This window comes from Panicum virgatum, chromosome 5N (assembly GCF_016808335.1).
Source record: "Panicum virgatum strain AP13 chromosome 5N, P.virgatum_v5, whole genome shotgun sequence".
NCBI lineage: Eukaryota > Viridiplantae > Streptophyta > Magnoliopsida > Poales > Poaceae > Panicum > Panicum virgatum.
In genome coordinates, this window is record NC_053149.1 from 10,813,802 (window position 1) to 10,885,306 (window position 71,505).

At 44.8% G+C, this 71,505-nt stretch overlaps 4 protein-coding genes and 3 long non-coding RNA genes across 10 annotated transcripts; 1 reads left to right on the forward strand and 6 right to left on the reverse strand.

Moving 5' to 3' along the window:
- Positions 1–1,090: 1,090 nt before the first annotated feature.
- LOC120676154 lies at positions 1,091–1,696 on the reverse strand. The gene is made up of 2 exons (XR_005675695.1): positions 1,575–1,696; positions 1,091–1,500 (listed from the first exon to the last, which is right to left on the reverse strand). It is a non-coding gene; the product is annotated as an uncharacterized LOC120676154 (long non-coding RNA).
- A 30,876-nt stretch (positions 1,697–32,572) lies between these two features.
- LOC120672990 (formin-like protein 5) lies at positions 32,573–33,133 on the reverse strand. Its single transcript, XM_039953648.1, has 2 exons — positions 33,024–33,133; positions 32,573–32,928 (listed from the first exon to the last, which is right to left on the reverse strand). The coding sequence occupies exons 1-2, from the start codon at positions 33,127–33,129 to the stop codon at positions 32,756–32,758; spliced, it is 279 nt and encodes a 92-aa protein (XP_039809582.1). The 5' UTR covers positions 33,130–33,133; the 3' UTR covers positions 32,573–32,755.
- A 9,994-nt stretch (positions 33,134–43,127) lies between these two features.
- Positions 43,128–44,604, forward strand: LOC120675524 (E3 ubiquitin-protein ligase SINA-like 10). Its single transcript, XM_039956725.1, has 2 exons — positions 43,128–43,393; positions 43,558–44,604. The coding sequence occupies exons 1-2, from the start codon at positions 43,196–43,198 to the stop codon at positions 44,209–44,211; spliced, it is 852 nt and encodes a 283-aa protein (XP_039812659.1). The 5' UTR covers positions 43,128–43,195; the 3' UTR covers positions 44,212–44,604.
- A 4,250-nt stretch (positions 44,605–48,854) lies between these two features.
- Positions 48,855–51,799, reverse strand: LOC120675805. Of its 3 annotated transcripts, none has more exons than XR_005675499.1 (3): positions 51,097–51,799; positions 50,586–50,867; positions 48,855–49,848 (listed from the first exon to the last, which is right to left on the reverse strand). It is a non-coding gene; the product is annotated as an uncharacterized LOC120675805 (long non-coding RNA). The 3 variants fall into 3 exon arrangements; XR_005675497.1 differs by having other exon boundaries at positions 50,955–51,799; XR_005675498.1 differs by having other exon boundaries at positions 51,239–51,798.
- A 1,184-nt stretch (positions 51,800–52,983) lies between these two features.
- On the reverse strand, positions 52,984–53,686 carry LOC120674358. 2 transcript variants are annotated; one of them, XM_039955533.1, is made up of 2 exons: positions 53,440–53,686; positions 52,984–53,371 (listed from the first exon to the last, which is right to left on the reverse strand). In XM_039955533.1, the coding sequence occupies exons 1-2, from the start codon at positions 53,567–53,569 to the stop codon at positions 53,157–53,159; spliced, it is 345 nt and encodes a 114-aa protein (XP_039811467.1). In that variant the 5' UTR covers positions 53,570–53,686; the 3' UTR covers positions 52,984–53,156. The 2 variants fall into 2 exon arrangements, with proteins under 2 accessions (XP_039811467.1, XP_039811468.1); XM_039955534.1 differs by having other exon boundaries at positions 52,984–53,335; positions 53,440–53,651.
- An 8,709-nt stretch (positions 53,687–62,395) lies between these two features.
- LOC120672103 lies at positions 62,396–62,874 on the reverse strand. The gene is made up of 2 exons (XM_039952397.1): positions 62,741–62,874; positions 62,396–62,653 (listed from the first exon to the last, which is right to left on the reverse strand). Exons 1-2 carry the CDS (start codon positions 62,871–62,873, stop codon positions 62,484–62,486), a joined length of 303 nt encoding a protein of 100 aa, XP_039808331.1. The 5' UTR covers position 62,874; the 3' UTR covers positions 62,396–62,483.
- A 1,058-nt stretch (positions 62,875–63,932) lies between these two features.
- Positions 63,933–64,667, reverse strand: LOC120674039. The gene is made up of 2 exons (XR_005674952.1): positions 64,456–64,667; positions 63,933–64,327 (listed from the first exon to the last, which is right to left on the reverse strand). It is a non-coding gene; the product is annotated as an uncharacterized LOC120674039 (long non-coding RNA).
- Positions 64,668–71,505: the final 6,838 nt, after the last annotated feature.

Below are 71,505 nucleotides of genomic sequence, written 5' to 3' on the forward strand. Positions count from 1 at the left end.
ACACACACATACATATACTTATATTGCACATGAAGAACAAGTTATTATTTGTAAAATATAATACAAATTGTTACATAGCCTGTACATATGTTGTGATTACATATTCAACATAAATTGATAGTTGTATAAAGCAACTTCAAAATATACCAAATATGGATCTAGTTTTGTAGATCTCTTTACAAAGAATACAATTGTGCAAACAAATTTAAAATATAATTTGTGATGAGAGAGTTATGCTTATTTGAAGGTAATATGTCCATTTTGTAATTGTGACATCAGCGATGATGTCAGCTGAAAGCGATAGTTTCTCTAGATGTTTTTGCACGGCTAACCAGCCATGATGGGCGCGCGCGCCAGCAGGGAGCGGAGGTGCGCTTCCGTCACAGGATAGGGTCGCGCGGTCGCTTTCAGCGCGATCCGTCGCGCCTTATCCCGGTCCAATAAAATAAAAAACTCCTCTGAGAAAAAATCAGCCCGACCAAATCGTAGGCCACTCCTGCCGTGTTCTTGTACGAGAACTTCTGCTAGTATGCTTGTACGAACTAATATCTAGTACGCTCGCTAGGCCTGCTTACTCCTCTGATAAATAATATCTAGTATACTAAGGTCGTGTTTAGATCCAAAATTCTAAAATTTAAAAAATTTGTAAATCATCTGTATGATGTATTAAATATAAAAAAAATCACATTACACAAATGAACTGTAAATCGCGAGACAAATCTAATAAGCATAATTAGGTCGTAATTAGACACTAAATTGCTACAGTAAATCTACCGTAAACATATGCTAATGATGGATTAATTAGGCTCATTAGATTCATATCGTAGTTTACAGACGAGATCTATAATTAGTTTTGTGATTAGTCTACATTTAATACTTCAAATGTTGAAAGATTTCCTTCCAAAAATCCAAAATAGATGAACTAAACAAACCCTCATTAAACTTTTGTTGTATCATGATTTGGCAGCGCTATTGCTGTGTTCTTAAAAAAAATCGTAGGCCACTCAATCGAACGTTGTTGTTTGGTCAACGTTGGATGGCGGAGCAAGAAAGAGAATCAGAACATTGTCAGGCACACTGACAGGCAAGCTGATGCTAAACACGAAATGTTTTCTTGGGGTTATGAAGCCGTGTCTCAGGCAACAGGCCGAAAACGGTATGGCATACAGCACTACAGCATCGATCATATTGTACGAGTACATGCTTATCACAAGGCGTGGTGGTAGTAAGAGGGTATCAGTTCATCAGTCATCAGACCGCTAATCACTTAATCAGTAATCACTGGCGTCCCTACCCGCTCCGGCCGATCTTCCTGTGCGGCGCAACTGGCGGCGCGGGCGGCGAAGGTGGAGCGCCGCCGCCTGGGTGTCTGCACTCGGGTTCCGGGTCGGGGCACTCGTGGTGCACGTAGCCCCGGCTGCGGCGCCGGCGGCGCCCAGCCCCCGTGCCCTCCGTCCGGAATTGCAGCCGAGTCATCTGCATCCGCATGCGTGTTCAGTTCTGCACCAACCACCACCGATCAACGATAGCTTTGATACACTACTATTATTTGGTCACGCCATGCGCGTGCATACCTTTGACCTCCGAGCAGTCGACGACGACGGAGCTGGAGAAGATGACAGCCAGGGCGATCGTCGTCGCAAACATGCAGAGGAAAGGAGAGCACCTCTTGGCCATGATTCAGCTTGCCTTGCAGCCTTGGCCGTCTCCATCCTAATCCTAATCGCCTTTTATAGACAGTATTAGGCAGTAGTCTAGAGCTGAAAGTATTTTCCTAGCTAGCCGTTGACCTTGACCTAGAAGACCTTCGCCATCCGGATGGCCCCCGATTTTGATGCCGCGGGAAGAAGCAAGCTCCGACACAGGACGGGTCAACGGTCAGTCTGTGCGGCTGTACCTCAGAATTAGAGCAAGTTTAATAGTTTGGCCGGCTGCAGGCTGCAACGAGCGCGATGGTGGTGCTAGTATTTGATGCATAGCTGGTTGCTTAGCCAATAGCAGCACGTGCAGCGCGTCTTCGCCGACCGCAGCGGGCACGTCGCGAGACGGTCGGTCTGTTCTCTCTCTTTATTTTTCTCTCTTTATTAATATGAACCGTCGCTTATCATAATACTTGCTTTTATGCTATTCGGTATACTTGCCAGCTTCATTTCTTCCAAGCTGTGACGACTCACGGTTATTTTACATTGGTCTTCGACTTCGGAAGTTGAAAGCGCCCAATATGGCGATCTCAAAACAAAAGTGATTTATTTACAGCCATGCTGTCGCCATTACAGAGTCAGCCGAGCAGTCCACTAGACCAGGTACCGAAGACCGGTTGGGATGTTGGTCAAACATTTCGGAACTAAAAAAGAATTCTTCTATGTATTTCGGAACTAAATTATATCATGTCATATGTTCACCAAATAGATTTACTCATGTGGAGTCAAACAAAATTGGATGTTTCATTTTATGATTTTATTGTTATTTATTATAATTTTTCAAAAAAAATCCATAATAAATATAAAAGAAAAGAAGAAGAAAACCACTAAGAAAAATCAGTCAAGAAGGTTATTTGTCCAATATCGCGAGCCTAAGAAATCAAAATACCCGGTTTTGAAGTCTACAGTGGAAAGGTAAACTCGATCCACAATTTAGAGAGAGGTAAATAGAACTTTTACCTTTCCTTTATCCAAGGGCAGCTGGCTCGGGCCGTTTCGGGCTGCCCACACAACAAAAAATGGAAAATATGTTTCGGGCTAGGCCCAATTTGTTTCAGGCTAGGCCAGATTTCGTTGCCCAAGCCCGTCAGTAAGGCGCTTTTTTCATTTCTATTTTAAAAAATAAAAAAAATCAAAAATATATGTTGGTTTTGTAAAATTTCAAATATGGGGGCCTGTCGCCCGTGTAGTAGGCGACAGGACCTATCTGTAATTTTTTTACAGATATGTCCCTATGCAGAAACGTTGCGCTGTGGGAGGACCGGTCGCCAACCCCCCCCCCCCCCCCCCGGCGACAGGGAGGCCGGTCGCCCCCCCCCCCCCCCCCCACCGGGCGACCGCCTCCCCCTCCTCTATATAAGCCGTGAGGCCCCCTTCTCCCCACATTTGAGCCCAAAAAATCCACCAAAAATCTAGAAAAAAAGGAGAGGGGTGAGGAGAAGTGAAGCAGCGAAGCCCTGCAGGTAAGTATAATTTTTTGAGTAGTTAAATATAGAATTGTAAATTCTGAATTTCACTCCTTTATTGATATTGCAGCATAAGCCAATGGATGCCTCCAATTCTGGAGGATTTTTATGGACCGAAGAAAAATCTAGTATAATACTTGAAATTATGACACATCTTGTACTGAAGAAGAAGTTTGATCCATTAGCGGATGGTACGATAGATTTAGTAGTGTCCAAAGTACTAGATTTTAAAGATTTGACATTGTTTCGAGGTATATCAACGCAAGATGTGAAGGAACACCTGCTAGAACGCCGTAAGATATACATGAGGGTATGTGAACTTGTGAATCATCCTAATGTTATCGGGTTCATACAAAGTGATTCTAAGATATGGATGCAGTCCGAGGTGTATGATATGCACATCAAGGTAACTCTCATTCATGTCTAATCTTTATAGTTATTTGGAAAATATATAGCAAACTCTCAAATTGTTGTGTAATTATATGCAAGGATTACCCTGACGATACGGAAGTGATTAATAAATCAATACCAAATTTCCGTAAATTGGTATGTATCTTCGGTGGAGTTATGCCGCAAACTAGACGAAGGAGGTCGAGAAGATCTTCGGGTTATAGTACTTGGCGTCCGCATGAACAGAGAACCGAAGGTTCGTCGAGTCATTCAGCACCACCTCCAGCACCTACTTCTGTTAACTGGGATGACGACCTAGATGATTTCATACCCCCAAACCATGGCCGCCAACATTTGATGTACCTCCCTCTGTACATGAACCTAGAACCCAAAAAGAGAGGAAGGGAAAGTCGCGAGGTTCTTAAAGGCATACTACACCACCTACTGCACTAGCATCTGTCGACTGGGATGACGACCTAGATGATTTCATGCCATGATCTATAGCATATTGTCTAGATTGTCGCTAGAAGATTCTCTGTATTGTCCATAGAAGATTATCTAAGATGTATTTGCATTTAGTATTGTTAATGTTATACTATTTTTTCGTATAACTAACTATAAATTCGGGCATTCAATGTCGGTAATTCGTACGTAATAGAAAATATAAGAGAGAATATATGCGTAAGCATGAAAAGTAATTGATAATAATAAGAAGTCAACATAGGTGCAATCTCGGTACAAATAAACATCAGAAATACAAATATCGGATACATCTAACCACCCCTACGCTGTCGGACCCTCTTCGCCCTCTGCTGGGCATGGACATGGTCCTGAGAGTAAGTGTGACGATCCAGAGACCTCACGTGTCGCTCAGGACGCAAAGAGGGCTGTGGTGTCTGGTGCTGGGAGTACCCAAGTGGTGCTGATCCTAGCTGTGAAGGCCCCAAGATATCAGGATCACCTAGCTCGCTAGGTGATTCTGAAGTCAAGTTGTTGAGTTCCTCTAAGGTCACGCCAGCGTTATCTGGAACAAACGTGTCCGAGACGAACCCTGCGTAACATATAAAAGTAAACCAACATATGTTTTGTTAAAAATATAGTGAGTGTATTGAGAGATTGTTTTGTACCAGGTCGTAAGGAGGAGGAAGGTCCGACTCCCGCATCTGGATAGAATCCTACAATTGAAATTAGGATATTAGCGTATACTCCTGTCACTCGTCATAACATGTAGAAAGTAAAATATGAAATATAAACTAACCTGTGTAGGGTGGTGTGTGTGTCGGTGGTCCCATCTCTGAGTACGGTCCCTAAACTGGTGGTAGCCCTCCAAACATTCCCATCCCCTACTGTGGAATGAACTAGGATCCTTGCTGGCCCAAATGGCCAGTATGGCCGAACGCAGAAGAGGGACCATATCCTGTTTGTGATATTAGTAAATGTATAGCATCAATTCATTTGATTGAAAAGAGGTATATACGTTACCTCTAGTACTGAAGTACTGGTGTGGCAGATCTGGCTGAAAGGTCGTCTCGTGCGTGGAAGCTAGACACTGGAACGACGACGAGGCCTGGGACGATACGTGACTATCTTCATACTGCACACGGCTCCCCATGTTGTGCAGTACTGAATGCAGATGGTCTCGAGTCCTCGACCATGCATCTGCCTGCTCAGTCTGGGTCATAGCGGATCCGTGACGTACCCTCGTCAGGTAACTCATGCAGTCCGCCTCCATAATGTTGCAAAGACGAAACTGTGAACGATATAGTAAAGGGACATTTAGTGCCACATGAATTATCTTATGAATTATGTATAAGGAAACATGACGAATAAAGTCACCGCGCCTGCTAGTGCCTCCGCGTGGTGATGGGCATAGCCATCCCGAGGACTCACCTCGTGTGCCGGGTTAGTGTCAACATAAACCATACGAGCCCGAGTTCGCGGTAAGTACCAAGTCAGGTATGCCCTAAAGGAGCTGTCTGTGTGTGGTCCTGTCAGATCGACCAAGTGCTCATCTGCATGCGCCCATTCGTCCACCCACGACTCCATCATGGTGAGCCAAATGGCTGAGCACGGCATGCCTCTTCTTGACAACCTGCAAATGTTGTTGACGAAGAAATGTTAGATTCGATACGAATGTATGATCCAATTACGTTCAGAAATACCTGTGGTCGTGGCGACTAACACGCTCCAACGTGGTGGGCACCGGAAACTCCTGGCGCTGCCCAAACTGTCTCATGACTCTCTGGGGGCAATGCGCCTCAACCACGATGTCGTATACCAGGATGGCTGTAGTAAGCCACATGCCCGCATTTGCGGAGCAGTGCGAAGACAGGCCTCCTGGTGCACGGGTGGCCACAATGTCTGGGCTGTACGGCTCCCAGACAACGTCCTCTGGCGTCAGCATGTCGAGCTCCTGAACAAACTCAGGATATGCGCGTCTAACCTGCGCATGCGCCCATAACCTCTGCACAACCAAAAGGTAACAGTAAGGTATGCTTAATGTATGGTGTACCAATGCATAAGAAAAGAAGAATTTTGACGAACGTACCTGACGCCAGAGCTAGAGAGTCCCCATCGTGGGTCTATCGTCCTCGAGATCGCCGTACAAAGCCTCGTGATAAGGCGCGTGGCTTACGATGGGGCGACCAACCGCTAGCCTCTCGTAGGACCAAAGCTGAAGCAGTAGTGGGCACCCCGTCAGGATAGCTTCCTCACGTGTCTTAGTACAGCTGTCGCAGAGTCCACGGTATGTGGCGGCAAGTACCGCCGAACCCCAGCTGTAGGGCGGTACGTCCTCATCCGCAACCGCAATCTCCCGTGCATACGGGATGAGAATCCTGTCCACCGAGTTGCCATGTGTGTTGTTGAACATGCTGTAACCGAACAACCAAAGCAGGTAGGCCTCCAAGGATCTGGTCACACTGTTCTCGTCGGCATCCGGATCCAACTGGGTGAGCTACATAAACAAATAAGATGGAGGGTTCCAGCTGACAAAGAATCATATAAATTGAAAAAATTAAACGTAAATATGAATAGAATACGTACCGCGAACTGTAGCAACCAGGTCTTGGAAGGGCCTGCTGCTCACGGGTGCGGCATGATCGGTCCCGCTTCTTCCACGCGCTGTACCAGGGCAAAACGGTCCTCCAGATCATTTTTCCACGAAGAAGGCACCACACGCGGACCTACAGCCTCCCCCACGATAGGGAGACCGAGCAGGTAGGCCACGTCCTGCAGCGGCGGAGCCATCTCTCCGCACGGAAGGTGGAACATGTGTGTCTCCGGCCTCCATCTGTCGACGAGCGCTGTCAGGAGGGATCGGTCGAGCTTAAAAAGCCCACCCTCCACAAGACGGCCCAGAGTCAGTAGACCTGCCTCGTGTAACCTAAAATATTTTACCAAAAAAACGAAAAGTTAGTATGGAAATTGGAGTAAAGAAATGAAATAAACTATAATATTTCAGTACATACCTGTCAACCCAATCCGGGTGTATAGAGACAATCTCCGCCGGTGGACGAGGACGTAGCACTTGGAGTGCTCTGTGCTCAACTGCTGCGAAGAAAGACCGGTGGCTCGAGTCGATAACTGGTTCTAGCAATGACTCCATACCTACATTAATAAATGGAAAAAAAGTTCGATACAAGATAAGACAAAGGTTTCGTACAAAAGCCAACGCATGATTACTACATAGGTACACAGAGAGTTAATACGTTCTGTTGAATACATCAAAGCTCTGTTCTCTTATTACTTAGGTACATATATCATCAATACAGGAATACATAGCTACAGAAGGATGGATAAACAATGTTGGATCATGACACCGAGTGCCTTCCACGAGCAATTCTCGCCGATGGTGGTCTGAACATAGGAGGTGCTCCATCTGTGGGATTTCCGGAAGGACCCGCTTCAGCATCATCGTGAAGTGCATTCTGTGGACACTTCTTGTAGTTGTGACCTAAAGCTCCACATTGGCTGCAACGCTTTTGAGCCTTGCTTGCCTTCGACTCGTCCATGCCATTCCGAATACGACGTGTCTGGCGGCGGCCTTTACCTTTCTTAGCGTCTGGGTTAGGAACATAAGTCTTAGGCTCATTGTCCACAATGAAAGATCCTACTATGCCAATCCCATATATCTCATGTCCCCAGGTGCTTGTAGCTGCCTCCTTGCTAAAGTACGGTGAAACAAATATTCCTGGCTGCAACCCCGACTCTGCACAGGCCGCAATGACGTGCAAGCATGGCAAATGCAATAACCTAGGCTTCATGCAGGAGCAAGAGGTACTGCCATCGAGTCTAATCAAAGTCTCTTGGACCACCCTGTGTCGACGGATGCCACAGCCTGTTCTATCCTTGCACAGAACCTCAAATCTATGCTCCATTGTACCTGTTGAGATGACGCGGTGCTGTTTGGCCTTTGCTATCTTTTCTTTCATGTATTCTGTTACTCTTCTACAGAACTGAATTTGAGGGTTGTTTATGTTTATGCTAGCAGCCATATACCGCTCTCTGAAATACTTCATGCATCCATACATGATGAACTCAACAATTCTCACAAGAGGAAGGCACGACAACACCGCATGACCATATTGAAACACTCTGCATGGTTCATTGTCTGAATACCGTACCGCATTCCATTGGTATCATAAAGGAATGACCATTTCTCCTTCGGTGCACCTCGAATCCAGTGTGAAAATGGCTTCTCAATTGAAGCCCTTTCCTCTGCAGACTGACGACTGCTGCTCCCTGCAAACCTAGCCTTCACTTGCTCTGCAGTCAACTGATCAAGCATCTGCCATAGAGCATTAAACTTCCTCTGTTGATTCTGGATGCACAACCTCTTAAACATGTTCATAAGGTCCTTGTTCTTGAAGTGGTCATAGAAGTTTGCACCCATATGCCTAACACACCACCTGTTTCGAACATCGGGCCAAATAGGAGGCATTGTCCCAGTTCCGCCTTGTAATTTTAGTATTGCTTGTAGCAGACCGGCGTGCTTGTCGCTTATGAGGCAAACATCTGGACGTGCAGCAACAATGTGAACCTTCACTCGTTCAAGGAACCAATACCAACTGTCTAAGTTCTCATTTTCAACAAAAGCAAATGCAATCGGAAGTATTTGTTTGTTGCAATCTATCACGATTGCGGTGAGTATCTGACCTTTATATTTTCCAGTAAAAAATGTGCCATCAATGCATATCACCGGAAGACAGTACTGAAATGCTCTTACACAAACACCAAGATAAAAGAAGGCTCGTTGCAGAATGCTTTGTCCCCTAGTCATAGTTGGTATGAGACTTGTGTCATAAAAGCTCCCAAGATTCCTAGCTACAACTTGGGACAACATGCGAGGTAGGTTATCGTATGATGCCTCATATGTGCCAAACCTCATCACGAACACCTTTTGTTTAGCCCGCCATGCCTTCAAATAACTGATGGTGTATTGGTAAGTTTGCTCAATATGTCGAACAATCATTTTTGGCTCATAATTTAGATTATCCATAATCAGCCCATACATTTGTTTTGCCACAAAGTCGGATGAAATGTTGCGATGCGATTGCTGAACTTCTGAAATCAAACATGTATGCTCTGTCACAATAGAACATTTCCAGTTCGACTTCCATTTCCCCTTGAATGCATGTACTCGCCATGGGCAGCCATCGTTGACACACTTGACCTCATATTCTTTACGGCCTGACTTCACGACTCTAAATTCTCTATTCAAAGATACGGCCCATAGTTTCACATCATCTTTAACAGCTTCAATGTTAGGATAAGTAGCACCCTGCACTATCTCATTGTTTCTGTACTCCCACTCCTGATGTCGTACATCTTCTACAACAGGCACGCCAAAACCATGCTCCTTCCACTGTTTTGGCAGTAAGTACTGCTCGTCATCAGATGAGCAATCATATTCTCCATCTCCATTGCGGCCTGGTCTTCTGCCTCCATCTCATCAATGATGCTATGTATCCGCTCTCCCTCATCAGCGAGGCCCTGTGGTCTGATGTTATGGTTCACTAAGTCTTCTGACGTATGTTCGTCAACATAAAGTGCCTCTCGTTGTGTACTCGGAGTTGCTTCATCTTCACCATGTTGGGTTTGATGTTGTGCTTTCTCTCGAGTCTGAACCAAAAGGGTCAGAGGCCACCCACACTCTAAAGCTGCTTCCATATACTTCCGCCAGTCATGTGTGCTGTTTATCATCATCAAATCCCATAATTCACCTTCGACCTCCCAGTTCACAGGAGCCTGGACGGTCATCACATGTGACTCTGGATCAACACGAAAACCACGCTGCAGCCACTTATATATAGAACCAAAACTCCTCTCTAGAGGTTTATCTATGCCGCTAGATGTGGACTTAAAGGAAGAAAGATCTACTCCATTTCGTCCATACAAAACATTGTAGTCACCAAAAAACACTTGAAACTGCATCTTGCTCGACATATCTGTACATCACCGAATACTTATCGAGTCATATTCTTTATTTCACTACATTGTCCACTAATCTGTACAAACTAAGTACAGATTTTAGCTACAACATATAAATATTCATAACTAAGTGATGACACTCAAATTCGTCGAAACCAAGATTCAATTTATGCACCGCTTCGTATAGAAAAATATACGAGGTATGCGATCCTAAAATACTTCTATTCTAATTCATAACTACTTTACAAATACGTCTCGAATAGTACTTAAATTATAATAATAAACGTGTGCATTTAGATTCAAAATCTAATTCGTCAAAACTAAGATTCAATTTATCGACCGCTCCGTATAGAAAAATATACGAGGTATGCGATCTAAAAATATTTCTACTCTAATTCATAACTACTTTAGAAATACTTCGCTAATAGTACTTAAATTATAATAATAAACATGTGCAATTAGATTCCAAATCTAATTCATCTCTAATAGTTTTTAAATTATATTTCGTAATTAAATGGTTCTAGTATAGCACTAATTAAATCATATTACTCTACAATAGCAATGTAACAATACATAAGCTAAATCGAACAAAACATAACTCAAATTTACTCACCGGAAGATGAAAAGGCCGCAATCCGACAGGGCTTCGCCACTTCACTTCTCCTCACCCCTCTCTTTTTTTTTGGATTTTTGGTGGATTTTTTGTGCTCAAATGAGGGGAGAAGGGGGCCTCACGGCTTATATAGAGGAGGGGGAGGCGGTCGCTCGGGGGGGGGGGGGGGCGACCGGCCTCCCTGTCGCCCGCGGGGGGGGGGGGGGGTCCCCCCACAGCGCAACATTTCTGCACAGGGACCTATCTATAAAAAAAATTTACAGATAGGTCCTGTCGCCTACTACACGGGCGACTGGGGGCCTGTCGCCCCCTACCCAGGCGACAGGCCCCCATATTTGAAATTTTACAAAAACAACATATATTTTTTATTTTATTATTTTTTAATATAGAAATGAAAAAACGCAGCAAAGAGATAACAAACGCCCTTATGTGAGGAAGAACGACTAGTTTACAAGCAAACTAGCAAAGATCGTCGAAACTCTCGTCCGGGAGGGACCCCGTCAGGGTGTGAACGTCGCCGGACGTGCCCTAGGTTGACCAGCAAGCCTTAGGATGCCATCTCTTGTCATGGAGATCAGAAAACGAACAGCATGGAGAGGTTGGAAGAGAATTAGGGTTTGTAGAGAGGTAAAAGTTGATTTGTTCGATTGGACGTGTATCAATCGGCCGTAACACTTTATATTTATAGGGTGGGGTGGTCTGCACCCATTAAGAGTCGAAACACTTACAAATCCCACATCAAAATATAACTCCTAACTCGAATTGGACTTTTCAGACCGGTCTGACCGGTCTCCGGACCGGTATGACCGCCCCAGGGCCGGTCAGACCGGGGTGCAGGTCTTCCGGGAGGCATAACTTCCTCATCCGGAGTCTAAATTGGACGTTCTATATATGCATTTCGATCATCTCGATGAGATATAGGCAATGGTGAAGTCCAATTATTAATTTGAAAAAGTTTTCTTGACCAGTCTCACCGGTTTAGATGACAGGTTTGATCGGTTTCCTCTAATTGTCCACCAAACCTTAACTGTGCCAATTTTAAGTGTCAACATATGCCCTCCTGTTTCTTGGTAAAGTTTGCGCACCAAGAAACATTTCTCCAAACCAAAACTGTACTGAAATAATGAAAAGCACAGATGCACCAATCACATCTTCTCTTCAACGATGAAGGAATTCGAGCAATCACATATTTTGATATGGCCCAACAATAGTTTCATCTTGCTGCTCATGTTCCTGTGTCTTCAGTGAGATGACCAGCCTGAGTACACATCACCTCGGCTATATGTATTTGAAATATCAATCAAATTCCTTCTCACATCCATAAATGCACAAATTGACCAAATTACGATCAAGAGTAATTTGATCTTTTCAATGTCTTCTAGAATTAGAACTGGGATCAATAATGACTAAAGATAGTATCCACCAGCCTCACATCCATGAATCAAAAATCTCTAGCCAAAATAAAAAAACTTGTTCGGCTTGCTTCAGCAACTTAATGGGTTAACTCGGCTGCATCATAATTTTAAGCCACCATAGCCGATTTATTGCCTCCTGCAGGAAAAAGGGTCAGACCAGTCTTATGAGCGGTCAGACCGGTCTTGGAATCCGCTCAGATCGGTATCCTGAGCCGGTTGGACCGGTCTGTCTAGAGAGTGTACTTTGGCATCCACAAACATCGGTCTTGTGATATGAACTTGACTTTTTCTAATCATATAGCCATATGTTTGATTTGTCAAAATATCAGCTCTATTATTGCCATGTCTAGATGTATGATAAATGATGAATTCGGCAAAGCAAGACGTCACATCTAGCCATTCTCATAATAAGCATATAGTGATCCAAGTAAGCATTAATTTAACTCAGGAACTAGATGCACCTATCAACACTTGAATCACCAAACACTTTGGATATTTCACAGCTATGGATTTCAAGATTTCAAGCTCGAATACAAAACTTCATATTCGGCTTAATTATTGGTGTAAAGTATTTAAACCGGCTATATGTCTCAAAATAGCATCACTTGATGAAACAAAAATAGCACCAATGTCTTGAGAACACTTTCAAGCCGATTCAACGAAGTATAAAATCCATAGGGAAAATACACAACTTACAAACATCTTGTGGCAGAACCACCTGAATTATCCCGGCTCAAGTGCGCTGGCCATCACCATAAAGGCAACATCGACTCAAACACACTTCAAACGGAACAATTCTTGGTCTGTCGGGTAACGTCCCGATACAACCATCGGTTCTCGGATCGAACAAGCATACCCCGCACGAAGGCGAGTCCAGAGATATTACAACCATACATATTTTACAACACAGTCATAGTAGTTATTACAAGAAGTTTAAAACATTATTACAGATCCAAACTTAGTAAAGCATTATACAAGACATAAGTTTCATGTTCAGAGTTTAAGCCGCGGAAAGAAAACTCGACTGTTACAACACGTCACAAAAGTATACCAAGCTAGCCCAAGCAAGGTATCACTCATCGGGGTCATTGCCGGCCGAAGACGGATCCCACTCTATGGACCAGCCAGGAGGCAAAGAGCAGGGCCAAGACAAACTAGCGATCTGGTCCTCAAAACTCATACCTGAAAAAGGTTTCAACAGCAAGGTTGAGTATTCTAATACTCAGCAAGACTTAACCGTCAACGGATATACTTAGACCACCTAGCTAGACTATGCAGGGTTTTGTAGGCTCTGGTTTTTCTTTTACTGAAAAGCAATAAAGAGTAGGTCCTTACTTTCAAATTTTAGCTTCCAAGATTCTAGTTGATTAACAATTCTATGTAAGCCACTACTCCTATTCAACCATGGTAGAACTTTAAGCAAACATCAAGATTGATCATCATAATGTTACTCTTATTACTCTGTGTGGCAAAGGGATCAAGCAGTCCCAAACCGTGAGATGCGGATGATTCGAATCGAAATTTGTTGAGCTGGCCAGGCAGACCTAACACACACGTTTGGAACACCGTCGGGTCGTTCCCAAACAACCGTTAACCTTTCTTTCCGGCTTGTGGATAGGGTCACTCTCCCCGACTACAGGGCACCAACCTCGTCCCTGCACCCGTGGTGTTGCGCAACATAAACATAAATAAAACCTATCTCTAAGAGAGAGTGAAAGGTATATCCACTCCCCGGTCCGATCGGCTACTAGGCTTACCGCGTACCATATTTACGGCATGTGGCTAGTACGTTCAAAAACTTAACCACCGCTATCACACACCGCGACCTTAGCAGAATTTATCAACACAGACGGGGTCTCACCCAAGGTCATGATATCAAACACGACCCCGTCCGTCGTCCTTATATTGATAGCAGATAGTAAACAAGCAATTCCTATAGAGCTCGCGAGTGACAGGCAATCACTCGACTTTTACCGGTCCTATAAGCTTAGCAATTATTCGAACTCAGGTCTAGTGTTCAGTACATAGGTTCCTAGGATCATGCATCTAGGGTTTCAATTCAAATCCTAAGAACTATAAATACACAAGTAAGTAATAACGAAAAATTGTAATAATTTGAAATATGGGTTATGTCCGGGGCTTGCCTTCTCGATAGTCGCTAGCTAAAACAGCCTTATGCTCTTCCGGACTTTGGTTCGGGTCTTCAGTCAGTACAGCAGCGTTCACCTGGACTTCTGGATCACCTCCTTCAGACTCTGGGATCAACTCGTACGTCCCGTCCGATAAAACAGTCGTATCTATATGTGATGCAAGAACAGTATTATAAACATACACACGAGGTGAAGACACTGCAGTCTAACAATTAGCAAACAAACTTAACACTTGGGCAGTCATTTATGGAGTAGCTAATTACCATCACTTAATCCACAAAACAACATGATCAACTTCACAAAAGAACTACACTATCTTCAAAAAGCAAGTGGTAGTTGTTTCCTATAGCAAATAAAACATGGTTTGCTAATAAATCAACAACTCAATACTCAAAAAGTAAGAAACTCAGAAAAAATTACACTAAATAGAAGGTATAAAGAGTAATTAATACTGAAAATTTCATATCAATTCATGCAGCCAATTAATCAGAAAAATTCAATTAATCAGACAACACCTAGAACAAGATTGAATTCTACAGAACAGACGACAACACTTATGAAGCTAAATATTATTCATAACATGACTAATATTCTTAATAACGTTCCATAAATTTTTCAGAATTTATTTATACAAAAAACTGAAGTAATAATTTTGAGAAAATTAAACCACATATGAAAAAGCTAATTAGTAAAGGAAGTTCTATAGTGTTTATGGTTCTGAATTTTTAAAGACATGGATATATGACAAAAATAGAGTCACAGAAAAATTCGCAAAATTGTCTAAGCAAGGAAACTATTTATCAAAATTAAATCTTACTTAACAAGCATTAAATCAAAGATATAGCTATACAGCTCTAAAATTTCCCAAACTTGGGTAACAGCAAGGTTGTAATGATATGCAAGCATGCAAAAAGTTTGACACTCAGAAATTAAATATTTCTACCAGCACAAATATATTAGCATAACTAGTAGATCAAGGAATCATGAAACTTTGACCTATCTAATTATGTCAAATAGGCTTCAAATTTTTACCGGACACTAGTAATATTGCAATACACAATCAAACCAAAAATCATATGCAGTTGCTGAGTAGAACTCCTATAACAAATAAATCTTGTTTATTTTTTCCTTTTTCTTGGATTAAAATACAGACAAAAAATGAAGATGTGCATGTAACAAAACTTGTATTTCTTGTAACAAGGATTCCAAAACATTTGGATTTTCATTTTTCTAATTTTTCTACGAATTTCTAGGCATTTTCAAAGTTCAGCATAAAAACAAAAGGAAAAGATCTAAGAACTTGCAGCTAGGCCCCTAGAGGTTTTCAAATCCTAACAAAAAGGTCCCTGGCCGGAGTCAGAGAAGGGGAGGGAGGTTTGGTCGGCCGATTCCGGCAGGGCTCGTCGCCGGCGGTGAGGGTGGAGGGGCTGGGGAGGTTCACCGGGTCAGGGCGCACCTGTAGGTGTGCTTGGCCGGGTCTAGAACGGTCGGAGGAGGCGGGTCCGCTGCGAGCAGGGCGGCGGTGGCGGAGGAGAATGGCGGCGAGGGTGCTCCGGTGGGTTCTGGGCGAGGAGGAGAGGTCTGCGAGCTGCGCGAGAACGAGGCGAAGCTAATGGTGGGGTCAGCGCGGGCAGAGTGGGTCTAGAATGGCGGGTCGACGGTGAGCTTCGAGCTCGCCGGCGTTTGGGCGGGGCGGCTACGGTGTTCTGGGGGCTCTGGGCTGGGAGCTAGTGAGTGAGCAAGTGGATTGGGTTGCTGGGGTGCTCTGGGTGCTGGGGCGCGCGAAACAAAAAGCGGCGGGGCTCTATCTCGTGCTGTCCACGGCGGCAGCGAGGTGGCGGCCGGCGGAGCCGTGGGGGCGCGTGGCACGGGGAGGAGAGCTCCAGCGCGAGGGGAATTGGGTCCAGGAGGCCGCGAGGGCGCCGCGTGGGGCGGTGGGCGAAGCAGGAGGTGGCATGCGGCCTCCGCGGCGGCGGGCGGCGCAGAACTGTGCCGGCGGTGGTGAAGCAGAGAGGGAGGCTGGAGGTTGAAGAAGCTGGACTTCTTTGTAAATTCCGAAAAGATCAGGGGTCCCACTGTAAAACTAAAATATCTCCTAAACTAGGGCTCAAATGAAAAAGTGTCCAACATGAAAGTTGTTCAACTTTTCAAGATCTACAACTTTGGTGTTGTGCAAAAATTAATTTAACCAAAAGTTAAAGAGGTATTTTGAAAACATAGGAAGGATTTTGAATTTAATGGACTTTTGTCTTTTCCAATGCAAATTCACCTCAAATTCAGACTAAAAAGTAAAATTTTCTGCGATGTAATGATTGCACTGAATTTTGCAAATAAACCCTCCACCAAAACAATAATCACACTTCCTATTCAAATAAAACTATTAGAATGACCCTACATCAATTCATATTTACACAAATGGGCCTGATATTTTTAAAATAGACCCTTACTCAAGCAATTTCACACATGAAGCACAGAAAATAAATGTTGTTCTACTGTGCAGACACCTAGGGTGTCACAGCCTTCCCTCCTAAAAGGAATTTCGCCCCGAGATTATAGGAAGAAAAGGAATGGAAAGGTTTGATACCTGAATTTGTTCTAAGAAAGTCGGGAAAGTTTCTTTAGAGAAAATTTTCAGTATCCCAAGTGGCTTCTTCCTCAGTATGATGATTCCACTGGATTTTGTACATTTTAACTTTCTCCCTTCTAGTACTTCTTTCTTTGGTGTCAAGAATTTTGATTGGGTACTCAGCGTAAGATAAATCAGGTTCAATCTCGATATCTTGTGGTTCAAGAATCTCAGTGGGCACTTTGATGCACTTCTTAAGTTGAGATACATGAAAGACATCATGAATTGCAGCCAACTGAGAAGGAAGACGAATCCGGTAAGCAATTGGTCCACAAGTTTCGATGATTTCAAATGGTCCGATGTATCGGGGTGCCAATTTCCCTTTTATGCCGAAGTGTTGAACACCTCTAGTAGGAGATACTCGCAAATAAACGAAATCCCCTACCTTGAACTGTAAAGGATCTCTTCTTTTGTCTGCATAACTTTTCTGTCTTGATTGGGCTACTTTAAGATTAGCCTGGATAACTTTGACTTTCTCTTCTGCCTCAGTAACTAGATCTGGCCCAAATACTTTGCGTTCTCCAGCTTGTGACCAACTCAAAGGAGTTCGACACCTTCGACCGTATAACGCATCAAATGGTGCCATTTGCAAGCTGGATTGATAACTGTTATTATAGAGAACTCTGCCAGTGCTAGGCACTTATCCCAGATCTTGCCATATTGAATAGCACATGCCCTCAACATGTCTTCAAGAATTTGATTGATTTGTTCGGTTTGCCCATCTGTTTGTGGATGATAGGTTGAACTACAAATCAATTTAGTTCCAATGGGATTCTTGCAATTGCTCCCAAAAACATGCAATAAATTGAGCCCCACGATCAGAAATGATCGTCTTTGGAACTCCATGCAAACGGACAATCTGGTCGAGATAAATCTCTGCATACTTTTTGGCAGAATAAGTTGTATTCACCGGAATAAAATGAGTGGTTTTGGTGAGTCTATCAACGATTACCCAAATAGAATCATGCTTCTGCGAAGTGTTGGGTAAGCCAACGATAAAATCCATACTGATGTCCTCCCATTTCCAGGATGGAATGAGTAAAGGTTGGAGAGTACCAGCTACTTTCAAGTGACTAGCTTTAACTCTTTGACAGACATCACACTCAGAAACATATTTGGCGATCTCTCTTTTCATTCGAGTCCACCAGAAATTCTGTTTAAGATCCTGATACATCTTGGTACTACCGGGATGAATAGAAAACTTTGATAGATGTGCTTCATCAAGGATTTGTTTTCTAAGCTGGTGATTCTTGGGTACAACAAGACTAAATTCAAACCATAGAACTCCTTTATGATCCACTCGGAAACACCTGTACTTTGCTTCTCCTTGGGATAATTTTTCCTTGATGATTTTGATACCTTCATCATGTAATTGTGCCATGATGATGCTATCATGAAGTGTAGGCTCGACAGCTATATGGTTCAGACTTCCTTGAGGTACCATTTCTAGATTTAGTTTCATCATTTCCTGGCATAGAGTTTTGTTGAATGGCTCTACAAATAGACAATGGCATTGTGACTTGCGGCTGAGTGCATCCGCAACCACATTAGCCTTTCCTGGATGATAGTGCACTTCTAGATCATAATCCTTTATCAATTCTAGCCAACGTCTCTGTCTCATGTTGAGATCAGCTTGGGTGAAGATATACTTGAGGCTCTTATGGTCAGTATAAATGTTACAATGAGTTCCCATAAGATGATGTCTCCAGAGCTTAAGAGCATGTATGATAGCTGCTAATTCCAGATCATGTGTTGGATAGTTCTTTTCATGATTCCGGAGAGCTCTTGATGCATACGCGATCACCCAGTTGTCTTACATAAGTACACAACCAAGTCCCGTACCAGAAGCATCACAATAGACATCAAAAGGTTTGGTACTGTCTGGTGTAGCCAGCACTGGAGCAGTAGTTAATCGTGCTTTGAGAGTTTGAAAAGCTTCTTCATATTTATCATCCCAAACAAATTTCACTCCTTTCTTTAATAACTCCATCATAGGCTTGGCCATTCTGGAGAAATCAGGAATGAATCGACGATAGTATCCAGCTAAACCGAGAAAACTGCGAATCTGATGGTTTGAAGTAGGAGGTTCCCAATCCACCACTTCTTGCACTTTAGTTGGATCAACTGATATACCTTCACTGGAGATAGTATGACCTAAAAATTTCACACTATCTAGCCAATATTCATATTTGGAGAATTTGGCATAAAGGTGATGATCTCGTAATCATTGAAGAATGGTGCGTAAATGCTGAGCATGATCTTTTCATTCTTGGAGTAGATCAAAATGTCATCGATGAACACAACAACGAATTTATCAAGCTCCGGCATGAAGACTGAATTCATCAAGTACATAAAATATGCTGGAGCATTAGTAAGACCAAAAGACATAACCAGATACTCATAGAGTCCATATCTGGTCGAGAAAGCTGTTTTTGGAATGTCACAAGGCTTGATCTTTATTTGATGGTAGCCAGAACGAAGATTAATCTTAGAGAAAATCTTGGCTCCAGCTAACTGATCAAACAAGATATCAATGCGGGGAAGAGGATACTTGTTTTTAATAGTGACCGCATTGAGTGGCCGATAGTCAACACATAGCCTCAAACTGTTGTCCTTTTTCTTCACCAACAGGGCTGGACATCCCCATGGTGAAGCACTCGGATGTATAAAACCCTTATCAAGAAGATCTTGAAGTTGGATTTTCAATTCTGCTAACTCATTTGGAGGCATACGGTACGACCTCTTAGAAATAGGGGTGGTACCGGGTTGAAGCTCGATAACGAATTCGATATCTCTATCAGGGGGCATTGCAGGCAAGTCATCTGGAAATACATCTGCATACTCACACACAACAGGAATATCTTCAATTTTAATTTCTTTTGTGGCATAGGCACAAGAGTTGAAGCACTCTCGTTGTAGCAGATAGAGTATGGTGGCTCCTTGATAAGGTGAATCTATCTCAATAGCTCGGGAAGAGATATCTAACAGTACTTTATGTCTTGTCATCCAATCCATGCCCAAAATAACATCCATGCCTTCTAAATTCAACAAGATCAAATCTGTCTTTATCAAATTGCTACCCAACTTAATTGGCACATGTCTAATGATTTGATTGGAAGCTATCTTCCCACCAGGGGTAGCTATCATGCAAGATATCTTGGTATGACAAAAAATCCAATCCTAACCTTGCTCCAAATTTGGCACTTATAAAGCTATGAGTTGCACTAGAATCAAATAATATGACTGCGGGTTTATTGTGGATAGAGAAAATACCTGACATGACTGGTGCTCCTTCAGGAAGCTCTGCAAGACTAGTGAAATTAACCCGCCCCTGTCGGACTTGCACCATTTGCTTCTTGCCCTTGCCCTTGTTGTTCTGATTGGAGTTCTGCCCTGGATAAGACTTCTTGGGTTGCGGGCAATTTCCGGCGAAATGGGAAGTACTGCCGCAATTAAAGCATCGATTGTCACCGTTCCCATGATTGAACTGTGGGGCATTTGGCTTTGGGCCAAACTGCTGCGGCTGCTGAAAGACTGGAGGTCTGAATCCTTCCTGTTGCTGTGGTGGCCTAAAAACAAACCTGCCCGTTGGGGCATTTCTCTGTGGAGCTCTTGGTGGAGTATTCTGCACCAGACGATACTTTGGTGGCTGAGCACTCGGGGGGTCCTGTTGGTGCCTTTCGCTTCTTCTTGGCGCGATGTACCTCGATACAATCTTCTTGAGTAATGGCCATATTGACCAGCTCATTATAAGTATTTGGCTGAACCAGGTCCAAGCGTTCCTTGAGCTTGGTATTGAGGCCACGACAAAAACGGTCACGCTTCTTGGCGTCAGTATCCGCATGATGGCCCGCGTACTGGCACAAATGATTGAAGGCTTGTGCATACTGAAGTACAGTGCGGGTTCCTTGATTCAGAGCCAAGAACTCATTCAACTTTCTCTCAATCGGTCCATCAGGAATATGATGTGTCCTAAAGGCATTCCAGAATTCTTCCCGAGAAATAACATGTCCAGCAGGCTGCATAGTACAATAGTGATCCCACCAAATACGAGCGGTGCCACGAAGCTGCTGGGCGACGAAATGAGCCTTGTTCGCATCAGCACAAGGTACTGCTAGCAAGGCAAACTTGGACTCAATAGTACGGAGCCAAGCATCGGCATCCAAGGGTTCATCAGTCCGGCTGAACAGCGGAGGTTGGGTACCAAAGAATTCCTGGTAACCCGCTGGTTGTGCATCACGTCCTCCATGTTGCTGGCGTGGCGGATTCTGCTGCCCTTGCACCAGTTGACGAAGCAATTCGGTTTGCATGGCCATTAGCTCGGCCAGATTCGGCGGTGGTGGCGGTGGCTGTTGAGATCCACTGCCAGTTTCACGGTCGAAACCTTCAGGCGATCCACGGGTATGACCAACCATCTGTAATTATGAAAGACATCCATTAGATACATTATTTTTGCTTCCAAAATCAATGGTATGTGCAACGATCATACATTGGACAGCCAAACAAAATCATCAAAATTTAACAAGATGTGGTGTAATACAATATGCATAACACACATTTGCTCAACGCACATATCTCAAAATTGGTCAGCTGTTAGATAACTTCACACTCTATCATTTCGGTATTCATCAAACAGCCTAGAAATGCACCAATGAAGAGATAAGAATTTGGCAAGCAGAAAGATCAAGATTTCCAAACTGGTGGCCATTATTTATATTACATCCAAGGTAGTCTTTATAGTACAAACCTAGCATCACACTTTCTTACCACATATGCTACAACAAGTGGTACTCCTTCCTAGGGATATTTTACAACATCTCCTTCCTTATTTACATATACTACAACAAGGAAGATCACATGCTATCTAGGACTATCCTAAGATGCCTAGAAGTCGTCGAGGTTGCCCACAGAGGAAGCACTGCTGGAGGAAGAGTCATCCGGCTGAGGGTTAGGCTCGGCAGGCGCGTGCTCGGAATCTATCTCTGAAACTCCCTCAATCTCCTCTGGTTCTTCTTCTTCTGCTGTTGCAGGCTCGGTTGGGACAACTGGAGGCATTGGCTGGTCATGGAGCATACCAATATGAACCATAGCATCATCCAGATCCATTTGGAGCTCGTGAACCTGCTTCTGAAGAAAACCAATCACCGTGTTGCGCTGCACTATCTCAGCACCATGCTCCAGAACCTGAAGCTCAAACTGTGCAATGGCGTTATCTCTCCCAGCAACTGCCTCATTAAGCCCCTGAATCTGAGTGTCTCTCAAACTAAGACCTCGCTGAAAACTCTGGGCCAAGCCCATCACCTGATCCATGTGCCTCTGCTGAAGGATCTGATAGTGGGACTGGGCATTCATATACATGATCACCGCCTGGATAGTCTCCTCAACTACATCTCCAACTAAGTGTCCAAAGTGGGTGGTCCTGAAGAGCCACTCTGCATTGCCAGCACTGACTGCCGGAAACAAGCCAATAGGATAAGCGGCTACTTCGTCCGGAAGGTGCTCACAGAAGGTGGTAATAGCTTTGAGAGCTGCTGTCTCAAAAGCGTCCACAAGGCGATATCCAACCACCTCAATCTCAATAGGCGGCCACTCCAAAGTAGGGTGCTGAGGAATAGTCATGGTGACTCTGCTCTTCTAAACTCCATCCTCAGAAAACTGTAGTCCCTTGTACCGGGGTGGGTCTGGGTAGTGAAAAATATGGAGCGTATCCCACAAAATCCTCGGAAAGCCCTCCCAGTATAGGCAATCAGTATGAGCACATCCATCCTCATTCCAAAAGACATTGTGACAGTTCGCCATCTGAATCAAAAAGGATTCAAATGTGAGTTATACGCTTATCTCAAGACTTCTCAAATAAAGCTTTTTAAGAAGATTGCGGAAAAGATGTGATTCTGATTCAAAAGATTATATGGTTTCACAAACTCAGGAGGTAAACAAACCACAATTGGTACTGGTTCATCATTTGAGATTCTTTGGAATGAAAAGATCATTAGAACATCAAGATGGGGCTAAGGATAAAGGCATGACTTAAATCCATCTTTTTATCCAAGGAAATCTAAATGTTTCAACAAACATACTCCTAATATCAAGTTTAAACTCAACTTATGATTTAAGCATACTAATACATATCCATGAAGATCCACACTAGAAATTCCTTAAAAAGACTCATGTAACAATTTCAAATTCTAGGAATCAAATCATACATCATCAAATCATGCATGCACGGCCTATTCGCCCTCTCAAGATAAACAATTACCAACTATTGTTGGGCTTACGCGGTTAGTACGGTGGCATAACATGAATACGTCTCTCCCTATTATATCTAGTCGATAAATTCTAACCGTTCTTAACTTATCGAATCGCGGTTAGTGTACCTGCAGAAGTTTAACAGAACATATATATGCATTGAACCTTTCATGCCAGCACTTATGAAAGCATCCCCATACATTACCGCTCACTATAGAAGCGGCATCCATGCGTCCAACACTGCATGGACAGTGCTCATACGTTACCGAGGCAATGTATTCACGGTACTTTTACTCCCAATATAATCGACCAATGGTCAATATATTGGCAGTAGCTCCAATAGGTCACTGCTTGAGCGCAGCATTCGGTTCGCATCGCCGACGGGAAGGTCAGACTCCCTCAGCTGACTAAGTACACTTTACTTCTAATATAGTCAACTAATAGTTGGTATATTGGGAGTACCTCAAGTAAGCCACTGCTTGAGGGCAGCGTTCAGCTCGCATCACCGACAGGAAGGTCAGACTCCCTCAGCCGACTGAGGATCCTTACCTTCTTACCTTAGCGTAGATGCGTCGTTACAGAAATTAAGGGTTGCTGGTCAGTATGGTTTGACAAAAATGTAAAGTGATGGAAGTTAGATATAAAAAACCATACATAGATAGCCACCTGATAAATCCCATAATTTCCATAGGGCTTTACGCTCTATGCACAATCCTTAATGAAACCAACGTAGTTTTATAAACACTTTGTTGGTCCAATTTTTATACCAAAATCAATTTTTAAGATTCCAACACCTCTGGTGTACACTTGCAGCTCTGATACCAGCTGTGGCAGAACCACCTGAATTATCCCGGCTCAAGTGCGTTGGCCATCACCATAAAGGCAACATCGACCCAAACGCACTTCAAACGGAACAATTCTTGGTCTGTCGGGTAACATCCCGATACAACCACCGGTTCTCGGATCGAACAAGCATACCCCGCACGAAGGCGAGTCCAGAGATATTACAACCATACATATTTTACAACACAGGCATAGTAGTTATTACAAGAAGTTTAAAACATTATTACAGATCCAAACTTAGTAAAGCATTATACGAGACATAAGTTTCATGTTCAGAGTTTAAGTAGCGGAAAGAAAACTCGACGGCTACAACACGTTGCAAAAGTATACCAAGCTAGCCCAAGCAAGGTATCACTCATCGGGGTCATTGCCGGCCGAAGACGGATCCCACTCTAAGGACCAGCCAGGAGGCAAAGAGCAGGGCCAAGACAAACTAGCGATCTAGTCCTCAAAACTCATACCTGAAAAAGGTTTCAATAGCAAGGCTGAGTATTCTAATACTCAGCAAGACTTAACCGTCAACGGATATACTTAGCCCACCTAGCTAGACTATGCAGGGTTTTGTAGGCTCTGGTTTTTCTTTTGCTGAAAAGCAATAAAGAGTAGGTCCTTACTTTCAAATTTTAGCTTCCAAGATTCTAGTTGATCAACAATTCTATGTAAGCAACTACTCCTATTCAACCATGGTAGAACTTTAAGCAAACATCAAGATTGGTCATCATAATGTTACTCTTATTACTCTGTGAGGCAAAGGGATCAAGCAGTCCCAAACTGTGAGAAGCGGACGATTCGAATCGAAATTTGTTGACCTGGCTAGGCAGACCTAACACACACGTTTGGAACACCGTCAGGTCATTCCCAAACAACTGTTTACCTTTCTTTCCGGCTTGTGGATAGGGTCACTCTCCCCGACTGCAGGGCACCAACCTCGTCCCTGCACCCGTGGTGTTGCGCAACATAAACATAAATAAAACCTATCTCTAAGAGAGAGTGAAAGGTATATCCACTCCCCGGTCCGATCGGCTACTAGGTTTACCGCGTACCATATTTACGGCATGTGGCTAGTACGTTTAAAACTTAACCACCACTACCACACACCGCGACCTTAGCAGAATTTATCAACACAGACGGGGTCTCACCCAAGGTCATGATATCGAACACGACCCCGTCTGTCATACTCATATTGATAGCAGAAAGTAAACAAGCAATTCCTATAGAGCTCGCGAGTGACAGGCAATCACTCGACCTTTACCGGTCCTATAAGCTTAGCAATTATTCGAACTCAGGTCTAGTGTTCAGTACATAGGTTCCTAGGATCATGCATCTAGGGTTTCAATTCAAATCCTAAGAACTGTAAATGCACAAGTAAGTAATAACGAAAAATTGTAATAATTTGAAATATGGGTTATGTCCGGGGCTTGCCTTCTCGGTAGTCTCTAGCTAAAACAGCCTTAGGCTCTTCCGGACTTTGGTCCGGGTCTTCAGTCAGTACAGCAGCGTTCACCTGGACTTCTGGATCACCTCCTTCAGACTCCGGGATCAACTCATACGTCCCGTCCGATAAAACAGTCGTATCTATATGTGATGCAAGAACAGTATTATAAACATACACACGAGGTGAAGACACTACAGTCTAACAATTAGCAAACAAACTTAACACTTGGGCAGTCATTTATCGAGTAGCTAATTAATATCACTTAATCCACAAAACAACATGATCAACTTCACAAAAGAACTACACTATCTTCATAAAGCAAGTGGTAGTTGTTTCCTATAGCAAATAAAACATGGTTTGCTAATAAATCAACAACTCAATACTCAAACAGTAAGAAACTCAGAAAAAATTACACTAAGTAGAAGGTATAAAGAATAATTAATCCTGAAAATTTCATATCAATTCATGTAGCCAATTAATCAGAAAAATTCATTTAATCAGACAACACCTAGAACAAGATTGAATTCTACAGAACAAACGACAACACTTATGAAGCTAAAAAAATTTCACAACATGATTAATATTCTTAATAATGTTCCATAAATTTTTCAGATCTTGTTCAACTTTTCAAGATCTACAACTTTGGTGTTGTGCAAAAATTGATTTGACCAAAGGTTAAAGTGGTATTTTGAAAACATAGGAAGGATTTTGAATTTAATGGACTTTTGTCTTTTCCAATGCAAATTCACCTCAAATTCTGACTAAAAAGTAAAATTTCCTGCCATGTAATGATTGCACTGAATTTTGCAAATAAACCCTCCACCAAAACAATAATCACACATCCTATTCAAATAAAACTATAAGAATGACCCTACATCAATTCATCTTTACACAAATGGGCCTGATATTTTTAAAATAGACCCTTACCCAAGCAATTTCACACATGAAGCACAGAAAATAAATGTTGTTCTACTGTGCAGACACCTAGGGTGTCACACATCTTGCTCCCCGAGCATTAAAGCCACATAAGTAAACTCTTATCGGGAAGCTTAACGCTTTTGGACGATTATCAAAGACACTCATCGGTCATATATGATGCCAAAAACGATATAAATTATCATCCATATTGAATTCATCCATAGAAACATGTATAACAAAAATAATGTGTAGAGAGATACATAAACTCAAGAATTGAAATTATTTCTAGGAACTAAATATTTCGGCTTTGAAATTAATCAATATGCATAGCAATTTGGTGATAACCCTCCATGATATAAAGACCCATATGGCATCCAAGGATCAAAATTAAAACATGAGGGGAAACCAAACATATTATAGGATGAATTCCAAGACATAGGCTTATACGACATGGGTAAACCAAATGGATGATGTACTGACCAATAATTTTGATGATTTGGTGTAAATCTCATATTTGAATATCGTCTCTTGGACTTTCTGTTCTTCTTCAATTGCATTGCACCTTTTGCTGGACCATCATCGTTGTCTTGAGTTTGAATACTTCCTTTAGGAACCCACGCCATGTTCCTTTGTTTCAACTCTTGGGCACTAAGTCTTTGGAGCTTCTTCTTTTGCCAATTTGATGAATCAAGTGGATGGCTTGGCTTTACTTCAATTCTAGACAACAATGATTTTTTTCTTGATTTTGGGCTTCTTCAACTCGTTTTGTTCAGGTTTGGCATTAGAAATATCGACAGTCAATTTTTCCTTCCTTTGCCATCAATAGCCGAAGTCTCTAACACATTAATCGGCTTTTCATCAATTGCATTCAGATTTGAACACTTATCTTTGCGGCCATCCTTTTTCACCACATAAATCTGCTTGATAACCTTTTTCTTGTTTTGAACTCCAGACCGATCCTTTGGCTTGAAACGGTCATTATCAACATACGGTTGTCCTGCACACATTGGTTTTCTTGGAGCTGCATACTCCAAATGATGTGGTCTAAAATATGAAGGAGTATGTGCCCATGAATCATCCCACCCCCATGATGAATAATGATGAAAATCAGTGGGACGTGGAGCATAGGGAATTGGCAATCATGGTCTCAAAGGGGAATATGATGCTGCTGAATGAAAGTCTTTCCCTTGCCAATTCCAACTCTTGGAATTTTGTTTAGGGGACATCTTTGATGATTTATCATCATTTGACCTATTAGCATGTTTAGCTTCATTCTCTTTTAGATATTTAGCCAGAAGTTCATTGAAACTAGGCTTTGGCTTCTTGCTCTTGTGCTTACAACGGTCTTTACCTCTATTGGTCTTAGGATGCTCTAATTTTAGCTTTTCTGGGCATCCATGATCAGAACCGGTCTGACCGGTTCGGGCAACCGGTCTGACCTGTTTGGTACTGGTCTGATCGGTTGAGCAAACCGATCTGACCGGTTCTGTCAGTACAGCAGGAGTAACCGGTTCTTGTTCCGATTGTGAATTTCCTGATTGCCCCCCAGCATCCCCTGGAATTTCACTAAGCTCATCGTCCTTGAGAATATCCTCAACTTGCAATTCATGGACGATGTTCTCATTATTCAAGAAGTTAGAATCCTCATCTTCACCAATATTTTCATTATTACATGAACTGGCCGATGCTAGCCAATTATGTAAATTATTGTCATCAAGACCAATTGATTTCAACTGGTCATTCTCTTGTGCATGAGCAAATTTCAATCGTCCGGAATTAATGGCCGATTGTAAAATTTGGCGAAACATATTGCAATTCTGAGTACTATGATTAAATGAATTATGTAACTTGCAATAATCTTGCTCTTTTGCATCAAGAGATGACATCAAGACTTTGTGATCTAAAAGTTTAATAAAATTCTGTTCAAGCAAGATATCAAATAATTCATCACACAAAGACAAATCAAAAGTATATTTTATTTTCTCTAACCGATGCTTTTGTGGAGAAATTTTCAAGGCTGATCAAACGAACGCTTCAGATTTCTCATTGATCCATTTGGCTATACCTTTCCTTGTGCTTCTCAGATCCGATGCTTTAGAGCTTATCACAACATCATCATCGGATTTCACAATACTTTTTGGTTTCGGTTTCTTGCTTTTAACTCCAGAATGACCACAAGTAAACCATTTAGAGAAAAATTTTGGCAATGATGATGGAGCAAGTTTAAATGCCAAAATATTACTGTTATCAGTCTTTCAAATTTTCACAATGCATTGGCCGATAACATCTGAAATTACTCTGCTGCTAGCAAGTAAATTACCCTCCTCAATCGATCTTTTAGGATTAGTCACAATGATTTTGCTATTAGATGCATCAAACGTAACCACATAATTTAATTGGGAATTAAATAAATTACTTGTGCAGCATACCATGTCAAATATTTTGGAGAGACGTGGAACTTTAATATGGATGGTATCATGCTTCTCCTCTTGATGGCAGCCCACAGTCACATCTTTCATGGACCGGTCAGACCGGTTTATAGAGCCGGTCAGACCGGTCTTTCCAGAATTGCTGGAAATTACCTTTTGTTGACATGCCAATGTTCCTTTCTTGCCTCCTTTGTCATGTTCTTCGACAATACAATGTTCTTCACTGCTCATATTTTTCTCAGCCAGAACATGTTGCTCAATAGCGCGATAATCGCTATTAAACTGTACAACACCTTCGGCTTCAGAAAAATCAAGTATAGCTGTTTTACTGGATCTAATTTGTTTTTGTACAGCTAGACTTGTTTCTTGTGACACAATAAATTCGGAACAATCTTTATTTGATTCGGTTCCCAACATAACCGAATTATTATCCATATCCGAATTATTTCTTTTTTTCCTCATCGTCCAATGTGTTGGATTGACAATCAACATATGTACTGGACTGATGAGCTTTACAACATTCTTTGGCTCTCTTAAATTTGTTCTCTAGGAGCAAAGCTCGAAGGTAAAGTTGACTAATGTAAGGATCATCATAACCTTCAAGCTTTTCTTTAAAACGACAACATAAACCGCCTAGAGCCAATCTAGCTAAGTCTCTTTCAGAAATTGACAAATTAAAACATCGGTCTTTAACATCTTTAAATCTTATGAAGTAATTATTGACAAATTCATCTCTGCCTTGCTTAACCGATGTTAAATCTGTCAAGGTTGTTTCATTATCTCCACTATAAAAGTGATCATGGAATCTCTGTTCCGATTCGTTCCAAGTGTGGACCGAATTTGGAGGCAAAATATTTGCTGCACTAGCGGATGAAGGTGCATGTGAGGTTGCTGAATTTTCATTAATTCGGCTTGCGTTAAAAATAACACTTGGTGCCGAATCATTAGAATTCAAATCTGTATGTGGTACTGAAATTGCAGATGCAACCTCCGCTCTAATAACATGTTGTGCAGCATATGAAGTTTGAGAATAATTGGCCGGATAGCTAAAATTAGCATGGCCAAATTTCTCATTCATCGGCATACTCCGTGATGAAGTCAAATATTGTGAATTTGCTGCCGATGAATTAATATATGAAACACCTTGCTGAATAGTACTAGAATTATTAGCATATGGTGCCTCATAAAGATTGGCCGAACTCACCACATTAGTTTGACCTTTATAGTTGCTCATCGGCATATGAACTTGTTCCGTTGCAGATGTATGAAAAGGTGTATGTTGAATGTTAGTAGTATGAAAATTCAAAGTATGCATATTGTTTGACATGGGCCTTTGCATGTAGTTTTTATGATGTGCATAATAAAAAGCATTATCTGAACAATGACTAGCCGATGCAATATGCATACTATTATTATATCTAGCAACATCAACATGAGAATTTGTGATATTAGCACAATAATTATTAGGAACATGTGACGTTTCTGTATGCTGTACTTTAGGCGTGGTGTAGTAATATCGCTGTGGAGCATAAGAATAACCTGTCATGTATGCTTCTTAGTAGGTCTTGATGCTTCTGGTCTTGTGATCAATAAATCCAGATTTCCTTGATAATCCAAGCAATCAATGACTAGCCCTTTGCTTCTCTTTTGATCTTCAATGTGCAACAGCAAGCAAAATAGAATGCAATCTGCTTGAACAGCCTGATGCAATACCACAATATGTAGATACAATCGGTCTAAAAGACCAGATGCAAAATAATGGCGAACCAAAAAAAATAGTGGATCAATTAGGTACGTAATTGGCTAGGGTCTGATGGAACGGTTGAAGCAACCAGATCTTTCGTCCCCAGCGGAGTCACCAAAATTGTGTTGACGTGAGTTTCGGCCAACACACGAGAGCACTCGAGCGTGCGAGTCGCAGACGGACCGAAGGGCAGCAAGGCCGTCCAGACCGGTTAGACCGGTTGAGCAGACCGGTCGGACCGGTTCTAGGGTTTTACCGAAATCGGTCGTCTCGAGGGATAACTATCACACTTACGTGGTGAAGAACGGCAAGATTTACAAGCAAACCAGCAAAGAGATAACCAACGCGCTTACGTGACAAAGAACGACTAGTTTACAAGCAAACTAGCAAAGGCCGTCGAAACTCTCGCCCGGGAGGGACCCCGTCAGGGTGTGAACGTCGCCGGACGTGTCCTAGGTTGACCAGCAAGCCTTAGGATGCCATCTCTGGTCGTGGAGATCAGAAAACGAACAACATGGAGAGGTTGGAAGAGAATTAGGGTTTGTAGAGAGGTAAAAGTTGATTTGTTCGATTGGATGTGTATCAATCGGCCGTAACCCTTTATATTTATAGGGTGGGGTGATCTGTACCCATTAGGAGTCGAAACCCTTATAAATCCCGCATTAAAATACAACTCATAACTCGGATTTGACTTTTCAGACCGGTCTGACCGGTCTCCGGACCGGCCGGTTGACCGGTCAGACCGGGGTACAGGTCTTCCGGAAGACATAATTTCCTCATCCGGAGTCCAAATTAAACGTTCTATATATGCATTTTGATCATCTCGACGAGATCTACGTAATGGTGAAGTCCAATTGTTAATTTGACAAAGTTGTCTTGACCGGTCTGACCGGTTTAGATGACAGGTCTGACCGGTTTGCTCTGATTGTCCACCAAACTTTAACTGTGCCAATTTTGAGTGTCAACAACATGTAAAAAAAATTGAACGCTTTATATGTCGTAGTTTTCTCAGTGATTGTGGAACACGCTGCTCACCCGACTGGCCGAGGCCCGAGGGGCCTGGACGCCTATTGTATATAGATCGACGCCTGGTAGAGCTCCAAGATCCATGCAGCGACTAGAGGGCCAAATGGCCATTGCAAGTGCAAGCAGGAGGCACGAGCACGAGCCAACCCCAACCCGCTTTGTCGTTGCAACCGGAGTTGTTGGGCACAAACAGAAACGAGGAAACAAAACTGCCGCATGTGAGTGAATTGGGCAGGAATAGCGTAGTCTACCAGATGGAGAAGCTTGTTTGAAATTTGTCTGTTCAGCAAAGTTTATCTGCTTCCAGACGCTTTGGTATTCTTCTGGTGACCTTTTGCGTGCCAACCATATGGACGTGGGATTCCAAATCTGAAGGCCCAAACAAAGCGGCGTTGTTTAAATTTCTTCAGAATCAGGATATTCCTTGGATCCGTTTATCTGGCAAGCTTTTTTGCCGGTGGCCCTTACCGGTGGAGGCACATCGTGGGTTTGGTTTCGGAATTCAGATGCCTGGCTTCTTCTTCTTCAATTGGTGCTGGCGAAGCACTGATGGGCAACATTAATACTGCCAAACCTTTCAAACGGTTGTGGAAGAGTAATTAATTATCATGGTAAACACGAGTTCTTTCTTATAGATTCCCTAAAAAAAGTTCTTCTTGTAGATATTATATGGTTACAGCTTGACATGTTGAACACAAGAAACTTATTAAGTCCTCCTATAGGCTCCTCCTTTCTCATGTAATTCTACTTCCTAGACTCCTCTTCCTTCATCTTCTCTCAGCTATCTCTACCTGTATCTGATTGTGTTGGTAACGGAATCCGGTATAAAGAAGGTTGCTAACAAATTGCTGGGCTGACATGGGCTCAATTTGAATGGGCCTCCAACAGGAGTGCGCGCAACCTCCTTTTATTTTTTAGCCTTTCTACATCGCATGATCAGAAGAGTTGGCCGGCACACATATGGGTTGTGTTCTGGTATCCAAAAAGAAAAGGACTCCTCTGAAAAAGAAAAAAATCGTAGGCCACTGAATCGAACTTTGATGTTTGGTGTATGATAAAAAAAACGTTGATGTTTGGTGAAAGCGTTGGACGGCGGAGTAAGAAAGTAAATCAGAACATTGTCAGGACTCAGGATCCAAGCACGAAATGTTTTCTTGGGGTTATGAAGCTGTGTCTCACGCAACAAGCAGAACGCGGTATGGCACACAGCACTACAGTAGCAGCATCGATCATATTGTACGAGTACATGCTTATCACAAGGTGGTGGTGGCAAGAAGAGGGTATCACTTCATCACTCATCAGACGGCTAATCACTGGCGTCCCTACCCGCTCCGGCCGATCTTCCGGTGCTGCGCCGGCGGCGGAGGTGGAGCTCCGCCGCCGGGGTGTCCGCACTCGGGTTCCGGGTCGGGGCACATGTGATGCACGGTGCCCGGCCGCGGCGCCGGCGGCGCCCAGCCCCCGCGCCCTCCGTCCGGAGTTGCAGCCGCGTCATCTGCATCCGCATGCGCGTGCCCATCACCCACCACACCGATCAACAATAGCTTGATGCACTCTAGTATCAGTTGGTGGCGCCATGCGTGTGCATACCTTTGACCTCCGAGCAGTCGACGACGACGGAGCTGAAGACGACGACTGCCAGGGCGATCACCGTCGCGTACATGCGGGGAAAGAAAGGAGAGCTCCTCTTGGCCATGATGATTCGGCTTGCCCTGGCCGTCTCCATCCCAATACTGATCGCCCTTTAAAGACCGTAATTAGGCAGTAGGCTGGAGGTGAAAGTATTTTCCTGGCAAGCCGTTGACCTTGACCTACTGCACACAAGACTTCTGCCCCTATCTGGAATAATCGGAACCGTCCCGGATGGGATTCGAAGCATACAAGCTGCGACACAGGACCAGTCAACCTGTGCGGCTGTGCCTCGGTATACTATAACTTGCCTACCCTGCCTGTCTGCCAGCTCCACGCGTACTACGTGCCTCATCTTTGCATTGGTGTGAATTTGATCGGGTTTCGGGTGAGAAGAGAAGAGAAGCATCAAGCATGCAGCAGCATGAATGAGTAGAGCACGCGACTTGGAGATTGGAAGTCGGAACCGACGACGACGTACGAGTAGGTTAACCTAACCGGTGGGAACCGGTCCGGTTTGACCGGTTACCGGTCAAACCGGTCCGGTCCGGTTCCGGTTCCGGCCGGTACCCAACCGGCCAAAATTCAAATTTTAAATTTGAATTCAAAAAATGAAAAATTCTTAAAAAATCCCTAAAAATACTTCAAGGTGTGATAAATCTAATGGTGTCAAATTTTCTAAAAAAATCATTCATTTAGTATAGTTTGTGGAAATTTAAAGTTAAATCAAAAAAGAAAAAGAAAAAAAATGGGCCGGCCCATGAAGGCCCACCGATCAAACCGGTCAAACCGGCCGGTAAACCGGTAAAACCGGCCGGTAAACCGGTTGCACGGGAGCTTTTGAATTTCAAACTGGTCAAACCGACCGGTAAACCGGTAAAACCGGCCGGTAAACCGGTCGGAACCGGTTGCACGGGAAAATTTGAATTTATTTGAATTTGGATTTGAATTCAACCGATTTCCACCGGTTACCGGCCTAACCGGTCCGGTAAACCGGTACCGGAGGGCGGCGGTAACCGGTTTCCGGTTGGGAAATAAAACCCTGCGTACGACCCATCTCCAAACAAACACCGTGTTCGGCTGGAGGCTGGTGCCTCCAGCCCTATATTATTCCTCTCTCATATTCCTTCAGCACTAGCCTCCAGCCACCAGCTAGGTAATAGTATTTTTCTCTCACACCACTCCAGCTCCAACCTCCAGCTCCACCCTGCCGAACACGGTGAAAAAAGTTGGCCAGGCATGCTAGCCCTGCTGCTGCCGTGTAGGGAGTACTACGTCGTCGTCTTGGGCACCGTTTGTTTGAAGTAGCACAAGTAGCACAAAAATTTTGACCAATAATTAGGGGTACTAAATAAAGGCAATTTACAAAATTAACTCCACAACCCTGCGCTACTTCGCGAGACGAACCTAATGAGATCTTTGACCGCGCGTTTGGAGGATGGTACTGTAGCATCACTGTAGCCAATCATCGATTAATTACTGTCATTAGATTCGTCGTGAAAAATTACACTCATTTGTGAAAAGGTTTTGCAAATAAACTTCGTTTAGTACTCCATGCATGTGAGATTTTTTTTCGGGAATTGTATATGATAGTTGTGATAGAGAAACCAAGGGCCTTGGAAGGCAAGACGTGCTTGCCTGGCCTGTTCGTTCGTCTCTGATTGCATTGCAGATTTGCAGGACAACAGCCCGACGGTTACGGTCTCCGTTCATCCAGAAAGTGTGGTGGAGTGTGCAGCCCGTTTCCATTCGGCTCGTGTGAGACGAAACTAGATAGGACTAGGACCGTAACCGTAGGAGTAGCACTCCTGTAAGCGATGAACTGAGGAGACTGTAAAAAAAACTGTGTGATGGAACAAAAACTTCGAGACAAGCACGATTTAGAAATTCTATTTAGCTTTTATGAAATATGGATTTGTTACATGTGATTCCATTACCGCACCTTAATCAAATGCATAGCATCTGTTTGGCTGGCTGTGGCTGGTACTGATTTGTTGTGAGAAAAAAAATACTGATGGCTTGAGCTGAACGAGAAAGCCAACTCAATCAATTCAGATAACGTGAATTTTTCATGCCCGATCCACACAACACGTAGCCAGCCTAATTTCTAGAATAGGGTACCAACTATGTCTTGTTTCGGTTTCGGATCCGGGAAACCTTTATCTTCGGACTCCTCAGGTTACTTAGGTAAAGACGAATATTCTTCTTAGTCACTCCCAATGTGGATGTCTCCACCTGCTGCCAACAGTCTTTCTTCGGAATTCTACTGAACGGCCCAGTGAAATGTTTCCTTATTGCTCAGTCAACCGGGAAAGTGGGTGGAAAAACCCTTCGGGCAAACCAGCCGAATAGAGTGATAGCTAGGGTCTATTTGGGAGAGCTCTACTCTCAAGAATGCAGCTCCACTTCAAAAATTCTACTCCATCATTTTGCTCCACTCCACCAAATTCACTATATCATGTTTGACTATTGTATGGCTCTACTCTACCAACTTAAGAGGTTGGTCTAGTTCTTTTCGCCCCATTAGCCCAACCCGCAAAACAGTAGCCCAGCTAAACCCATCATTCCACACCTCACTTCTATGGGGATCCCGCTTATCTTCTTCCACGTCTACTCCACTATTCCCCTCCATTGGCCTCTTCCAATCGAGGCGGCACAACACAGCACAAAAGAAGGAGGAGCTCGTCGGGGAGGGCCCGCTAGGACAGGATGCACGGTATATATGGCCAAACGTGCAGCCCGGCCTGGCTCTATACTAACACTATTCGGCACTGACACTATTCGGCACTACACTACTCGGCACTAAGCCTTAGCCGTGCTGTACCGTGTCGGCACTGCGTGCTGGCCACTCGGCCCAGGCACTACACTATAGGCACTTAACCGTGCCGTGTCCTACCAGTAGCACGGTCAGCACACCGTGTTAGTGCCGGTCCAGACACTACCACCACAAAAAGGCTCAAAACACTCAAAATTCGAGTTTGAGGACCGATTCGAGGAGACTGAAAATGGAAGAGGAGGATGCGACTAGAAGGGAAAGACGTACTGCGGTAGTGCCTTGCCGAGCTGACAATGGAGGCGTAACACAGCTTCACCGGCCGGACTGCGGCTCCGATCTAGATCGGACAGCCAAAGACGAGAAGAGAAGAGGAATCGAGGAGGAGGGCGATGGTGTAGCACAGGGGCAATACTAAATGGCCCAGAAAGACAGCCATCAGCGGCCGGCGGCGCAGATCCGGTGGCTGGAGCAGAAGAGGCGAAAGGTGAGCGCCAGAGGCAGCCGGACGATGTGAGGGAGTGGAGTGAGTGAGGGTTAGGATTTGGGAGGGGCGAAAGGTGTCGCCCGTGGTATATATGCCGGCCGCTGTGACGGGCCTTAAGCGGGCTCCCAGTCTAGTAAACATGCATGACTAACGGCTAGTAGGTCAGGCCTAACGGCTAGTATCAGATAGGTACCGTGCCAGGCCTGTGCCGACCATTATCCGTGTCGTGTCTGTGCTAGCAGAGCGTGTTGAGATTAAGGCCCACGCACTACTCCCTCCATCCCTTTATAACTGTTGTTTGGGAGTTGTGCCTCCCTCACAAACACGGATTCCTAGCGACTAATAAAAGAGACAGAGGGAGTACACTACGCTCATGTCGTGCTGGCACTGACACTAAACCCACCGTGTCGTATCATATTCGTATCGTATTTTTTAGTGTTGTTTTTCGTGCCGCCCATCTGACATGTGCTCGGAGGGAGGTTAGGCCGCACGAAGGGGCAGGGTGCACGACGAAGGGAGGCAAGGGCCGCTGCAGCGCCGATGGCGGAGGAAGGTATAGGGTGCGCGGCGCCGATGACGGAGGGAGGCAGAGCAGCTGCGACGCAGACGGCAGAGGGAGGTAGGGCGCGTGGTCCTATGCAGCGGCGCACCCCAGTCCATGGCCGCGGCTAAGGGGCCGTTTAGTTCCCAAATCAAAAATTTTTAGGTGTCACATCAACAGTTTGACTAGATGTCGGGAGGGTTTTTCGGACACTAATTGAAAAACTAATTTCAGAACTCACCTGGAAACCGCGAGACGAATCTTTTGAGGCATTTGACCGCATCATTAGCACATGGGGGTACTGTAGCACTTATGGCTAATCATGCACTAATTAGGTTTAAAAGATTCGTCTCGTCGTGTACATCCAAATTGTAAAATTAGTTTTATTGTTTAATTACATTTAATACTCCATATATGTGTTCAAACTGGCCAAATATTGTCTGACAATGTACAGTAGTCAGATTATTTTTTTATTCATTCACACTCCCTCGTTCTACGCGCAGATAGGAAAGAGAAAGACTGAGTGGCAGGCGCAAGCGATCGGCGCGGCCTGCGACGCCTAGAGCCGTTTGGTTTGAAGTAGCAAAAGAGCACAAACATTTTGACTAATAATTAGGGGTACTAAATAAAGGTAATTTACACTACTAACTCTACAATCTTGCGCTACTTCGCAAGACGAACCTAATAAGGCCTTTGACCGCACGATTAGATGATGGTTATTGTAGCATCACTGTAGCCAATCATCGATTAATTACTGCCATTAGATTCGTCGTTAAAAATTACACCAATCCGTGAAAAGATTTTGTAAATAAACTTTGTTTAATACTCCATACATGTGAGATTCTTTTTTCGAGAATCGTGTGCGCTACTCGTGCTAAGCAAATCAAACAGCGCCCTAGTGGCCCTCTCTCTCCTCCTTTTTCTCTTCCCTGTCAGAAAGAGCAGATTATACGCCCAGCCTTACGCCGATTATTGGACGTGCTCTAAGGAGACTGTTGTGGTGGCGGTGGGGCATGGGCAACGGAGGGCGGCAGGCCTGTGCGGCAGCGGAGGAGACTGCTGCAGTGGTGGAGCTATGGGCGGCGGCGGGCTGTGCGGTGGCAAGAAGCAATGCGAGGGAGGCGACGGTGTTGACATTTTTTTCCCCTAAACCTATTATTAACAAGTATATGTAAATAGTGGTATGGTGGAGTGAAGTAGGGTGGTCCGTTGCGACAAAAAGAAAGATGGAGTCGAGCAAAAAAAAAAAGTTGGAGTGGAGCTCTCCTAAGTACCCCTTAGTATTAAGACGTGGTACTCATGGGGTGTTTGGTTCCTAGCCATACTTTACCACATCTAACCTAGATAAATTTGATCAAGTTAGTAGATGTTGGTTGCTAATCAAGTTTAGATAAAATTCCTTTGAGCGCCACATGGCATAGAAACTAAAAGTATGGTAAAACTCATTTGGATAAGAAAAAATACTACGGTCAAATTCGTTGCCACATTTGCTACACTTATCTAACTTCAAGTATGGTATACAGTAGTAGTTACTAACCAAACATGCCTCTCTAATCCTAAAAGTAAGGCTCATTTATCCCTTGTTTCCCAGCAATCCAACAGAAAGGGAACGGGGAGCGGTTTTGCTCCGATTTGCCAAGCGCAGCGAGAGGCTGCCGTCTTTTTGGCCGCAGCTAGCTGCGCCTTGGCTCCAAGCCACGGATTCACGGTTTTCGTTTGGTTTGTGCTGTTTTAGTGAATAATGATATTTTGACCATTAATTATAGTGTCAAATAAAACCAATTTATAAAATTAATTTTAAAACCCCGCGCTAGTGATCCTGAAAAATTTAATGAGGTCTTTGACCGCACGATTAGATGATTATTACTGTAGCACCACTGTAGCAAATCATCGATCAATTATTATCATTAGATTCATCGCGAAAAGTTACACTCATCTCTAAAAAAATTTTACAAATAGATTTAATTTAATATATTATGCATGCGAGTTTTTTTTAGAATAGAATAGAATGAGAGGAAACAAACAAACAAGACCACGGATTCACGGATGCCAAGCTCCAATGGATCCAAGCCACACCCACCCAACCCACAGCAGCAGTAGGCAGTAGAGTAAATGCGGAGCAGGGTAGCAGCAGCAGCCTCGCACGTCGCAAGCGCTGCTGCAAGCATACGATGGAGAATAATTAATTACACAATTTAACTAATTTATACGAGATGAATCTAATAATATTAATTACTTTATAATTAGATATTAATTATCAAGTAACAATATGATATAATACTCAAACTCAAATTTTTTCACCAATACCTAGCTAGGAGTAGGGAAAGAGTAGGCACGTCCCTGCTCGGTCTGGCGGGCCAGCAGCAGCGCGCAGCGGCTACGGCGCTGCCGGGCTGGCATGGCATTGGAAAAGAAAGAAGCACGGGAAAAGAAAGCGACGCCCGTCGCCGCCGCCCGCCGGGGACATGGACGGAGCGTGCGAGGGTTTCTCGCCGGCCTGCTCACGCGGTGCAAGGCACGTTCCGTCTGCTCCGATTTTGGGTCTGTGAGGGCTTGACAGTGATGGTGCGAGGACCGATAGGACCAACCAAACAATTTAAATTTGCTGAGCTAGACTACACGCACACAGCTAACCAACCAACGTAATTCTCCATGTAGTAAGCCTCCATCAAGTAAAAACCATTCAATATTGATTATACTGTTTTTTTCTTCTATATCAATTTCTCTCGTACCATCATATTTTATATCTTATCTTTTATACCAACTATCGGCCGATACAATCTACACATTAATTTCTTTTTATTTTAACTACGCCCCCTCTCTCTCAACACCGCGGCTTTTGACGAGGATAGTGGTGCTCCTCTACCTCCGCTTGCAATAACGGAACGAGGAACATCCGCTTATTTAGCGGATCACTCACAATACATCGTTGCAGCGCTAAAAGATTACCCGAGGGTTTGGTACCGTTCATTGGTGTGGACCGCCAAAGTGTTTGCTTCCCCTGACTAAATTTTATTCCCTGTTAGACTATCATATCAAAGAAAATAACTCTTTAGGTGTGTTAAACATAAATTGATTATAAACCTTTTGCACGGATGGATGCTCCAATTAATTAATTTTGTTAGTTTCATCTCGCAAATTTGTATCCATTTGTACAAAATATTCTATAAATAGATGTTATTTAATAATTCTAAATAGCAAAATTCTTTAACAAGACTAGAATTTAAATAGAAATCAAACACCCACGAGTGCCTCGCCCGACCCCTCTGTGTGGGCATAATTAACCGAGAACCAAAAACCAAAATAATCGAAATCAAACCAAAATAATGAAAACAAAAAAATTCAGCTCCCTATTCAATTCCAGAAATCATAGAACCGAAAAAGTTTGGTTCCTACTCTTAGTTAACTGATTAACCTAAAAATCGAATTACATAGATCTTGCATTTTGTAAAAGTATATTTAGTTAATAAGTGATGTGCCTACTTCAATTGTTATGTATTTCTCTTGCTATTTTGTTATTGTTCCCTTCACAATTATTATTTTCTAAACTAGAGAAAATATTGTCTAAATTTGCTATCGAACACATATGTTTTTATTTATCTTAACTTCTACTAATAAAATTCGGTAATGTCGGTTAGAATCAAAACCAAATCCAAATAACTAAGAAACGAAATACTCTATTTCTAAACTTTTTTAATCTAGAAATTAGTTTTTTTAAAAAAAACTAAGAAACGGAACTTAGGCGGTATTTGTTTTCCACAGTTTTTTAACCCCTATCACATCAATTTTTTTTACTATTTAGGAGTATCAAATAAAATCTGTTTATAAATAATTTTTTAGATGGGTACTAATTCGCGAGACGAATTTAATGAGTCTAATTAATGCTACAGTAACTATCCACTAATTATAGATTAATATACCTTATTAGATTTGTCTCGCAATTTAACCCCAAAACTCTACAATTAATTTTATAATTAGATTTCATTTAAAACTTTTAAATACTAAAATTCTTTTTAATATGATATGAGCAAGTTTAGCCTAAAAAAACTTAGATCTTGTTTAGTTGCATAAAAGTGAATCTGTAAATCACTGTAGCACTTTCGTTTGTATTTAATAATTATTGTCTTGGCATGAATTAACTAAGCTCAAAAAATTCGTCTCGTAAATTATAGACAAACTGTATAATTAATTATTTTGTTTAGTTATATTTAATATTTTATATATGAGTTCAAAAATTTAATATGACGAGAAATTTTGTAAATTTTTGGAATTTCGAAGAAACCACCTGACCGACGCCCAACCGCGCGTCATGGTCGGTTGAAAAGATGGCACGGTGCGAGGACGTGGCGCCTCATCATGACCCGGGCTGGCTGCAGTTCGCACAGAATCCTTGCGTGTGGATCGTCTGCGCCTGTGTTCACTTCCCCAACTTCCTCTAGACTTTTCGTCACATCGAAATATTAAATATAGCAAATAACTCATGCATGAAGTGCTAAATATAGATAAATAAAAAAACTAATTATATAGTTTTAATGTATGTTGCGAAACGAATTTTTTGAGCCTAGTTAGCATTTAATAAAACAATATTTACCACAAATAAACAAAAAAGTGCTACAGTATATTATAGTGTCGATATGACTTTTTCCTCCAAACTTTCGCGAATCTAAACACAGCCTGGTACTTCGGCCTGACACAGCGTGGAACGACGTGGGGTGTGTTTAGATGTCAAAACCCCCCAAAATCTAAATTTTTTATCACATCTCCATCACATCGAAACATTAAATATAGCAAATGATCTATGCATGGAGTACTAAATGTAGGTAAATAAAAAAACTAATTGCATAGTTTTGATGTACGTTGCGAGACGAATCTTTTGAGCCTAGTTAGGTCATGGTAGGACAATATTTACCACAAATAAATAAAAAGTGCTACAGTGTGCTATAGTGTTCGATGTGACTTTTTCTCCCACTTTTCCAGGGATCTAAACACACCATGTTTAGTTCCCACCAAATTTCCAAACTTTCCATCACATCCATCACGTCTCCTATCACATCGATACATTAAATATAACAAATAACCCATGCATGGAGTACTAAATGTAGTTAAATAAAAAACTAATTGCATAGTTTTGATGTACGTTGCGAGACGAATCTTTTGAGCCTAGTTAGGTCATGGTAGGACAATATTTACCACGAACAAACAAAAAGTGCTACAGTGACTGTTGTGACTTTTTCTCTCCCTTTTCACCTCATCTAAACACAGCCCATGGAAGCTTGGAAGCACGAGCACCTGCAAGCTTGTACAACGCCTCTTCCTCCCGGGTGAAGCAAAGCAACTTCACGAGTACCCTCTCCGATCCGGCCCGGTCTACAAATACGCAACCCGTGCTCCCGAACAGTTGCGACAGGCGAAAGGAAGGCGACCCGTGCTCCCGCCGGCGAGGTCTCCGTTCCCCTCCGCATCCGGTGGCCTCCGGGCTCTCGGATGTGTGCGGGAACGGTGGCTCTCCGCCCGGCGGTGTAGATTAGGTACTAGGGTATCTAGGGTTTGGGTTCCGGGCGTCGGCGGCGAGGCGGAGGCGGCGTCAACGCCAAATCGGAATAAGTCCTCTCAAGTTCTTCCTCCCCCCGGTGGTGCTTCTCTCCGGTGCCATCGGCGAGCTTGTGGAGGTGGTGCTCCCGGCGCGGAGCTCGCGTACAGGAGATGCTCGTCGGCGGCTTGTTGGCCTGGAAGGGTGGTGAGTTCGTCGGCCTTTTGCTTGGTGATTACAGAGGAAGCTTGGGGCTTTGCGGTTGCCAGGGAAGTGGAGCAGATCCAGTCTCCCCGTGGCGGGTCCAGGCCTTGCCGACGGATCTGCCTCCAGGATCGCCGGAGTTCGAGGTGCGTCCCCGGCCGATGGATCTACGGCGATGCCTTCTGCTCGCCCTCGATGACGAGTTTCTGCTGCGGCTCTCCTAAAAGCTTTGAAGCGATGGAGCTCTGGCTGATCTGGGGTTCGTGGTTCCTGCTCTGGGTGGCCGTCGCCGGCGGATGGCGGTGCAATCCGGCGTGCAAAGGTTCTAGGGTTCTAGTTGTTTTCTTTCTTTTTTCCAAGGGCCTTTGTGCTAAAAGTCTGGCGGTAGAGCTTTCCTCTGTTCTTTGCCAGAATGTACTTGTACGCGTGTTGGTCTTTGTACGGTATTTTCATGGTTAATACAGGTACGTTCGATCAAAAAAAATACGCAACCCACTGACCCATTTCAAACCACAAAAAACCTTCCTCGCATTCACCGATCTCTCCACCGTCTCTTCTGAGTCTTCTCTTCCCCCACGAAGCTCTACCTCAGATCAGGATGAACAAGAAGAGCGCCAAGAGGACCAGGGTGCCGCCGGCGCCCGCGTCGTGGTCTTCGCCAAGCAAAAATCCTTCAACGGGGAGGAAAGGCGATGACGACGAAGAGGTGGTGGAGAAGAACATCTGGATGGACCCGGATGCTCAATCCGTCGACTGCGGCATTTGTTTTATGCCGTATGAGTCTGAGGTTTTTATGGTAAGCATTGTTGCTTGCAACACTAGTAGTGTCAGATCTTTTCAAAAAAAACACACACACACACACTAGTAGTTTCAGTACGGCAACAACTGCCTTTGGATTGTGGCCTCCAGCATTATTCTGATGGTTCGTGTAACCCAATCCAATTGTTCTAATCTCTCCAGTGTAGCAATGGTCATGCCGCCTGCGGTAAGTGTTGTCTCCGTATTAATCGAAAATGTTGGTGCTGCGACCAATCGATTGGCGACATCCGCTGCCGCCCGGTGGAGAACATACTCGCCGAGATGAACACGGTCTGCAAGTTCAGCAAGTACGGCTGCGCGGAGGTCGTCAAGTACGTCGAGAAGCGGCGGCACGAGGAGACCTGCCCTCGCGCGCCGTACGGCTGCCCCATCGACGCCTGCAGCTACGTCGGCCTGGACCTGCACGCCCACCTCCTGGACGACCACGACGACACAGTCAATTTCCTCCGGGCCACGAGGGTGACGCTCCGCAAGGGCGACCCGTTCCGCGTTCTGGTGCAGAAGCGCAACCCCGACGCCACCGGCCTGGGGAGCGTGTTCCTGCTCCTCAATGGCGGCGGCGTCCTGGCGGGCCGCTCCCTCTCCCTGGTCTGCCTCGGGCCGCGCCCCGAGGGGAACGGGGAGATAAGCTACAAGATGGAGGTGCGCGGCTGCCAGCCGGGCGAGCTCTCGCTGGCGGCGACGGCGCCGTGCATCCGCGAGCTGGAGGGGTTCGAGGCCAAGAAGTTCCTCTTCGTGCCAGACGCCGACTGGGGGCCGTTCGGCAGCGTCGCCGTCAGCATCCGCATCGGTTGACGAGGTCTCAGCTGTTCGTCCAGGCGTTCTTGCAACTGTTTCGTGCTTAGTTTATCATCAGGTTTCTTAGTAGTTGTTCAACGTTGGTGCTCATGATCTCTTCCTGAGCGTGGTCCTAATTATCAAGCATGCTTTTGTTGCACTAGATGCCTGCTGTCTATGCTAATGTTCAAGAAGCTTTTGTAAAGAACTGGCCAACTAGGCAGGGTAGTATTGCTAGTAGTACTGTAGTAGCTAGGAGTAAGTTTGCAGTTGCTTTGGCTGATCAGCAACTGGTCTTGGTGCTTATCTTTGCCAAACCGCAAGCAGTGCTTGTTTGAAGCTCCTGAGCTTGGTGTTTTCAGTAATGGGGAACTGATGAAAGCCACGGTGGTCCTGTATTTTGCATGCGCACATGAATTCCTGCGATATGTGACGCTGCCAATTGGATCATTTTGTGATTGTGCGGCCATGGGTGTGGTTCACATTATTAATGTCAATGCCTTGTTTAGATGCACTCAAAATTCTAAAATTTTATAAAATTTTTCGTCACATCGAATCTTTGTGCATAAAATATTAAATGTAGCTAAATAAAATAATTAATTATATAGTTTGACTATAATTTGTGAGACGACAATAATTATCAAATATAAACAAAAGTGTTATAGTATTTTACACCCTAAATTTTTCGCATTTAAACAAGACCCAAATTTTCCTACTGATGCGGTTCCATTTTAGCATCCTAAATTTTTCGCATTTAAACAAGGCCCAAATTTTCCTACTGATGCGGTTCCATTTTAGCATGCACACATGAATGATGAATAATTCTCCAGTGGCCTAATGGTGATCTGAAAGGTGCATACGGTGGTCCTGTCTCTTGCATACACACATGAATGAATAATTCCTGCGCTACGTGACCGTCAAATTGGATCATTTCATGATTCTGGCATGGTTGTATCAGATCCCCATTAGGCCACTGCAGTAAGAAATGAAATTCCTAATCAAGTGATCATGAACCAGGGATTTTTTGTGGGTTTTCAGTTAAAGCTTCCTCCATCCGGTTGCAACGACAAAGCGGGTTGGCTTGGCTCATGCTCCTCCCTCCTGCCTGCATTTGCGATTGGCCATTTGGCCCTCTAGTCGCTGCTGGATCTTGGAGCTCCACCAGGCCCTCTATACAATAGGCGTCCAGCCCCCTCTGGCCTCTGGCCAGTCGGCCTCCGGACAAGTGAGCAGCGTGTTCCACAATCGCTGAGGAGAAAGCTACGGATATATAAAGTGTTCAAATTTGCTTCATGTTCAAATTCCAAAAAGAAAAAAAAACAAGTACACAACGCAGATTTTCATACGTCCTCTTGCACTCTTGCAGTCTACTGCTCGCTGCCTGCTACCAGCAGCCAACTGAACAAGCTGACAGTATTTTAGGCCCGGCCCACCTTACCCATTGCCCAAATTCTATCTACGACCGACCTGAAAGGGCTAGCATGATCGACTTACTGAAACAAACCAGGCCTAGCCCGAAACGTGTTTTACATTTTCTTTCCATAGTGCGGGCGCCCGAAACGGCCCGAGCCAGCTGGCCTTGGAATAGAAGGCCTGATCATTTCCCGTGTGTGGGCTTTCCCGGACGCGAATGCTGATAGGGGTGGCTATGTGGCGCCGGAGGAGATGGCGCACGCCGGCTGCCTTCGCCCGCTCCGTGCAGGCACCGGCGCGAGCGGAGGAGGTCATGGCCATGCGGCGCCGGTGGCGGCGTCCGCTCACGCGCTCCGTCAGGATTTGGGCAGTACTATTAATTGCATCTGCACGCATACGTACCGTTATCATCGTCTTAATCAATTTCACTAGTAGTCTAGTAGGAAATTTTTTCTCGAAAACACAGGAGAACTGCGTTTCATTGTATTAAGAAGATGATGAAAAACAAAATTTCTTATAACGATGTGGAGCGACTAGCACTCTCGCAACATACTAGAGTACGCGGTTGTAATTTACATCAAACATAAAGAAACCTAAAAGGGGTAGAGAAGCAGAAGAGCAACTACTACTCAATCATCCCTACATGCAACCAGCTGGACTTGCGAAAGCCTCCCATTCCGCAGGGAAGGGAAGAGCTCTCTAGCTGCCTCCAAATATTTGACGCTAAAGTTACCATCAAAATACTCAGCAACCATCTTCTTTGCTGGTTCTGAGGGCTCGTCCTGCACAGGAACACCATCAAAACACTGTCTAGTAGGAAATTAAGCAGCATCAAAGGTTTTTTGAGTTTCTCCGATCCAACAATCCGTGTTAGCTAGATGTAAGAGAATATGATCCACATCCGGTTTATATATATATATATATATATATATATATATATATATATATATATATATATATAGATGTTATTTAAGAGAGCAGAGTCGGCAATGTCACCGTTGGCGGGGGGCCTTGCTTGCTTGCATAATCTAGCTAGGGGTTGATATCACCGCGGACCTCCGAGCAAGAGCCTTGGACGACGGAGCAAGAGATGGCGATGGCGGCCAACACGATCGTCATCAGCACGCGAACATCATTGCCGGCGGGTATAGTTGTCCAAATGGGCCAGGCACGATGGGCAGCCCAAGGCACGGCCCTAGCCCGGTCCGGCACGACAAGCGTAGTGCCCGGGCAGCACGATAGACGGGCCAGTGCCTAGGCCGCGGCTTCAGCCCATAGTGCCGGCCCGGCACGGCACGATTTTTGGGGTTAGCACGACTCAGCACGATTTTGTAGGATGATCTGTGAAATATGATGAGATTATGTGATTATTTGATCTACGATACCTTTATACATATTGTCTTTGTTGTCATATTACTTGATATGTGATCTTGATATGAGATTTTGAATGTTGTATTTGAGTTTAGATTCAAATTCTTGATCAGACGTGGGGTTTATTATGAAAAATAGGGTCAGGACCGGCCCTGGCACTATGGGCTAGTTGGACGGCTGGCCCAGCACTATAAAATGGTTGTTGGGATGGGCTTGGGCTGAGTGGTTGGTCCATAGTGCTGGCCCGGCCCGGCACGAAATGGCCATCGAGTGAGCCAAATTAGGCCGGGCCAAACTAGGCTAGGGCCGGGCTGAGCCGCCCATTTGGGAACCTATACCGGCGGGGATGGGCGATAAGGAGAAAACTCCTTCATGTTAGGATTAAGCGTACGTGGTGCTAGCTTAATACCAGGATCAACAAGCTAGTGATGATCTTGTCACTTGATGATGGTGGAGTTCGCTGTCGGTCGAAGCACACGTTGTGTCTAGGGATGGTAATTGCACCCGCGGATGCGGGTATCCGCAGATTTTAGACCCGACGGGTGCAGGTGCGGATCCGGTATTCCATGTGTGGGTGGACCCGCACCCGCATATTGCGGGTGCGTGTGCGGGTTTGAGATTCGACCCGCAGGTGGACCCGCACCCATCCGAACACAAAAAAAAATCTCAGTCTAGCCTGTTTAGGTAAAGCCCAGTCTAACTATACTAACTATAAAATGAGCATAGGAACTTGTGGATCCATTGTTAGTTTGTCTTTATTACTTTGAACTTATGAATTTGGTGTTAGTTTACCCTTGTTACTTATAGAAATGTATTGTTTGACTGTTTATATTGATAAATTTGTGCATTTTTTATTATATTTATTGCCACACCCGTGGGGTCCGAAACCCTCTGCTGCAGGTGCGGGTGCAAAAATGCACCCGCGGGTCTGCCTGCGAGCGGGTTTTTCCCAACCCCGCGGATTTGCCTACGGACGGGTTTTCGTCAAACCCGCACCAGCATCCGCGGGTGCCATCCCTAATTGTGTCGGCTGTGAGCAAAGCCAATCCGGGTCCAAAAGCTGCGGCGCTCACACCCTATCCACACGGTAGGTAGTCCACAAGCATTCTCGAGCATGTCCATCGCAAGTTTGACTCGTTAGTCGCTCACACCAGACGCACGAAGTCACGCTGAGCACCCGGCCCGCACTACTCGAGCTGCTCCTTTGTTGAGAAATGAGAGCAGCTCTGAACCTTCTGTCACCGGAGATCGAGCGATACCCTTTATTGATTATTACTAGAACATTTGGCGCCCTTGGGGCGCCTGCAGTGATCACTTGGAGAACAAAATCTATTTATGTTTGACGGACACGTCTTCATATATATATATATATAGGGCACCACTATTTGAACCCCGGGTTCCAAATGGTTATTTGGTACCCAGACCTATCCGACAGCAGCCCAGCCCAGCCTACACGACGGAGCTAGGCACGCGCATGAGACGGTCTTCCCCGAGCAGGTTTTTTCTTTTTTTTCTCTTTTTCCATTCCAATTCACGTGGTCAGTTCCTTTTTCTTGCCTTTTTTAGGTGTGTTTTTTGTCACGTTCTTTTAGTTTGTTTTAGCCTAGTGTTTTTTGACGAGACGACGTCCCAGGAACCATGGTTTGAACATGTAGCTTTTTTATGCTTCGAAACCCAAATTTTATATTGTGACTAGTGAGGGGAAAAATTCTCAGACTGAACCTTAAAGATGTGACTTGTATTTGTGACGGATTTTCATTTAAAATGAATCAGTCAAAGCACATATTTCTAATCATCAACCTTTTTTTCACCAAAGACATTTTTTTATGCTTCGAAACCCAGAATGCATCCATACACGTGAAACATGGACGCATGTATGAACACAGGAAAATAAGTTGGCAATAGGATATCAAGTTCCTTCTCGGTACACAATTCCAAATTAGTTCAAGGCATAGCCTCATAAAACTCAGCTTGAACTTCCTCAACCGTTTACAAGATGCTCCTTCTTTGCAACAGAAGTAAACAAATGATAAAAATAATATTACTGACTGAAGCCTCCTGGTATTCATAGATGGGTTCCGTCATCTTGAGCACAATGAAGTACAGCAGCGGGCACCTGCACGAGCACCCGCTTGTACATCGCTGATGTGGCACTGCTCTCATCCTGGTTTTCCTTAGCCTATGCAAGTGTCTCATGGAATCCAAGCCATCGGATTTGGCTCAAAGGAGAATACAAAAAACCATAAAAATCGATCTATTGCTTAACCAAACCAATGCAATATCAAAATATCAAACTAAATGTGAATCTGACATTTCTCAAATATCTAGTAAAATATATGGATCAAGGAGAAGTATCAAATAATCACTTGCTTGGATGAAAAACAATAAACACACGTAACAGATTGTATCAGGAATACTCAACCATAAGAACAAAACAAAGGAATGGCCCACCATTTCTTGGCCGTTTGATCAAAATTTTCTGGAATCACTTTAAACAGCTTATTCAGATTACACAAAGATAAAACAATAAATATAATGAAATGGGCACTTATCAATGTGCAAATAGTTCAATCGAACCAGGAAAAATTATGAGTAATTACCTCACCACCAACAACAATAGTTAAGTTAGTGCCTGTTGGAAGAGTCCATTCGGATCTCCTCAGTCCAAGTATCTGCAGAAAAAATATCTTACAATTAATATCCTTCCTGCTAGCAGCATCACATACAGTTCAAGATTTGTTAGATAATCCTGATTGAGCATTCACATCCACATGGTCCAGGTTGCTTCTCAAAGTCCTCACTTGCTAGGCGTAAAATAGAGCCATCTGCATTACGAGCCCTGACAACCTCCAAACGCTGAGTACCATCATCCTAATAAAAGTAGGATGTCAAAGACCATTTAATCTAAAAGTTATAGCCAGTCATCAACACGCAGAAAAAAGATGTGGTGATGCTTAGATGCTCAAAAGGATATAGTAGGCATGTTTTTTTTTAAAAAAGGACACACATATGAATAGAATGGTCAAGAGAAATTCTATAGGATTTTGCAACGGTGAAAGCTATCATATCTGGACATCCATCGATGTAATAGGTTTTTCATCGAGTATGCACAGAGAATCTGAAGCGTGCTAAGGAGGCAATGCAATCTGTAGAGGCTGCTTCAGCAGCACCATCTTCCACATCTAAGAATTGTACGAAACATGATGGAATGCATCATGCATCTGATTCAGAAAAGCCTTGGAGTAAAGTCAGAATGTCAGATGCTAAAGCCTGGCAGTTTTCAAAAACCTGAATGCAATGGTATTGTCTGAAACCTACAGCTCTTTTTGTGCAAATGTTTGTTTTCAGTGATCTACAAAATCAGTACCTTATACCAAACAGATCTACAAAACAAACAATGGTATGTTAATTTGGCCAGGTTATAGAAAAAGGAAAAGATAGTATTGCCTCAGCCTCACTGTGATACTGAACCTTAATTTGGCCAGGTTAGAGAAAAAGGAAAAGATAGCATTGCCTCAGCCTCACTGTGATACTGATCATTTCAGTACTACCAAATTTGCTCCATCCAGTTACTATGGTTATGCAAATGGCAGGGAATCGACACTGACCTGTCCATCAAGGGCAGCAATAGCATCATCCAATTCATCCTGCGTTGCCATAGTTACAAAATCAAATCCCCGCTAACGCCCAGATTCTCGGTCATAGACAACTCTGGCATCAACCACTTTGCCATGCTCGCTGAACAACTGCACCAATCTAGAGTCATCCACTTGCCATGGCAGATTGCCCACATAAATCCTGAAAGGACCACCAAATTGTCTGGGAGGTCTTTCCACACGAGAGCCTCTAGGAGCTGTTTTATTTACAGTAAGGAGCCTTCCATTGATATCCTGTCCACATGAACAGGTAATCAGCTACACATGTACTGTAGGATAGAATCATGAAATTTCGATATATAGCTAGCTGTTCGTACTGACATAGAACTGGGTAATCAGCTACACATGTACTGTGGGGGTGTATTACTGAACAAGCGTCGATAAAGTAGGTTGGAGAGGGGCAGGATTGTCGGTGGGGGGAGGTTGGCAAGTCCGGCAATGACGGCGGCTCGGCCATACATACCGCGAGAGAGGAGTGGAGCGAGGAAGAAGTAGCATTCGCGCGGTGGCTTGGCCTGCGCAGCTTGGTCGTACAGACCGGAGGAAGTGCGGGTTGGTCTGCGCGGCGGCCTGGTCACACGAAGGAAAGGTGAGGACAAACTCACGTTTGAGAGTGGCCGACCGGAGGAGAAGGTGTCGGCGGGACAGGATTCCCCGGCGGGGAGGAGGGCGCCCAGCGGGAGGGGATCGTCCGCCGCACGCGGATGAGGATCAGGTGACGGCAGGACGGGATTCCCAGGCGAGGAGGAATCCAGTGGGGGAAGGACCCTTCCGGCGCCGAGGATATCCGCCAGTGAAGGTTAGCTCGGGATAACGGGCTTTCTCGGCAGTGAAGGAGAGCTCGGAGAGGAGGTCGCTAGGCGGGAGGGGAGCTTCCGCTGCAGAGGTGACGGCCACCGCGCCGACGGGTGAGAGAGCGGCCCGCTCACAGAGGTTGAAGAAACTGGGCGACGCCGGCGGTGAACTCGGGATGGCGACGCCGGCGGTGAACTCGGGATGGCGACGCCGGCGTTGAACTCGGGATGGCAACGCGACGAAATGCTCCCGGCCTCGCGAAGCAATTGGAGCAGCGGGGTCGATGGAGGAGCTGCGGAGCGGCATGTCAGGAGGAGGAGCTGGTAACCGCCGGGAGGTGGGGGAGGTGGCGGTGGGATGGGTGGGGGGGGTGGCGGGCGGCGGTGTGGGGATTGGAGAACGGCGACCGCGAAACCGTCGGGCGGAGGTGGGAGGCTGGGTGCACGGACGAACCAAACGGGCTCCCGAGCCGGTGCTCCTGTACGCGGGCGGCCTCGAGCCGATGGGTCGGCTTCTCCTTTCCCTGTCTGCGTTCGGCTCGTTGGGGACTGAATCGTATTTGAACCCCGGGGTCCATATATCAATACTATATATATATAATAACGCTATATTAGATTCTATGACTATCGGAACACCTTAGGCAAAAGCTTAGAAGTCTGATCCAAATGTGAGTAGAGATCATCATAGTAGGTTTATAATATTCAAGACAAAAGAACGGAAAACTATATAGCTTGCAGCCATAAGGTTCTCAAAAGATAACCGATCATCATAGTGGCAAGTGTTTCCTCAAAAGTATTACTTACTAAACATAGATAGAATAGTTGGGCTATATATTACAGTGATCTCCATTTGAGCACCCATCAATACTAACAATGGAAAACATCTTTCGGAAGCACATTTCAGAGAACACCATGAATTGACAAAGTATCTAAAGTTCTACCAATAATGAAAAGAATCCTTTGACTCCTTATCCTTAGGATCAGAAAATACACTCCTTAGCATCCCAGTCTTCTAGGTGCAACTAAGGATGCAAGTGGTGAAGTGGGTACCCAATTATGTTCTTTGGGTCAGCTAATTAATTACGATGGCATGCCACTCTAATTCAATTCTCCTCCCAAATTATTTACGTAAAATATCATTCTAGTTCACTTTATCAATTTTTGGGTTGACCCAATGACCCAAAATATATCAAACTAATCTAAAAATTTTGTTGGGTACCCAGTTGCATCTTTAATTTTATCCTAAGATAATACAGAAAAAACTTGTCATAAAAGATAACATCCCCTCTAAAATTTTAGCTCAATTCAGTTCGGAGAGAGAGGCAAAGTTCCAACCACCTTTTGTCAATCTGCACGCCTGCTAACACTTTTAATGTGGTTTGGTCCCGTCCCATCTTCTCCTGAGCTTTCTATCTATCTTGCGTTACAGTCCTCGATATTTGACTTTCGGCTCATGAACAGATTGCTGGTCGTTACTGACGTGCGTACGTATGTTCCTCCTCCGATGTGAACGGACCAGATCAAGCGAAATTAAGGTGATACTGAACAAAGCTATATCTCAGCCTCCCAAGGAAGAAATACTCCACCGACTTAATTATTACCATGTGATTCTGAATGAGGATTATTTATGTCCGATAATACATACTCACTCATAATTCCATAAACCATAGACATGCATCCACAGTGCACAAGACAATTTGCACAACATGGTGATGAGTAATTGTAGACGTTACTCGTCCCTACCAGCTCCGGCGCCCGACCTCCCGCCGGCGCGGTGCAGGAGGCGGCGCCCCCGCTGCTGCTGCTGCGGCGGCGGCGGAACGTCGTACCCGCGCGCGGGGTTGCCGAACGGCGCCGGCGGCCACCGGCCACCACGGGATCCGTCGGGATGAGCCACAGTTGCATCATCTGAGTGCACGCACAAGTCAGTTCCATCGTCATCATCAGCAAAAGACACCAACGAACTTAACCACTCTGCTATTTCTTCAGTTTCTCGTGCGTGCTGTGCGTACCGTGGGCTGCTGCTTGAACATCGGAGCAAGGGGTGGTGATGGCCAGCAGTACGATCGCTAGCACCACCAGCGCGCGCATCGCCGGGAGGGAGTCGAGGCACAAGGGGAGCTTCTTCTTCTTCTTCTCCATGGCCGTCTGCACAAGTGCCAGGATAATTAAGTGGTGGGGGTCGGATGCTAGCCTCCTTAATTAGTCGTCCTCTTCGTCTTCTCCATCACCTTAAGCCCCTTTTATACTACTCGAGTCCGATGGAGTCAACGCCAGTTGACCATACACCATAGACGACCACTGGCCGGAGGTGCAGTATAAGTGTACAATGGATTGATTGATCTTTATGGTCTTCGTCCACTCGTCCACTAGCTAGCTACCGCTCGGAGCAACGTGTGCCTGCGTGAGCGAAGGGAAAAGGCGGAAGACCCGGTCAGAGGCTGCGGCTGCGGGGTCGGGCTCCGTCACGGTCATGCGTCGTCGTCCTCTCCTTGCGCGGACGCACATGATAGGCACTTCAGTTTTTGATTCCTCTCAAACTGAAAATATTATTGTAGTATCTGTTCGCATACATAGAGACGTACTCGAATCCGAAACATCTCCCTACATACACCAACAGACCTACAACTATACACAATCAAAACACAAAACGCGTCCTTTGAGAGATCACCGAAGATCAGAGAATACGGTGTGCGACGAGAGACGTCACCTCCCATTGTGGCTCCACGCGTGACAGGGTACCTGAGACAGTAAAGACTGAGCTCGATGAAGCTGCAACCAACGACGAGCTCTTCCTTCGTAGAAGAACTAACTCCACGAGCTCATCGACAGTGCCCAAGGAAATCACCACCGACGTGAGTTGGAAGCATCGTCGCCAAGGCCAAGCGATTGTTGGGCTGTTTCGATGGCGACGACGGCCCCGACTGCCTAAGCGATCCGGGGCCCAATTGAGAAAAACTGGGCGGTTTTTTTTATTTTTTGTTTTTGTTTTTTACAAAAATATATTTTTGTTTTCGAAATTCACAAAAATATACCCCGGCCGCCCCGCTGCCGGGCGGCCGGGACCTGGTCGCCCCGCTGCGGGGCGGCAGAGATTTTTGTGCAAAAACTTTTACGAAAATATTTGCGTGCAGGTCCCTAAGGGCCGGTCGCCCCGCAGCGGGGCGGCCGGCTCTCCCACGAGGACTGAGCTGAGCTGCCATGTGTGCCCAGCAGGTGTGCCGCCACCCGATGGAACCACGACGAGTGACTGATGCGAAGTGGTCCACCCACGCCTCTTGCTTTGTGAAGCCGCGAGATGCAAGGAGTGTGTGCCAAAAAAAAAACCCGTCATGTACTCTTGTGTAGTAGCATAAACCGAATAAAAATACCACCAGTGGTTTGCCTTCGCCCTTTCGTGCGTGCTTCCTGTGCTGTTCGCTCGCATTATTATTTCCTCCGGTCACCAGCGACGCTCAACACTGCAGCACGATGCTGCTGCCGGTGCGTCGCTGCGACCTGGAATCCACGGCCATGTTTGGTTAAAACCACGAAAACTTTTGCACAAAAAGACGAATGCATGCATGAAGTACTAAACGAAGTTTATTTGCAAAACCTTTTTAGAAATGGGTGTAATTTTTCGAGACGAATCTAATGAGCCAAGTTTCATCATGATTGGCTACAGTGATGCTACAGTAACCGCGCTCAATCATCCTCTAATCGTACGGTCAAAAGCCTCATTAGCTAGAGCAACTGCTACAGTACCGCAGTTGTGGAGGTAATTTTGTAATTAGACTTTATTTAATACCACTAATTAGTGGTCAAAGCTTCATTTCTCTCTCATCAAAACTTTTCTACACTCTAACCAAACAAGGCCCACGTTTGAAGCATCATCTGCAGACTGCAGCCAGAGTGCAACCAATGGGATCCAATTTATGTTGCTCGAGGATCGAGATGTGCTGTCCCGCACAAGCGCTTACCAACCTATGGGTTGGGACCTATCGGTTGGGACCACTGAGAAAACGTTTTATCTAAACTCGTATTTAAAACTAATCAGAAGTCTTGTTGGTACGGGCGCCGGGCCGGTCGCCCGGCTGCGGGGCGGCCTGGGGGACCGGCCGCCCCGCTGCCGGGCGACCGGCCCCCAGAGACTTGCGCGTAAATATTTTCGCAAAAGTTTTTGCACAAAAGCACCTGCAGCCCCGCAGCGGGCCGACCAGGTCCCGGCAACGGGGCGGCCGGGGTATATTTCTGTAAATTTCGAAAACGAAAATATATTTTTATAAAAAACGAAAATAAAAAATAAAAAAAATAAAAAAACCGCGAAAAACTGGCATGTCTCCCGGTGTTTGTTTACTGTTGTGACCGGAGGCCGGAGTTAGTCTTCCCCAGCCAAATGGGCTCCTTTTCTTACCTTGTTAGCACCGTTACATCTAATGGACTTCGGCCCACTCACGTGTCATGAACACCTCGGTTTGTTCACGCAAGGATGGAACACGATAATTAAGTCGATGCTGGACTAAAATTATATTATTTGGTCCGAGATGAAGCTGTCCCTCAATCAAGCAACTAAGCAAGCGACTAATGTTACACACCAACGCCGAAGCGCCATTTTCCTCTGCCATGGTTATCCATAGAGCAAATAAGAAACATTTCGCAGACATCATAGAATGATTTTCTTTTCTTTCTTTATAATTCTTTGTAAAACCCTTTTCTTTTATTAATAGTATCTAATCACTAGGGATTAGGAATGCCCACACTACTGCAAAAATGATTATTAGGGGCGGACGAAAATACATTTTTAGAGACGGACCGCGTAAACGCCCCTGCTTTTTGCAGCTAAAAATGGCGGGGCGGGTGGGGGGGTCACCCGCCCCTGTAATTTACAAGGGCGGGTGGGGATGTCACCCGCCCCTAGAAAACTATTTGCAGGGGCGGGTGACCCCCCCACCCGCCGGGTGACCCCCACCCGCCCCTAAAAATCATTTTCCATACTAATCAAAAAAATCATTTAAATCAGAAAATATAATAAACAATATAAAAAAATTGAAATTTATACCATACGCGTATTACTAAGATAGAAGTCCATACTAGGGGCGAAAATTATGTGTCCATACATTACATCCGCACGGTAAATGATAGAAGTCCATACATTACAACAAACAAAATATTCAATCCATACAAGTAGCTACTAGTTCTTACTACCACATACAAAGTGAAATGATACAAGCACACATTGTGCAACGAGAGTCTCACGGCGGCGACTGCGGTGTTGCTTCGTGGGTACGACAGAGGATGGGCACGTAGTCGTGGCATCAGGCACAACTTTCTTGAGTGCTTGCCGCTTCCAGTGTCTCCTCATCTTTGTAATTATTATTCTCCAGAGCTGTAAAAGAGTTGTGTTAGCAAAACGACAGCTGAACAAGTTATTTTGTTTTAGTTGGATAGTTGAATACATAATGATTGGAGTAATAACTGTACCATAGTAATTCTTCGTCGTGGTTGGATTCTTCCTGGTCATCCTCCGCAACGTCCATTGGCTGTGTGTGATCCAATAGTGTGCTCGGTGGCATCTCCATTATTTCGGTGGAACCAGATCCCCGTTTCTCTTGAGGAGGCGAATCTTCTTCTTCAATCAGATCTGCATGAGAATGTGCATGAGGTATTGTAGTTTACGGATTGTTTTTGTGCTTAAGTATGTAGTTATGGGCAATGTATAGACAAGTTGAACCATACGTAATTGCAGACGACGTGCTTCATGTCCACCTCCTTGTCTAGAAGTCCCCGCACCCTGGTCACCTTGGGGTTGCGGGTACAGCGTGTATCGAGGTGGAAAGTTGCTTGATGCTACAGGAAGAGTGACAATTGTTAGACGGAATAGTTTCACATTAATGGAGCAATGGTCTTTTGTAACTACCGTTCGTGCTCGCGGCTAACTGGATTGCCATTGGGTTGCCCGGTGGAAGAACATCAGCACGAATCCGAAGTGGTCATATGCTCAAGTAGGAACCCCCTCTGTCTGAACTCCGCGGACGGCTACATGTACAACACTAGGTATAGTGTTCCTTGGAGCGAATGTGTGCGTCCTGATTGAGAAATCCACTTGCCTCATTTGGATGTCGCGAAGGTTACATATGTTCGCAAAGATTCTATGTAATATCGTTTGACACTGCAGAAATAATTGTGGTGGCATTTCAGATATGAGAAGACTAAGTGGTACGTTATTTCCTTGTGGACGTTGTTGTCTACCTTCTATCTGGTGCTCTACTGGAATAGACTCATCCAAGAATAAAGTAGTGGAACTATAGTCGGGCGTCCATCCTAGGATCGCAAGGACATGGTTGTCAACTTGGATGTATGGACAACTCATGATGCGAGTGGCTTCTTCGAATGTTCGGGTTAGCAGCCCATAATCACCGAACAAATGTAAGACATTCTGTAGCGGAAGCTCTATCCCAGTGTTTTTCTTTAACACTCGCAGTAGCTCGCGGCGACTGACAGAACGGGGCACTTCTACTTGAATATGCGGACATGGAGGAAACTTAGTAATTATTAAGAGGCCGGCGAAAACCTGGGCGTGCAAGTTGAACTCTTGTTCCTCAAAGATTGTCAAGTGTTTATAGTTGACATGTGCCATCGGTTGGTCCCCTGAGGATGGGGTGGCTCCGCGACTTGGGGTGGCAGCGGGTGGGGTGGCGCCGCGGCTTGGGGTAGCGGCAGCGGGAGGAGCCGGACACGGAGGGGAGTAAGTGGCGGGGAGGTGGCGGGGAGGCGGCGGTGGAGGAGGTGGCGGGGAGGAGGCACGGGGAGGCGGCGGACGCGGCGGCGAGGAGAGATGGAGAGGAGGCGCCAGATCTACGAGGGGGCGGCGGCGGAGGGAGCGGCGCGGGGGCGACGCGGCGGAGGCGGCGGAGGGAGTGGTGCGGGGGCGGAGGGGGCGGTGAGGAGGACGCAGGCCAGCGGGGGCGAAGGCGGCGGCGAGGAGGAGGATCTAAGCTAGGGAGCGGCGCGGGGTTGGCGGGGGCGGCGGCGGCAGGGTTGCGGCGGCGGGGGAGGACCGAAAATTTTGGAAGCCTTCCAGCGTCTTCTCACGCGCGCCAGGAGTGTGTGAAAATTTTTCTAAGCCCTTAGATATTTATATGAGCTCGATTTGTAGGGGCGGGTGGGCGCAGCAACCGCCCCTACAAATATATTTCTAGGGGCATTGTAGGGGCGGGTGGCGGCCTCGCCCGCCCCTAAAAATAGTTTTTGAAATTTATTCCGAAAATTCTTTTAAATCAGAAAATATAGTAAACATTATCAAAAAATGTTGAAATTTTTACCATACGTGTATTTTGATGTGTAAAACACATCAAAATTAATAAATCTACATTGCACTATATGTAATAAGAAAACATGTTCGAACTTTAGCCTCTACTAAGTCACTACTCTCTCATACAATTTAAGTGCAACTTTGTCCTTTCCACACATTCAAACAATAAAAAACCTGAATTGTACTTTCGTTATTTTTCACTAGAGTCACAGGTTGTTATACGCTATGGTGAAAATTTCACGTTTTTATATGTCGTTTGCTAATTTTTAGGATTAAATGATTTTTCAGAAACACTTGAGAAAATATTTGTAGGGGCGGACGGGGGCGTCACCCGCCCCTACAAAGTGATTTCTAGGGGCGGTCCGCGGCATCGCCCGCCCCTACAAAATAATTTTAGGGGCGGGTGATGCCCCAGCCCGCCCCTAAAAATAGTTTTCCACATTTATTCCTGAAATTCTTTTAAATCAGAAAAATATAATAAACATTATCAAAAATGCAGAAATTTTTACCATACACGTATTTTGATGTGTAAAACACAACAAAATTAATAAACCTATATTGCACTGTATGTAATAAGAAAATATATTCGAACTTTAGCCACTACTGAGTCACTACTCTCTCGTACAATTTAAGAGCAACTTTGTCCTTTCCACACACTCAAACAATAAAAAACCTGAATTGTACTTTCGGTATTTTTCACCAGAGGCACAGGTTGTTATATGCTAATGGTGAAAATTTCACATTTTTAATATGTCATTTTCTATTTTTTTAGGATTAAATGATTTTTCAGAAACAATTGAGAAAATATTTATAGGGGCGGGCGGGGGCGTCACCCGCCCCTACAAAGCGATATCTAGGGGCGGTTCGCGGCATGGCCCACCCCTACAAATCAATATTTAGGGGTGGGTGATGCCGCCGCCCGCCCCTATAAATTTGTTTCCATATATATATTGGACTTGCCTTTTTTTTCTTCGTTTCCAGAGAGCTCGAGGGTAACCTGCCGCCCCCCCCCCCCCCCCGCCCCCGCCTCCAGCGCCGTCGCCTTCCCTGCCCGTGGCCACTTCCGCCCGCGCGCCCCCTCCCGCGCCCGACCCGCTGCGTCATTCCTTCTCCCTCCACGACTTCCGCCCGCGCGCCTACTACCCCCGCCCTGCCGAACCCGCTCCTCCTCCGCCGCCCGTGGTCGTCCTCCTCCGCCGCCCATCGTCGCGCTCATCTAGCGCCCGCGATCCGGATCTTCAGCTCTGGATTTGAGCTAAGGTGAGATTCTTGATTTACTTTTAATGTTTTTTATGTATAACATTGGCTAGTAAGTGAAATTATATATTTAATTTGAGAATAAGAAATGTAGTTAGTGCAATTAAATTAACTAATTAGTTTGGGAATAAGAAATTTAGTTAGTGAAATTAGATATTTAGATTGGGAATAGGAAATGTAGTTATTGAATTATCTAAGTAGTTTGAGAATAAGAAATGTAGTTATTGAACTTGGCTAATTAGTTAGACAATAATAAATGTAGTTAGTGAAATTAACTAATTAGTATGGGAATAGCAAATTTAGATATTGAAATTAGCTAGGAAATTTGAGAATTGAACGCATGTTATTTGTGTGTATGAAATATGCATAATTTTTCTATGAAGGCATATGGCAAGTGGTGGCTTTGGTGGTAGTGTGCTGCATCAGAATTACCCTTTGCCACTAGCTCGCCCTCCTGGCATCATTTTCAGCAGAGTCAACAGGGCTAGACCGAGGCCATGTTCTCAACAGAACATTATAGCTCCAAGCATAGTAAGATCCATCTTTTGAGTATGAGCCTTTTTTGGCTTGATTAATAAGAATGGTTGATACTTATTAATGTTTTGTTGCCTCTAATGCAGCGGATCGATTATTTTAAATGGCTTACTGAAGTACTACAATGCCTAGGTGGTACACCTCTACAGGTGGAAACCACAGAAAGTCTACAATTTAAGAAAATGACAATCTCTTTTGAGATACCATTAAGACAAGATTCAGGTACCATGATGGCAATAGTGGCTAGTGGGAAGGAATCACTAGTTCAGATGACTTATGAAAAAACTGCCATAAAAGCATGCCTTCTGGAACTTGAGAGCTATGGTTATCTGATTCTAGACTTGTCATGGTTTAAAATCAAAGCACTTCGACGGAATCAACATGATATTGTAAGTCTCTATGGGAGCCTTTCACGAGAAAATCTACATGACATAGTAAGTAAATTTTGTTAATTTAAAGAATTATGATAGTTTCTACGTGACATAGTATGTGAATTTTGTTAATCAAAGCACTTTTTTAAAATTTATATTCCATCTCCATTGCAGGATATATTTGGTAACACCTTTGAGGCAATGAGTTTAGAAGAAATTTTATGTCAAGCTGTGGAGCAGTTGGGTTATTACTCCACTGAGAAGGGACCGGTACATACAAGGGAAGGTCTCTACCAGGGTTCCTTTCAATTTCGAACCACACCAGATCCTACCGCAGAACCAATGTTCATTATCTACGGCGAAGCACTTCCTCGTTGAAGTGAAACAAAGGACAATGCACTTATCCATGCATTGATTTTCATTGACGATGCCCTGGGGTACAAGATTAGCGATGTTAAGTATGTTGACTACCTCTTACTTCGGAATAATATTCGTTAGATGATGTAATGTAGGCATTCAATTCAACTTTTGTTAACTCTTCTATCTCTGTGTAGTTTGTGAGTTGCGACTATGTATTGCACACTATTCGTGTAGATGTGAACTTATGTTAAATCTTCGGATGATGAGCCATTGCGTCTCCCAAAACCAATGGTTGGTTTTCATTTTTAGAACGAGTTAAGGTCAGTGAATAACAGATTGCTACCTGGACCGGCTATTGGGCCACCATACTTCTAGAATTTGTAGACTCAAAGTAATCCTGTGCCGCTGCCAGAAAGAGAGGCTATATACACAACCTGCCACTCGTGAATGGGTCACCTATACTTCCGATACCTCCAAAGACAATATTTGATCCCTTCCCTCTTACCAAAGTGATGGCCCCCCGGGATCCAAGATGGCAATTTAACTGACTTCAGACTTGTGTGGCTAGTGCTAAGTTGTTAGAGAGGATTCGCCTATCCCTAACAAATTGTGAAGATCCACCTCTTGTAAGAGTTCAAAAGTATGTGCTCTCCACAGACTTGGTATTCGCATAAACTATGACTAATCCACACCATCGAGATCTAAATCAAGCGAGAGACAAAGACAACTTCATTGGATCCAAGAAAACAAAAAAAATCTTACAACCATTTATAGGGGCTGCCGGGGGTGAGCCGCCCCTACAAATGGTGTTTCTAGGGGAGGCTCACACCCCCCCCCCCGGCCGCCCTATAAATTGGTCCATTTTTAGGGGCGGGGGCGGAGGGAGGGGGGTTGAGTGGGGGGGGGGGTGAGCCGCCCCTACAAATGGTGTTTTTAAGGGCGGGTGAATTGCTACACTGTCTACGGCTATTTGTAGCAATGGGTCAAATTTAGGTCTGTCCCTAAAAAATCGAGGCGTTGCTACAAATCGTTTTCGTAGTAGTGCCAATTCCGCGTGCGAAACTAGTCCATCGTGGACCCAATACGTGTGCAACAAAACGTGATCAGGAAACCCAAAAAAACTTGATTAGGCTAGTCCCGAAGGAGTTTTATCACATTTGTACGTACTCCACATACGATACGATAGGACAGCTTTGGATAAACCATCGTTGATAATCGGGCATTAATCGTTTACTAGTTACTACTACCCGCTCCGGCCGACGCCGATGACCTTCCCGTGCGCCGGCGGTGCAAGAGGGGGCGGGGGGCGCACGGGTTGCCGGCCCTTGTACGGCCTACGCAGGGTCCCGCCATGCGGCGGCGGCGGCCCCCAGCTCCGACGGCCTCCGTCCGGATGCGCCACGGCCTCATCACCTGCATGGTGATGCATTCGTCGTGTCATCAACCACAATAATAGCAACTTGATCCTCCGTTGTTAGCCGGTTAGCTGTGCGCACGTACCAGCATCATGGGCTGCCTTGACCTCCGTGCAGTGGCCGACGACGGGGCAAGAGAAAGAGACGGCGATGGCCAGGATGATCATCGTCATCAACATCACGTACATCGCCGGCAGGGAAGGGACCTTGCTCTCCATGGCATCAAGCAACAGGGCCGTATCTAGGCCCGTGCGGGCCGTGCGACCGCACAGAGCCCCCAAATTTTAGGGGCTCAAAATATAATGAGTATACTAGGTATAGTTATATAGTAGATTTTGTTTTAGTTATATTTTGATCCAATACGAAGCAAACTGTAGCCTAAATATGTCATAGAAGAGGAAATATGCCGCTTGGTCATTGTCTTTCAATCAAATCTGCAGATCGCAGTGCAATCTTTTTCGCTTCCACTATAACCGCTCGCCAGGCACGACACAAGTCACGTCTGCACTTCCACCTCCCGGATTTCACTGGGCACTTGCAGACGCAACGATGGTACTAGGGTCCAGTTCATAGTTTCGCACAGGACCTTCGAATTTGCCGGTACGGCCCTGTCAAGCAAGTACTTGCCTTCGTCTTCAGCGCCTTTTATATAGGACTGAAGGGTAACCTTTTTTTCCCCCGAACAAAGACGGGTGACTAACTGATCACACTGACTGCTAGGATCAGATGGAGTTTCGTAGAAATTCATTCACTCCAGTGGAGCAGTGTACCGTGTGTACAGTGGATTGATCTTGATGGTCTTCGCTCCCCAACGAAGCACGTCGCGAGCAAGCGGGCTGGTCCGGTCAAAACCTGCGGCTGCCTCGGCTGTACGTGGGTGGGCACGGAGCCGTGTCTGCATGTAGCCGGCGGCCGTAAGAGTTGAACCATCCGATCCCTCCCCGACTCACCGCAGCTACCCTCCTCCCTCTCACTCGCTCTCAGACAGCGGCCAGCAGACTGGCTAGCTAGCCCGGCCACCTCTGTGCCGGCTTCGGCATGAGCTCGATCGCCAACCTGTACGGGCGCGGTTACTCCAGAGGTCCGGACTCCGGAGCACGTCGTCGTCAGCCGTCAGCCGCGTACGATTCAACGGAACGGGTCATAAAGAACACTCATCGTAATGTGGCCTCAACGGGCCTTTCATGGGCCTTACACGTAGCTATAGCGTGGGCCGTATATTTTTGGGCTCATTTCTATTTTCTTCTTATTCTCGTGGACAAATTTAGGCAGGAAAATGGACAGCGAGTGATCATTGTAGACTTGTACTAGTCCAATTCACAGCGGCACAATTAACCAAACAATTCAGCGAGTTGATGCTGTACAACAAGTAAAACTTATTGGAAAGTCGACCTGCGCTCCATCTCTTAGTAGTGACACCACCAGATGCGGAACTAACCAAACAACGTGACGAGGGATCGTCATCACCAATTCATCACCAACGAACGACACCAAGCGCTGGCGTTGCTTCGAGCTCCGACGATCCGGCCCATCTTCCGGCTCAGGTGCTAAACGCGGCGCCGCTGCTGCGGCGGCGGCGGCGGTTCGATGAAGTACGCGCGCACGGGGCCGCCGCGCGGCGGCGGCGGCGCCAAGCCCTGGCGACCTCCGTCCAGATGCGCTGCGGGAGCACCTGAAATGCGCGTGTCAATTTCGTCGCCGTCATCTTTCGACTGCTAGCTGTGCTCGCAGCGAGAGAGCCGAGAGCATATATCAAAATGGTTTAGAACGAACGAAGAGGATCAATTAATTCGAGGTTACCATGGATGGGGGCGTTGGGGTCTTCTTCAACCTTGGAGCAGTGGACGACGACGGAGCAGGAGACGGCGATGGCCAGGAGGATCGCCATCAGCGCGCACATGGCATGCCGGGAAGAGAGGCAAGACGACAACTTCATGGCCGCAGGATTGTTAGGTGGCAGCAGGATTGTTAGGTAGCAGCAGGATGCTATGCCAGCCTCTCTGCCTTCATCATCTCCATCCGAATGGACTTTTTAGCCCTCGTTTACATGCATGTTGTAAATTTTTTAAAAAAGAATCTTTTTATATTTAAAATATTAAACATAGACTAATCAAAAAACTAATTGCAGAACTCGTCTGTAAATTACAAGACGAATTTATTAAGACTAATTAATTTATCATTAGAATATGTTACTGTAGCAGTTAATGTAGCAATTTAGTGTTCAATCATGGTCTAATTAGACTCATTAGATTTATCTCTTAATTTACAAGTAAATTATACAATTAATTTTTTATTTCGTTTAGATTTAATACTTCGTGCATATAAAATTCTCGTTCGACGTGATAGTTTTGGAATTTTAAATTTTGTATAACAAGGGTTATAGAGGAGTACTCCGTATGAGATAAGACTAGAATCCCATCCAGTTTCCTCCATCAATTCATGCCCATGGAAACCATGGACGACCAATAATGGAGGCGTACAGTAGATTGATATCGACGGTCTCCGCCAGTCTCGTCGAACCATGTAGTGTTATGCAGCAAATGGGACCGTATGTCCGTATCCGTGCAGGTACTCTGTCACTAACATTCATGGGACATTTATGAACAGAAGAGGTCCCGTCCGGATAACCATTAGAGCAAGTATACTAGCAGGTGAGATCCAATGGGGAGCACAAAGATAATAGGAGAGAGAAGCGCACGAGCGACTCGTGAGCAGGTTTTTTTTACCGACCGTTCAGACGAATCGCCGCCCTTCATTTTCGGTAAACCAGACCGGTTTGACCTGTTACTCGAAAAAATCGGCCAAATTCAAATTTTAAATAAAAAACGGTAGTTCAACCGGTTTTCATCGGTTAGCCGACCGGTTAGACCGGTAAACCGGTCCGATTTGAGTGGTAACTGGTCGGTTTGAGTGGTAACCGGCCAAATTCATTTTTTTTATTTTTTGGTTTAAATTCAAATGACCACAAAGTATACTAAATGAATGTTTGTATAATATGTTTTAGCCTAAATAAACTCTCCAACCCTCTTTTGTACTACTTTTACATTAATACAATGTATAACATGTTTTACATTGTATTTGTATACTTTTGTATGCACACTTTTTTTGTTTAGCTTTAAATTTTCGTAAAGTATACTAAATGAACGAATATTTGAAAAAATTTAACATCATTAGATTTGTCGCAACTTGAAGTATTTTTAGAAATTTTTAGAAATTTTTTATTTTTTTAAAAAATTCAAATTTAAATTTTGAATTTGGGACGGTTTGAAACCGGACGGAATCGGAACCGGTCCGGACCGGTTTGACCGGTAACCGCGGTTTCCGGATCGGTTCCGGTCGGTATTTTTTTTTCGAAAGCACCCAGAAGCACTGGGGAGTCATATAAGATTTTGGCCGCCCATGCTGACTGGACTCAACGCAGACAAGACTGCCCGAGTAGTCTCGGAACACGCCATATTAAGGCACACGCACACCTCCACACATATGCCCACACACACAGGCCTCGGCACCCGTTGCGACACCAGCGTTGCGATCACGGGGATCGAAAGCTGGCGAGCAGCCTCGCAACCGCGAGCGCTATCACCTAGCCACGTTGGCACTGTAGCAGGCGAAATGGACTGTGCAGACCTCCTTCCCACTCCCGTCCTTACACGTCGCATCTGAGCACCAAAAAGTGGTGGGTCCGCCACCCACGAGCTCGGCAGCTCGGGTGAGCTGGAGGTCGATACGCCGTCAAGCCGGCGTAGTTATTAGGCTTCCTCTTAGATGCAAGGATGCAAGGATATTATGGTTCATTGCATCCACCTGCTAATCGGCAGGTAATTAATTTTAGCTAGGATATCAGCTAATGCGCAACTAAAACTCTTTTTAACTAGCTGAATAGCAACTATCAATTTAGTTGATTATTATGCCCGTCACAATTTCAGATAGCTAGCTAATGCATAGCTTTGTGCTCTAAATATTTTTGGGGGCCTATTGTGGGGGCTCCTATATAACTTCTGAAAGCTGGTTAAGTAAGATAACTTTAAGGTCCATTAAATCTAAATAAAAAAACTAAATTGAACATTTAAAGAAAATAGATTCTATATTTTTGGAAAAATAATTGAATATTTAAAAATAATATATTTGACATTTTTCAAAAATACATTTCAATATTTTAGAAAAAAGTACTATATTCAATTTTTAATAAACTATCTCAATATTTTTTTGCGAAACATAGTACAGATGTAGACGCTCACAAACGCACGTATCTCCTTGAATATACACGCAACCCTACTACTATGAGCTATTTATTAAAAAAATACATTCAGCATTTATCATCACCTAAACCAATCTTTTCTTAAAGATAGATCCTTTGCATGGCGGCGTGCGCTGGAGGCACGCGCGGTGGCAATGGGCAACTAGCAGCATCAGCAATGGTTTTTTTTTTGAGAAAGCCGGGTTATATTTCATTGGCATAGAAGATTACTGTCATTGCTTACGAGAACACTCCACAAAAAACATAAATTACATCCCGGTTCTTGTAGCACAAACCCGGTCGCCTTCACTGCTGGTCGCCGGAGCCGCCGCCCAACGTCGCTGTTGAACTTGCGCCTTGAAGCCGAGCTCCAGCTCGATGAAGACACTTCCGAAGAAGTTACAAAGCTTTTGAAACCAACCTTGGCAACATTTGGTACACCGAAAATATCGATGCACACTATGAACGCTGAAAGCCCAAACAAGCAATCTCTCGCCGAGAGAAAGGAGATCTGACGCCTCAAGGATTGCAGGCAACCCTGAAGCAACCAGCAGTAAAGAACTCCAACCCGATTACCGTGGCAGGAGTACACTAACCTCACAGAAACGTCTTCAACGCCCGCGCCAACAACACCGACATCAAAGCTGCTCCGGAAGGACAAAATCACCAGCTTCCTCCACCCAGATCTGACGCCGATGTCGCCGGAGTCGTCGTCGAGGAGTTGGTAAGCAGACCTCCCGGATCCGGCAGGGATGCAACTCTCAAGGCCATCGATGATGACGAAGGCCGGACCATCGAGACGGAGAAAGGACCAGAGAACCTTATTCCGACGCGCCGACGATGCTTCCGCCCCCTAGAAACACGAAAACTAGGCAAACTAGTACTTAATTTACACAGCCAGGCAGAGAACCGTGGTCCACCCTTGTGTCCGAGGCCAAAGCGGCCATCGGCTGCGCAGGGGACCGACGGTCTCGCTGACGGGAGGAGCTGGATCTCGAACCGCCTCCTGGTCGCCCCTCTCAACAGGGAAGGACGGGAGAGTTCGAGGAGGTCCCGTCGTTGGGGTTACTCGCAGGAGACACCTGGGAGGATTAGCATCAGCAATGGTGGTGCGGCGAGCATGCGGCCTGCGCACCGAATATGCATCCCCTGTGTATCGAGGTTCAGTGATATTCTACGGTGACAACCTTGGTGATATTGAGTCACTGGTATGTGTAGATTCCACATGTCAATGACTCAATGTCACCGAAAATGTCATCATGAATGTCACCGAATCTGCGTAACGTGTGGAGGTGGACAACGGTGTGGAGGTGGATAACGGAGAGACAACGGTTCAGACGGGGAAAGTCATGTGCACGAATCTCTAACATGAGAAGGCACATAAAAAATTTGGACTGGGTTAAGGCGCGACCCGTCACGCTATATCAGATCGGCGCGACCCATCCGTCTCGCAATCCTACATAAGCACTATGCATAATAAGCAAACTAATCAGTGAAGCGATGCAGCCTTACGGACACTCACGGGATGAGAGGTGGAAAGCATGTAGGTGACATCAGCACTTCTTATTTATTTATACTTGCTTCTCTATTCTCTTTAAATGATAATATCTCTCACATACGGGGTTCAAATTTTATTCCAGTTACAGTGTTGTGTTTCTTAGAGCGAGGCCTACGAAACAAGATCCAATTTACATATATTTTGAGACTATTTTATTCGTACAATCAAGTTGTGCATTATATTGTAACAACTTATATAGATCATGTAACAATTTATGTATATGTTAGATGTCAAATTATGTGTATCAACTTGTGCAGAGACAGAGTACAAACTTATGTTTTTTTGGCACCGTATAAGTTACCTGGGTTAGGTGTAGTACTTTTTAAAGAGTCAGCTCACAAAATAGCAGTTTTTTTAAACTTATATGTAATAGTATTTGGACAATTTATATACAAGCTGTGTATCAACTTATGTGTATGTCAAGTCACAACTTACATAGAGATTATGCCTTGAGTTTTATAGATACCATATATCAATTTATGCTTTTATATCCTATGTACCATCATATTTAAAAACTTCCATATCAAATTATTTTTTTTTTAAAAAAGTAATGTTCAAACACGTGTATTTGGAACTTATTTTATTGTATTTATCGCAAGAATATTAGTAGATGGATTAGTAAAGAAGTACTCTTATATGCTAGAATATACAATATATTTCTATAATCTTATCATTTTAATCCATCGTTCGTTAGTTAAAAAGCCTCACATGTTGTCCATATTTTCTAAGCAGACTCTCTCTTGGCCAAAATATTCAATCTATGTGATCGTGTCATGTCAAAACTTGACCTGGTCAGGCTGCGGCCCATGGGCCATGGCACGCATTAGCAAAAGCAACTCACGAGGCATGGTCCAACACATATAAAAAACAAAGCATGCTAAGCGGGCCAGGCCGCGCTTGCGCGCAGGTCGCGCACTCCACCATCCGTGCGATCAGTAGCGCGTTCGAATTTTCCATTTTCTAAGCAGACTCTCTCTTGGCCTAAATATTCAATGCATGTGATCGTGTTATGTCAAAACTTGACCTGCTCAGGCTGCGGCCCATGGGCCATGGCACGTATTAGCAAAAGCAACTCACGTGGCATGATCCAACACATATAAAAAACAAAGCATGCTAAGCGGGCCAGGCCGCGCTTGCGCGCAGGTCGCGCACTCCACCATCCGCGCGACCAGTAGCGCGTTAGAATTTTCCAAAAAACTTCCGGAGTTATATAGGTTTACCGCCTATTGTGTCGAGGCCTCAACGGGCCTCAATGGGCTTCTCGTGGGCATGGGCTGGACACACTTTTTAATGGGCTTGTTGGTAGCTATTTGTGGGCTGGGCCATGTTTAGATTTTCCTTGCTTCTTTTTTCTTTTTTGTTGGGCAAGTGCTCATTGTACTCCACACCAATTCAAAGCATTACAATTGTCCAACGGATATATGACAATTAGGACGTTTCTGAACAAAGTGGTTTTACTGACATCAAAATAATTATATCGAGGTCTTGTTTAGATTTCAAAATGCAAAATATAAATTTTTTATAAATCGCTTACATGATGTACTAAATGTAGTCAAAAAATAAATCGCATTACACAAATGAACTGTAAATCGCGAGACGAATCTAATGATCCTAATTAGGATGTGATTAGACACTAAATTGCTACAGTAATGCTACAATAAACAAGATCTAATGATGAATTAATTAGGCTTATTAGATTCGTCTCGTAGTTTACAGACGAGATCTGTGATTAGTTTACATTTAATATTTCAAATATTGAAGATTTTTTTTCAAAAACAGAAAAATACAAAATGCAAAGTGAACTAAACACACCCCAAGTCAGCAAAACATCTTGAGATCACTCCCGATCTCAAGACAATCCACAAGGCCTAGCCAAAAAAGTTTCGGTAGACGCGTACGTACTCCGCCAAATCATTGACGTTGCTGCCCCCTCCGACCAACGGCGCCGACTCCGCATCTTGGTGCTTGGGATGTTAGAGCACCTCCAAGAGTTTGGTTTCTCAGCTTGTCATACTTTTTTTTTTGGCAAATGAAAAAAAAGGCTTCCAACAATTTGACAATTAACTTGGCATTTTTAGCAACTTGGCAAATTGAGCCTCTCCCACGCGCATATATGCACGCGCGCAAGTAGCTTGGCATCGCGGTCCTGGCATCGCCGCGATTCACGGTATTCTTCTCTACGGTGGATCAGGCATACCCAGCTCTGGCCGTTTGGCCACCTTGACCATGCTCTTGCTCGACGACGCCGGCGGAGCCCTTGCAGGAGAGGCCGAGGCACGCCCACGTGAACCGGCTCCGACCCTTCTTTTTTGCCTGCCCCGGCCGGCGTCGACCCTTCTTATTGGCCTCCCCCGGCGGCGGCGGCACCCAGAGCCGTCGCGCCGCCGGCGTTGCCCCTGCCGCCTCCTTCGCCGGGCTCCCTAGCGGCATGATGACGATGGTGTCCCCGCGGCCTTCCGCGGGCAGCCGGCTTGGTGGTGACTGCGACTGGCTCCCACGAGAAGACCACGGCGGCTGGCGCCTTCAGCACGGCCGCTAATTCTTTTTGCTGCCCCATCGTTGCTCGCCCTTGTTGGTACGCGCGTCTGTGTGTTCCTGGACGAAGACGGAGGAGAGGAAAAGACGGTGAGATGAGAGGAGGTTAACAGCCGCGTAAAAAAATAACTACAAGGTTTATAAATTTGTGATTTGGGAAGTGAAATATGGGAACTCTAGGAGATGAACTATTTTTTCATTTATCATATTTTTTGCCAAGTTGCTAAACTCCATATTTTACCAACTAAATTTTGGCAAACTGGGGAGATGCACTTACGCGCCTGGCCGGACGCAGCACGGCGGCTGCGGCCGTTGCGGCGGCCCGCCCTGCGGCGCCGGCGGCGCCGGGCCCTGGTGGCCTCCGTCCGGGTGAGGTAGTACGGCACCATCTGTATCTGCGCACACGTTGCGTCGTCGTCGTCGTGACTCGTGAGCAACTTAATCTCACTGCCGGCCTAGAGCGAGATCAACAGAGGAGCAGGAAGGGTTCCAAGCTAGCTACTCGATCGATTAATCAACG

Bases quoted from the DNA above. Each gene is read 5' to 3' on its own strand.
- LOC120672103 (XM_039952397.1), bottom strand. From the start codon at position 62,873: ATGGAGAGCAAGGTCCCTTCCCTGCCGGCGATGTACGTGATGTTGATG. The intron at 62,654-62,740 runs GTACGTGCGCAC...ATCACCATGCAG, and splicing joins CAAGGCAGCCCATGATGCTG to GTGATGAGGCCGTGGCGCAT.
- LOC120672990 (XM_039953648.1), bottom strand. From the start codon at position 33,129: ATGGCCAAGAGGAGCTCTCCTTTCTTTCCCCGCATGTACGCGACGGTG. The intron at 32,929-33,023 runs GTATGCACACGC...ATGCGGATGCAG, and splicing joins CGACTGCTCGGAGGTCAAAG to ATGACGCGGCTGCAACTCCG.
- LOC120675524 (XM_039956725.1), top strand. From the start codon at position 43,196: ATGAACAAGAAGAGCGCCAAGAGGACCAGGGTGCCGCCGGCGCCCGCG. The intron at 43,394-43,557 runs GTAAGCATTGTT...TAATCTCTCCAG, and splicing joins ATGAGTCTGAGGTTTTTATG to TGTAGCAATGGTCATGCCGC.
- LOC120674358 (XM_039955533.1), bottom strand. From the start codon at position 53,569: ATGGAGAAGAAGAAGAAGAAGCTCCCCTTGTGCCTCGACTCCCTCCCG. The intron at 53,372-53,439 runs GTACGCACAGCA...TGTCTTTTGCTG, and splicing joins TGTTCAAGCAGCAGCCCACG to ATGATGACGATGGAACTGAC.